General features: G+C 40.1%; 2 protein-coding genes across 2 annotated transcripts; both read right to left on the bottom strand.

The window, feature by feature from the left end:
• Positions 1-4,547: 4,547 nt before the first annotated feature.
• LOC121449810 (leukocyte immunoglobulin-like receptor subfamily B member 3A) lies at positions 4,548-35,978 on the bottom strand. Its single transcript, XM_041654482.1, has 7 exons — positions 35,591-35,978; positions 33,817-34,122; positions 7,827-8,111; positions 7,387-7,689; positions 6,356-6,658; positions 5,995-6,045; positions 4,548-4,630 (listed from the first exon to the last, which is right to left on the bottom strand). The coding sequence occupies exons 1-7, from the start codon at positions 35,976-35,978 to the stop codon at positions 4,548-4,550; spliced, it is 1,719 nt and encodes a 572-aa protein (XP_041510416.1).
• Positions 35,979-44,623: 8,645 nt separating this feature from the next.
• LOC121449811 (leukocyte immunoglobulin-like receptor subfamily A member 5) lies at positions 44,624-67,737 on the bottom strand. The gene is given in 10 exon segments (XM_041654483.1): positions 44,624-45,710; positions 48,600-48,902; positions 49,041-49,325; positions 49,511-49,546; positions 49,708-49,747; positions 49,750-49,793; positions 63,060-63,365; positions 65,095-65,379; positions 67,463-67,498; positions 67,704-67,737. Coding segments are annotated over 10 exon segments (1,506 nt in total). The 3' UTR covers positions 44,624-45,573.
• Positions 67,738-72,089: the final 4,352 nt, after the last annotated feature.

Raw genomic sequence — 72,089 nt, forward strand, 5'->3', positions numbered from 1 at the left:
TCCCTCCTTCACTTTTGTACGTCCCTTGCTGTTGTCCTTGTTCAGCTCATGCTTAGGAAGTCTTTGAACATTACTGAAAGACACAATCTCATAGCAAACTCCCTGATCTTCTGTTTCTTAAAGTCCTTCTGACCCCTCTTTTGCAATCTTCCCTCTGCCTCAGGTGTGGAAATCGTGTTGTGTTTTTAACCAATGGGACAGGGTTCCACAGCTCTGCAATTTGTGTTGTGAGTGGAATGGCAGGCTGCATTTCTGGCACCTGGCTGGTCACCCGTACGGCTAGTTTTATTTGAAATAATTACATGGAAATTGTATTTTTTTAAACATTGCTTGGCCCATTAGTTTTAGCCTTTTATTGGCTAGCTTTTATATATTGATTTAATCCATTTTTAATATTTTGTGTAGCCCATGAGGTGGCTTATTAGGGAAGATCTTAATTTGCGGCTGTGTTGGGTGGGAGAATCATGGCAACTGCCTGAATCTGCTTCTTTCTCCCAGCATTTTGTTTTTGTCTATTCTGTCTATCTAAATTTTATCCTATCAGATCCATCAAATTTGATTTGTTGTGGTTTTCTTTAATGGTCTCTTATTTGCTGCAGAGAGAATTTTTCAGTTTTTCTTGATGAAGGGTGGGGACTATACTTATTTCTTAAAATTTGGAACAAGAAGCATCCGATGATATAGAACATGTGATATTTGTCTTTATAGGTCTGGGTCATTTCACTCAATATAATCTTTTCTAGGTCTACCTATTCACCAGGCTATGCATTAGAGTGTGACAATATACTTTTAACTTTTAAGAAAATTTAAAATTAGATTGACTCATTGTACTTTATATGTGTTTTGTGTTCATGTGTGTATTTGCAGAAGAGGGCATCAGATCTCCAGGAACTGGAATTATGGGTGGTTGTGAACTACCATGTAGATTGTGGGAGTTGAAGCTTAGTCCTCTGTAAGAACAATAAGTCTTATTAATTAATCTTTGAGCTAAATCTACAGCCCCTTCCCCCATAAACTTTTGTTGTTGTTGTTTAAGTCTCAAGTAAACCTTTTTTTACCTTGGATTTCCATATCCCTGCTTTTGTTTTTGTTTGTTCCCCTTGTATTTAGAAAAAAAGAGTATAGATAGTGAGGTTTGGCACACTTACAAAATGGCATAAATATGAGGGAATATTCTAGTGATAAAAATGGCAGGAAAGGCAGCACAGGCAGAGTCAAATAGCTCCACAGTTAACACCATGACTGCAGGTTTAGAAGACTAAAGACATTTATCAGTGTCTTTTTTAATATATTTTTAATTTATTTATTTATTAAAGATTTCTGTCTCTTCCCCGCCACCGCCTCCCATTTCCCTCCTCTTCCCCCAACCAAGCCCCCCTCCCTCAGAGCAATCAGGGTTTTCTGTCCTGTGGGAAGTCCAAGGACCACCCACCTCCATCCAGGTCTAGTAAGGTGAGCATCCAAACTGCCTAGACTCCCACAAAGCCATTCTGTGCAGTAGGATCAAAAACCCATTGCCATTGTTCTTGAGATTATCAGTGTCTTTTAATCTTCATCAAAAGTCATGAGGACTTCATTTCTGTATTGATCTTAAAATGGCAAACATCCCATTTCTATGCATTTGCAGTATTTTCTTTCCTTACATTTAAACCTTGATTTTCCAGATCTTTTCCACCCTCACTAGTCTGGTTTATGATTGCTAACAAGTAGCCTTTAGCTTGTGTTTTTCTTTGTTTCTCCTTACATAGAACTATTTGGGCCTCCCTCAGGAACTCTTTTGGTTTCCCTTTTGTCATTCAGTCGCCCCACCCCGCCATTTTAATATGTGTGGCAAACTGAGAGTTACAAAGTGTAATTTTTAGCATCCCTTACCTAATGTCTAATCTCTGACCCTTTAGATTTTCTAGGAACACTGTAGGCCCTTTTCCTTGTTGTTCATGAGAGCTTCTCACGTTCTGGTCTGCATTTTGAAAAAGTCACTGGCCTGGCCATCATGCTCTCACAATATCCCTCCAGGCAGGTTTTTAAACATTGTGGGAGGAAATTGTCCAAAATTCCTGGATCCCCCACAAAACCCTTGAACACGTTATCAGTCATTCCCTGTGCCGGACAGTTTTATGTCATCTTGACACAAGCAAGAGCTTTATGAGAAAGAGGAAACCTTAACTGAGGAAAAATATTCCAATGAGATTGGCATATGGGCAAGTCTATAGGGTATTTGCTTGACAGATGATTGATGTGAGAGGAGTCAGCTCACTATGAGAGTTGCCAGCACTAGATTTTAGGCATGAATTATTTTAAAAAAACAAACTGAGCAAGTCAAGAGGAGCAAGCCAGTTAGAAGCACTTTGTCATGATCTCTGCTTCAGTTCCTGCTTCCATGTGCCTATCTTTAGTTCCTGCTCTAATGTCCCTGTAAGGAGGAATACAAAATGTAAGATGAAATAAACCCTTTCTTTCCCAAGTTGTTTTTGACCATAGTATTTTATCAGCACAACAAAAAATAACTAATATACATCCTTATTGAATGATCCCTCAGTGGGCAATCCCACCAAAAACATGGCCAATCCATTTCACAGACTGTCCAGAGGTGCCCAGGGGACATATTAATAAGGTAATCTCCCAAATTACCATTTTTTATTTCACTGTGGGATGTAGGGAGTAAATTTACTTAGTTATTGATCTATTTGCTTCTCCTAAAAGATGACAACCACACCAAATCCAAAAGAGGGGAATGTAAACTCTTGATTTATAAAGTTGAGTACTTTCCTGTCATCCATCAATGTCTTTGCCATTCCAACCTGGAGTCTACATCACTCCTACCCATGAGAATACTAAAAGCTTGGGCTCTAGAAAGAGATCAAACTCAAACTGCACTTCTACCCTCTTAGGTAGGCTAACCAAAACTAAAATAAGATAGGTTCTCAAGCATCAGATGTGCAGCAGCCCCTGAACTGGTTCCTGAGACTCACTGGCTTCTGCTGTGTTTCTGCAGTTCTTGCCTGAGGATGCCAAGAAGATTAATCTCCTATGGATTAATGAGTCCTCTGGCACACCTACATGAAAGTAACAGGGTTATACAAACACACACATATGTATATATAAAAAATATATATAAACATATATATGTATACATATATTTTACCATCTCTTGAAAGAACCCCCAAGAGACATTGCAGAATTTCTGAAGAGAGAAGAAGGACCCTGGGATCATTTGCAAGGAGTAGTTTTATTGGATGCCAGCACAATCTCTGTAACACAATCTCAAAGACAGAGAGTCAGATATCCAGAAAGGAACCTATTTTTACATCTTTATCTTCTTTGTCTCCCATATAGAGTGAATTACATTCTAACTGATTACTTTCCTAGGGAGTGGGGTTTAAAAGCTGGAATAGGGAGGAAAGGAAAGGAAACATTATTGCACAAGAGTAGTAGGGTTGCGCCTACAGTCAAGACTCTCAGCACCTTACAGGCTGTTTCCTGTTTTCCTTCTTGGATCTTGGGAAGCACATGACCACATGACCCTTAATCCTGGCATTCTTACTCTTGCTGTCATGCCTCCCATCACCTGTCTTGGTGCTCCAGTTCTTTGCCACTGCTGTGTACACTGCCTGCAGGTGCTGCTCTATCAGATGTCTACATGGACCTTTACATCCACTGTTCCCCTCAGTGATGACACATCTCAGGTTCACCCCTTGTGATTCGCAAGCCATTCAGTGCTGCACATACTCCAGCCCTTGCTCTGCTTTCTTTCCACAAATACTTTGCACTGCATACACTGTGAATTTATTAGCATGCTGTTTCTTTATGGCTAGGGAGTTTGCTCTTTGCTCTACTGTATCCCAGGCAGAGAGCCTTGTAATAGCTGGGGGAGTGAGTGAGTGGCTGGGGTATTGGGAACATTTAGCCTCATTTATTCATGTGACCTTCTAAGATTCCCAGAAGCATGTTAACAACCAGACAGACGCCAAGAAACCAGAAAGGGAAGGGATGGAGGAGCCAAATGTGGTGTTGAGAAAGCCAGGAAAGAGTGAGGCCATAACACACAGGAGGAAGGTGCTCATAGGAAGGAGTGGTTAGTTATGATGTTATTGAGCTACGAGAGAGGAGAGAGAGAGAGAGAGAGAGAGAGAGAGAGAGAGAGAGAAAAGAAAAGGAGAAAAGGAGAAAAGGTCCTCTGGGTGAACTTGAGATCTAAGTCTTAGCATTTCAGATAAAGTGAAGACAGGGACCTCACCCAACTGTCCAGCTCCACATCAACCTCAGGCTGTGTGAAGCAGAAGATGAATAGAAAAAGTACTGGAGTGTAGTGATATCCTGGTTCTATAGTGAGGGTTTATGTCCTCAGAGTTTGGACACCAGAGCCTCTCCAGTTGCCCTGTGAACTGAGACCTTGGGCATCTCTCTACTCAGGATCTTTTTTTCTCTCATACAGGTTTTTTTTTTTTCATGGATGGCAGCAGCTGAAATTGAACTGTGGAGACAAAATGATGGTTTTTGGAAGTGAGCCATGTCAGGCAGGTGGGAGTTTATGTCTCTAGGCTGAGTTACCTCTTCTGAGGACCTCTGTCCATAGTCACTGGCTCCACAGCCTCTGCAAGAAGTTGTACACTTGTGGTCTCTCTCCGGGCTGAAAGAGGGAGAAGATTGTTAGACAGAAAGATGGAGCCCCCTTAAGTTCAGATAGCTGTGAAGGAGGGACCTTTACAGGTCACGGGATAAGTTCCAGGAGAGGGAAAATTATAGAGAATACCTGACATCTGCACAGGTACTGAGATCACATTTTCTCATCTGAGATTTTACAGAAGAATTTTTAAGTTCACTTGTCCCAGTCTGGATGGATTTCCTGATGACTTGACCCTAATGGCCTGCTTTCCTTGATGACCTGACCCCTGATTTGATGGAACATAGGGGACCCCACCACCTTCTCAGACCCTGGTCACCAATATTCAAACCCACTCACCCATTTTTCTGCGTTTTTCTTGATGCTTGCAACGGAGAAGGAGGAGGGTAAGAAAAAGAAGCAATAGAAGGAAGGCCACAGCTATTCCAAATAGAACCTTCAGGTACCTTTCAAGTCCTGGGGAAAGGTGACATCCAGAATAAGGAACCATGCTATCTGCCTGAATATCTACTGTGTGCAAGACTTACGCTGGGTCTTTGCACCCATTATCTGCCCTTTTCACAATCATACAATAGCATTCATGCCCTCCCACATTATGCCATATCACCTGCCTGGAAGAGGTAAATCTGGGGTTTGAAACCATGGAATCTAACTTCTGGCACTGCACCTTACACCAAGGATGAATCCCATGAGCTAGAGGGAAGTAGCCCGAATACCCTGCTATGGTCCTGTTCTACACCCTGTCACATGTCACTATGACTTTGGCATAGGGGACAGGCTTACTGCAGAACCAGGTTCTGGAAGTCTCCTATGTCAAGGGATTCCCAACTTAGGTCACTGCTGAAAGGAACTTAAAAATGTGTACTATGCTTCTCTCCTTCACATTTTGAAAAACAGAGGCCCAGACAGAGTCAAGGCTTGTGTAAGTCAAATCTAAAAAAAAAAAAAAAAAAAAAAAGAAAGGAAAAAAAAAGCCTGCACCAAACCATAATTTTCTCTGGACCCCTAGAACCTAATTCTCAACACTTTCCTCAGTATTCCCAGGGCCTGGATTCTCATGGGCAAGAACCTAGTTTCCAAAGCATGCTGGAGAATGATGGACAAATAGAGGGCTTGGTGCTCTGTTCTACACTGAACCCATCTGCTCCTTATAAGTCTGAGCTCTAACATCTCTATATGGATGTCCCCCTATTCATTCCAGGCTCTAAGACTCTAGGATACTGCAATGCTGCTGAGATCTCAGCTTGGCCTCTGGGTCCTTAGACACAATCTGAGTTGACAGAGTAACCAACCAGGTATAGATGTGCTGTCAGTTGGGAGGCAGCCTGGGGATGGAGCAAGCTCCCAAGAGAGAGGCCAGTGACACTCACCAAATGTTGGAATGGGCTCTTCGGATAAGGAGTCAGGGTCTTCAGAGGACCCTGGGAAATAAAACAAGTGGAGTGTGAGGGAAAGAGACTGACCCTGGAGATGTTGTCTCTCATTGTCTTACATCTGCCTTGGAGATATTTACCCAAGAGTCTCCCGCTGGCCACTTAGAACTTTCTTAATTTTAATAGAGGTGAAATGGGAATTCTTTAAAGGACAAATGTTAGGTTCTTCAACTTTGGCTGGTGAATATCAATGTGACTGACCCTCCCTCTTTCCTGTCACTCATATTCTAGCTAAGAGTTCTTCCAAGCATAGTCTCAAGGGTTACCATTTCAGCTCAGAGAAGTCAAAGACACTTACCCGAAACCACAAGCTCCACAGCATTACTGGGGTACGACAGCATGTAGGGTAATAAGTCTTCAGAACTATAGCACTTGTAGGTGCCCCCATGGGTAAAGGTCACATTCCTCATGAAGAATTTTGCCTGGTATAGCTTATCTTGCAGCACTGATCTTAAATACAGAAGTGAGTGGGCAGTCCCCTCTTTAGACAGAACAAAACTACCCCTTCGATGCGATGATTGACACACCAGGGTCACATCCTCTCCAGAGGACATTCTGGAACCTGGGAGCACTGACAGGGTAGGTGTGTCATGAAGCTGTCCTAGAGAGAAGAAGGATGGATGAAAAATTGTTCACCTTGACCTGAGCTGAAACCTCACCAGCACTAGTCTCTAAGGACTTGGGTAACACTGATTCAGCTTCATCTCTACATCTGTACCTTTATGAAAAAACATACTTCCTTTTGACCTTCACAGCCTGGACTTCCACAGCACATCCTGTCTAGTTGCGGGTCTCTGACTGGACTGGTTTGGCTCTGAATTTATGATCAGGGTGTCCAAGAGGACAGTGGGGGTATGATCTCTCAGAAGAGAATAGGTGTATACCATGTCATCTACACTTGCCCAATGACAGGAACACTCATGAAATGACAGGAGCACTCATGAGACTCAGAGAGAAAGTTAGCCCAAGTACCTATCGGGGATTGTAGCTCAGGGTGCCAGGAGAGGCCAGTTCCTCCTTCTCTTCCCTGAACAAAGCAAATCCATTGACGCTGATATCAAAGAAACACTGATGGGTTAGTGCTTTTCCAGGCTAGGACTATGGTAGGTCAGGAAGGAGGGCATGCTGGACAGCCTTTGAAGGAAGACAGATGGTTCCTGAAACATATCAGTCCCCTCCCATCATGTCCTGCAGGTAATATTTCTTTACCATTCCAAAACTCTAGTTCAAGAGCTAGGAGTTTCTTTCAGACCCTCCTACATGGTACTCCTCAAGGACCAGAGCTTACGGGTCTGAAAAATGATTAGACAGTTGCTGTGGCTACCTCACCTGCGATGTGTATTTCCAAGGAGTCACTGGGATTAGACCACATATAGGTACTATTTTTGTAGCCGTAACATCTAAATATTCCTGTATGACTGACTGTCACAGGACCTGTGTGGAAAAGAGCCTGGAATTGTTTGGTAGAGTTTATATACTGTGAGTCCTGGAGCCTGGAGAACTTCTCATCTTCCTTGGTCAGAACAAAACCATTGTATCTCTCCCATGAGGCACACTGGAAGGTCATGATCTCTCCTGAAGTAACCACAAGGCTTGTCAGGGATGATAGCATGGGTTTGGGGAGTAAGTACCCTAGACAGAAGAAAGTAACATGTTACTTGGGATCATACAACCCACATTGTTCCTCGGGGTTGAGCTGTGGGAGGGAAACACTCTTGAGAACAGATAGAGCCTTTCCTGAATGTGGAAACTTAGGCTGGAACCATTACCTGTCACCACCAACTCCAGAGTATTACTCTTCTTTGACCGTCTAGGAGGCTTGTAATAGAAACAGAGATATCGCCCGGCATGGGACCATTGAATAATTGGGATGAGGAACTTGGCTATGTTTCCAGGCTTCATCGGGGTTAATCTCTGCAAAGAACCTTGTTTTCCAATTTGATAAAGATAGTAATCCCAAGCACCTGGGGTTCCTTCACATATAATGGTCACCTGAGATCCATTGGCAACCACAGATCCTGGCTCAGCCCTGAGAACAGGGTTTGGAAGTGACCCTGCAAGGAAATCAATATCTATGCCATAGGACATCAGGCTTTGGATCCCAATACTCTGTCCCAGGATGTTTTTCAATTTCACAGCATCAGCCCACATCTGTTGTTCTCCATGCCCACTGCCCAGAGATGCTCCCTTGTCCTCAGTGAGGATGAAGGACCTGAGAACCTGAGGACATACTTACTTGTGTGCAATGGGATCCTGAGGCCCAGAGTCAGTCCTGGAAGAGAGTTCCGTGAGAGAAATTTGTCCCCAAGGATTGAGTAGACCCTCCCTTCCACAGTTGCCTTCTGACTTCCTCAGATGCCTTGGTAAAACAAGGCCTGGCTGTGGAGTGAAGCCCCACCCCACAGCAGTATGTTCTGTCCCCTCTTCACATCTCACCAAGGCAGAGGAAAGCTGTGAGTGTTCCAGACATGACATCTGTGGCTACAGCTTTGTAGATGGTTGGAGACAGAGCCTAGCCAGATGGGAAGACACACAGGGTGTGGCCTTGTTATGTGGTGGGTTCTCTCTCTTATCACAATGCTGTCACTTCCGCAGTCTTACAGAAAGAGGAACTTCCCTTTCCAGTCAACTGTCTTTGATTTTTCCAGTGATATAGCTCAAGCAGGATCTATATTCTCTAATTATTTTTTTTGAAAAAGAGCCTCGTGAAGTTCAGACAATCCACACACCCCTTATCTCCCTCCTTCCTGTGTGTTAGGTTTATAGGCCAGTGGTGGGCTATAGTCTCTTCTTACAGAAGCAGCAATTCCATGGAATCTCTATATCTGTCTGAATGATTTTCATGTTATGAATGGCCAGGACTTAGCAATAAATAGTCCTAGTGTCTTCCTGAGAAGGAACTTCTCAGCTGAGAGTGGTCTGTGGCTGGCCAGTTTTGATCAAGGACTCTCCACTGGGAGTCCTTTACTTCTAGGGCCAGACCCTCCTCACAGAACCTCCTTCAGAGGACTTGTGGCCTCAACAGATGGCATCTCATCTTTCTCCGACCTCAATACCGGATATTCAACCACAGTAGAAGCGACATGTTCTCAGTGAGAAAGCGACTCACCAGAAACCTGATTGCATGTTTGTCCTCCAATCATTACCTCCTGGACACCTCATTCATGGTTTATTCTTTATAAATTATAGTCACTTAAGCCATAGCTGCATAAAATAGGCTAGCTTAATTCTGCAACTTTATGTTTCTAACCAGCTGAGGACAGTTCTTGCTGCTCATGGTGGCAAGAAAGAGTCTCTCTGTCTAGACTCAGTTTTGGTGCTGGGTCGGATCTGTGTAGCTAGGGTTTCAAATTGGGTTTTCTTGGTATTTATGTGACTCCCCTCTTGGCAGAACACACTCAGTACTTAGTGTGTGTGGCTGTCTGGGACATTGGGCGATTTCCTGTCCATATTCCAGTGGGTGCAGGTTTCAGATGGTTTTGGTGTTAGATCCTGAGAGGTCTCTGTGGTGGTAGGACTTGTGTGGTGTTTGTGTAGGCTTCTTAGCCCTCAACAACTTCCTTAACCCTCCTGGCTTGTCAGTAACTTTAAAAATCTACCTTTCTCACCGCCACAGTGGATATCACCTGAAAATGAGGTGGGGAAGCTCATTTCTCTAGTAGATTAGGGTTTTTCCATTCTCATGATGTATTTATGGTATTCACACATGGCTCAGATGATAAGTTTTTCTGAGTGCTTCTTTTTAATTAGGTTAGCTTTCATATACTGTCCCTCTAGTGACTTTGAGACACTCAAGACTTTCCTTGTGTAAGTGCCCTGAGGATTTTCTAGTTATAACATTAAGCTGTTTGTAGATAAAGACATCTTTTCTTGTAATATCCTTCACAGTTACAGCTCCATAACTGAATTGTGCCCATCACTACTGTTACTAGCAAGATATCTTTATACCTCCACGAATTTGCCTAGGGCACTGTGGAGTACATGTGGCATGAAAAATACTGATGCCATTACAAATTTCTAGGATAAATATGTCACTTTATGTAACAGAAGAATATTTTCATCTGTTTTTTGTAAATTAATATACAATAAGTGAACAGTGGTCAATTTTCACATTTATGAAAACATACTGACTTTTCATAAAATTCTTTTTATCTATTCTAGTAAACATGTTTCCCTTTTACTTTTTGTGCATGGAAAATATTAGCTTGATGTTTGAAATTTTTAAATTAACCTTGATTCATAGAAAGAACCCATATTGATCATGTCTGCCATTCTTCTTATATGACAGAGTATGTTACTTGCTACCTTTTTGGTCTAGGACACTGTCTCTAATGTCTTTTGAGATTGTGAACTATGCTGGTCCTCTTGTGTAAGGAGATCCTGATGTTCTTGTTGAACATGGAACAAACTTGGGAAAGTTTCATCTACTATTTTTTGAAAGTTTGTGCAGGGACAGAAGCTCACTGCCCCACCACTGATATAACCCAGGGAATGTAAACAAAGGAAAGCATGGCCAGCACCTTTAGTGACCTGTAACCTCTGCTGACCAAGTCAGCCATTTCCACTGTAGTTGTGTGTCCATCCTCCCTCCCCCCAGGCACCATAGTCTCAGGTCCTGCTACTCAGGCCCTAGGGGTCCCAGCAGCTACTGCCATAGGCAACTTCCTGCCTCCCACCCCCTTCGCAGCTGCTGACAAAAGTCTTCACTGTAGTTTAGAGCTGTTAACAGCAGTCCCTGTTTTTCCTTCTGCTCTGAAACCACATTTGCTGTTTTTTTAGAGTTCCTCTCCCAACCTGCCTTCCTCCTCCCCCAACACCTCCAACTCTCCCTAACAACCTTCAACAACCCATAACCCAAACAAATCCACCTGCCTCCTCCTTGTCTGCCACAACTGTTGTGCATTCCTGTCGCTTTAAGGGACAAGCCACGCCCACTCCCATTACCTCTGACCTGCCCGCAGCCATCTTGGCCCCTTTTCTGCTTCCTTGACCTGTGTGCTTTTTATTGTAAGGAAGACCTGGGAATGTTATGGTTTTGGTCCCTTTAAGAGACAAGCCATACCCATTCCCCTCCCCATCCTCTGAGGCAGGCTGATCTTCAGCTTCAGGCCTGAGCTCTTCCTCTTTTCCATCTTCCTCTCGGAGAGGCAGCTCCCCACTTCTCAGCTTTCCCCCTTCTCTGTCTCTTTCTCCTCTTCTCTCTCTCTCTCTCTCTCTCTCTCTCCCTCTCTCTGTCCCCCCTTCACCCTTCCTCCTCCATAACCCCCTGAATAAACATTCAACCTCACCCTGCATGTCGTGTCTATCCATGTTTCTGTCTTCTGCCCGCCTGCCATGTGTCTCCCTGCCTGGAACCAGCCATTGCTCGGGGACCAGCAGCCGTCTCTGCCTGGGGCCCACTGCCTGCTGCCACATGGCCTGCCACCACTGCTCTGAGACCAGCAGCCCTCTCTGCCTGGGACTGGCTGCTCCCAGGGCCTGCTGTGGCCCGCTACCACCATTTGGGACCTACAGCATTTCTGCTGCCTACTGCTGCGGGGATCTTGCAGCATTTTTTAAAAAAGAGACCAGCCTGGTCTACAAGAGCTAGTTCCAGGACAGGCTCCAAAACCACAGAGAAACCCTGTCTCGAAAAAACCAAAAAAAAAACAAAAAAACAAAAAAAGAATAACAACAACCTGGGCCTCTGTCTTGTCCAGCCTACCCCCAGCTTCAGGTCACTGACTCCTCCCAGGCAGTCTCTGTGGTCAAGGCGAGCCACGGCTTCCTCCTGCCGTGTTCTCAGTTTTCAGTTTATCTTTCCTGTCCTTAAATCCTCCTGCAGCTTACACAAACACAGGATCCCAAAATTTCGTATATCTTAACTCTGTCCTACACTTCCAAAACTTCGACTAAAATTCATTTTCTACCCTCTCTCCTCCTTAAACTATCTCCAGAGACCAGCTGATTCTTCTATGCAGTCACTCCAAAGAGCCCTCCAGTCTGATGCTGACTGCTCCCTCCTGTCCCCAAACCAGATTCACCACCGGTGCTTGCTCTGTCCACTCTTCTTCCCATGTCAGCTTGTCTCCACTGTTACACTATTTCAGAGATGCACTCCTCCCTCCTTCCTTCCTAAAACCAAATTCTCCACTTTTAATCACTTTATGACCCTTCTTATCTCCCACCTCCTTCCTCCAGAGTCCTTGCCACCTTCCCAACTAATTAACCCATTCCTGTCCTGACACTGCCCGGAGCTCAAACTCAGTCACAGAAAACAAGCTGTAATATTCTGTAATGACAATTTTACTATGTTTATGGTTTACAGAAACAAGCTTTATTTAGCCTCCTGTGTATCAAATACACCTTACTTAATAGATACTTGCTCCTCAAACTTTTCAGAGATTTGTTAAATATGACTTAGAAACAATTAAACCTAAGAGTTTCAAATATACATCCAAGAACAATTTTTTTCTAAACTCCTTAATTTTACCTCTGCCCCTAATCTATCTGTCCCAACATATTTCAAATCAATTACAGACTGCTCTAAAAATTCCAGGACAAGCCTCATCTGTCTCTTAGGATCTTACATCCTGCTTCAGCCTCACCTAACACACTTCCCTATACTCAGATAATCCCACAGAACCTGGGCATCAGCTGACACACCCTGCTCTTCTAAATCTTAAACAATAGTCCAGCTTCCTTGGGTCCTATAACAACTATGCCACCCCAATGTCAACAAGAAGCAGTCAGAGAGAATGGTGCTCACTTACTCAACACCTGACCACCCAATGATAAAACAAAAAAGTAGAGAATGAAGGAACATTGGGGCTTTGGTAGGGCCTTGCCCTTCTCCCCAGTTCCCTCTGCTTTGCTAAAATCTGTTAGATTACGTTCTTAAAGCAGGCCACCAAGGTCCATTCCATTCCCTTACTTGATTAATCTTTCCTCCTGAGACCAACTACTGAGGTCCAACTATCAAAGTATTAAAACTCACCTATCAAAGCCCTTTATGGTGCACCTAATTAACATGCCTAATTAAAATTAAACACCTCATCCTAGCTTGGGGTTTCTTCTTGCGCCAGATGTGCCACATCTGTCTCCTCTCTATCCAGAGACAGTCCTTTTACTCCAAGACAAGAATCTTGTCCTCACTTCCCTAGTTTCTTTCTCTCTCCCTCTCCCTCTTCCTTTATCTCCTGTCTTTGTCCCTTATCTCACCAAGGCAGAGGAAAGCCCTGCCCTCTGGGGAATACAACCCTTATCCTCCAATATTTTCATTGAATGTTCTATGAAGTATAGAAATTGTGGTGTACAATTTTTGCAGTTCCATCCTTTCATATGTGTCCCCCGTAGCCAGCACTGTTCCCTTTCTGTTAAAAAAAAAAAAGCACTACATCACAAAACTGAGATCCATTAGGAGAAAGTATGTATGTTAAATGCTTTTACTGAAAAGAAAGAAATGAGCAAACTTTGTTGATGAGTTTTGTAAAATGGTATGAATGAGACTTTTGCAGATCCCATGATGGGTGGGGACAGACAAATCCACCCTCAGGCATACCTTGAGTGTGGAGCTTAATTTAGAGGAGGGTATTGAGATTAGGGTAGGGTGGGTACAGGGGAGGGAGAGAATGAGAGGAGAAATAAGACATCTGTCTCTTCAGAAGAATGGGGGTGGAACAAGAGCAGATGGAACTCGTCTTTAAAAGGGCCTTTGCATCTGCATAGTGACATCTGGGCTGGCTAGGGTACTGCCTAGATTCATCCTGCCAGCATAATCCTAACAATGATCAATGCCCATTGATTTTAACAGTGAAATCGTAAGGTAGATGTGTATAAAATCATCAAATTGCACATCTCAAAAACATATATTTCTATTTAGCAATGTTTCATCTAAGATTAGGAAAAGGTTTTTGCTTTCATTTTCTGTTTTATCATTCAATATGACCACATGTTTTATTTGTGTAGTATTGCTTAAATGCAAGTTTGACTTTTATATGTGAACTATTTTATCAAATACCTACACAATAGAAGCTTTTCAAAAGTTAAGTATAATTATACTGGTCCCTCCACTTTCTTTCTCCTGATAATTCCCATCTTCCTCTCAAATTGATGGCTTCTTTTTTTTTTTTTTTTTCAAGACAGGGCTTTTCTGTAGTTTTGGAGCCTGTCCTGGAACAAGCTTATGTAGACCAGGCTGGCCTCAAACTCACAGAGATCTGCCTGCCTCTGCTTCCTGAGAAAATCATCTGGGAGCGTTATATCCATTAAACCTGGGCTTTTTCTAATTATCCAGTTTGATTTTGTCTGATTTGGACTGCTGCGTTGACGGAGAGGCTTATCAGGGTGCAGAAACTTTTAAGTAGTTTTAAGCTTGGTTTCAGGGCTCACCATTTAGTATTGAAGGCATGTGCTACCACCACTGCCCGCATAATGGCTTCTTTTCCAATAATTGTTATATATATGATGGGGGAAGAGTCTTTATATATATACACAATGTGTGTGTGCATATATATAGTGTTTGTACATATACACACACATACACATAAATATATAAACACAAACTATTGATTTTGTATCATTGTTTGTGTTCTGGTGGAAGTTTCACTCCCAGCCCCTGGCATCCACATACTCATAGAGTCTGGAATGTTCTGATAGAAGCTTCACCCCAGCCTCTGGCATCTATACACCCAAAGAGTTTGGAATGTTCTGGTAGAAGCTCCATCCCAAGCCCTCCCATCTCTCTCTAAACACTGCTACATCTCAGAAAACTTGACAAATGATGACCCTCCTCCCCCTCAAGACCACTCTCACAGGGTATTTAAACTGACCCCCAGAAAACAGACATGTGGTTTCCAGTCTTCCTTTCCTGCCTCCTCTCTGGGGGACTGGAAAATCATCTGGGAGCGTTATATCCATTAAACCTGGGCTTTTTCTAATTATCCAGTTTGATTTTGTCTGATTTGGACTGCTGCGTTGACGGAGAGGCTTATCAGGGTGCAGAAACTTTTAAGTAGTTTTAAGCTTGGTTTCAGGGCTCACCATTTAGTATTGAATGATAAACTGAGGGTCCTGGGGAAATACTGTCTCTCAATTAGCATTTTTTAAGATCTTACTTATTCCAGGTTTTGAGATAGGCCATTTCTCTCGACAGTTCCAGGAGAAACTGTTTCACTGTAGATGTCCTGGCTCTTATAATCTTTCTTTGATGTTCCCTGGGCCACAGATGCCAGAGCTGTGATATAGACATATCTGTTGGAGCTGGACTCCTAATGATATATCTATTGATCTCTAAATTGTGTCCAGTTCTTGATTTCTGTGATGATCTCTATTTGCTGTAAAGAGAGCCTTTTTTGAAGAAGGATTCATACTCTGTAACCATAAACACAGAAACAGAAAAACCAAAAGAACTCAGTAGATTGCATTTATATATTTGCATACACATATGTTTATATAGAAAAATATAAATGTATATGAATATGAATATATGTGTATGTGTGTATGTAACAATAATACGCAAGAAAAAGTGGTCATCAACTTGAGAATGGGGGGCATGGTAGAGGTTGAAGGAATGTATCTGTGAGGGCCTAGAGGGAGGGGGAAAGTGACATAAATTCTATTTAAATTAAGAATATTTTAAAAAGAATTATAAGAAAGCAACCTAAATGCCCCTTGACCGAAGAATGGATAAGGAAAATGTGGTACATTTACACAATGGAGTACTACACAGCAGGAAAAAATAACATCTTGAATTTTGCAGAAAAATGGATGTTGCTAGAAAACATTATTTTGAGTGAGGTAACCCAGACACACAGAAAGACAATTATCACATGTATTCACTCAAAGGTGGTTTTTAAACATAAAGCAAAGAAAACCAACCTACAAATCACAATTGCAGAGAACTTAAACAACAATGAGGACACTAAGAGAGACTTACATAGATCTAATCCACATGGGAACTAGAAAGTAGAAAAAGACAAGATCTCCTGAGTAAATTGGAGCATGGGGACCTTGGGGGAGGGTTGAAGCGGGGATGGGAGAGCCAGGGAGGGGAGCAGATAAAAATGTAGCGCTCAATAAATATCAATAAAAAAATAACGGCTCATCAACAGTGGATATTTCTTATCTCTGTGAATCATATGGTAGATATATCAGACTTTGACAAAGTCTATGAATTGGAACAAACTTTTGAGTTGGCTTTTAATTGGAAGGGCTTGTATGTAGACATGAAGAAGCAAAACATAGTGATTATTGACAGGATAACTGACCTGATAAGTGATGGCATGGTTCTGTAGATTTGTAGTGGATATGGCTTCATATGTGCATCATGGAAAAGGAAAGATCATAAGAACAAGAAGACTGACAGAATGGCAGACAAATGATTCTTGCTGGGTGTAACATAGCCAATGCAAATGTGAACTATGCATCCAGTACTGGATGTATAAAATATTGGTCCTGCCAACAGTCAATTATGGGTCAGGGAAGGACTCATTATGGAGCTTTGATCATTGATTAGTGATCATTGATTAGTTATTTGATCACTGATTGGCTATTGATTAGTGTTGGATTCTGGGTGAAAGAGACTCATTGTCTTTAGTTGTGTACCCGCCAGTAAGCCCATCAGGTTACTATACTTCCAAATCTATGTTCAGATAGACAGCGTTGGTTAAAATTGGTGGGAAATTACAAAACAAAAAGACGCAGACAAGGTAATGGGATTGTTAGGGATGAGATGAGAGTTCCTATGGATAAAAAGGAGATAGAAGAGGATTGGATAGGAATAATCAGATGTTGTCAATGAATGCATTCATTTAATAAAAGAGAAAAATAGCTTGTGAAAAGTAGAACTTGCTCTGGAAAGAGAAGTTTTGTAAATTGATGTAATGTCTATGCTTCCACCCCAGGGAAGATCAGCTACTTAATTTCCATTGAAGTGTCTGGTTCTGATGTTCAGAATTGACTAAATGGGAGATCCTGCCCTGGATGAACAAGAAAGTGAAGCTGCAATGTTTTGATGTAGTCCATCACAAAGTGACCACTCTAAGAGTGGTTGACACAACTCACCTTCAAACAACAAAATTCAGTAATTTTCCATACACCCTGTCCATCAAATGAGATGTTTCCTCTAGTCTATTTTGTTATTTTTGTTTGTGACATAATCTCACAATGTAGTCTAGTCTTGCATTGAACTCACCTCAATCCTTCTACCTCAGCATTTTGAGCACTGAGATTTTAGCCATGAGCTACTACTATTATTGATTCATCTCACTCCACTATTCAGACCCAAACTGCATGGATTTCTGGTGTCAGTTGGAGAGGCATATAAAAACCAGCCACACTGAGAATATTGGGGTTGCTCATTTTTTTTTCCTGCCTCAAGGCTATTCTCTTTTCTTCTTCCACAGTCCCTTAGTGTTGCTAGGAGTGTTGATGAGAAAGAAATGTCTTAGTGTGTCTTTTGGATTTACCTATTTCATCTTGAGACTGATGTTGCCGGTTTATTTCACTGTTTTCACTAACTTTGCAGTCTGAGTCAAGAAATGGGACATCTGTATCATTTATGAAGGAATGCAGTTATTAATCCAAATTGTTAAGTTACATGGAAAAATAATAGAAAATGAGTACTTTAGGGATGCAAAGGGATGAGAAAAGAAGGGACCAGTCAGAGAAATTTGTGGGGAGGTATCAGAGTTTGATGGAAGAATAGTTCTCTTCAAAAACAACCGTGACATCTCCATGCTTCCAAATTATCATGTCACTTCCCTTAAGATTCCCAGCTCAGTTCTCACAACCTGTGCCCAGATTTATCTCCAGAATCACATCAGCTTGTTGCATTTGCCATGCATGGTAGTCATGGTTCCACTGCTCTGAGCTGTGTACTGCTGTCTCCTCCTCGCTGCATCTTATGTCTTTCTTTGGCTGTGCTGAGCCTCAAATAGAAGAATTCCAAGAACAACCAGGACCAAACTGCCCAATATAATCCTAGTAAGACTCTCCACTGTGTGATCTTGAAGAGTTGAGCCTGGGTGATTTCAGACACAAGGTTCACTGTAGTCTAGAATCCATAATCCACACAGGGCATCTACTTCCCCTGGACAAGACTTAGACCATCTGTATCCAGCTCTGTAACTGATCTCCTTACTCACCTGTTTTAGGATCTGACATGTCTGCTGATGAGCCAGTGGTCTCAACCATTCCTAAAAGCCTTAAAAGAGGAATAGAATAAGTAAAGTGGTTAAGAGAATAAGTTTTTGGCTATTTCCTAAATTTCTTACTCTCTCTAAGTGTATGTTATTCTCACTGTGATGATTTGGGATGAACCACTTAACTGTTGGCCAAGGGTTCTTTTCTTAAGTTCATCTTCCTTTCATATATTACTCTAGGTTTAAGCCACCCAGTATGGGCTGGACCCTCCTACATCAACCATTAATCAAGAAAATGTCCTACAGACTTGTCTACAGACAAATTTGATTTCAGCATATTCTAATATCAAGTTTCCTCTTTCTAGTTGTCTCCAGTTTGTTTCAAATAGACAAAAAATAAGAAGTAATTACCACAGAGTTTATGAGACACAATGAAAGCAGTATACATTTAACACTAAATGTGTTAAAGCTCTATATGTGTACATAAAAAACTGGAAATTTTCACACTAGTGAGTTAACAGAACATCTGATAACTATAGAACAAAACGAAACAAACTCACCCAGGAGGACTAGATGGCAGGAAATAATCAAATTGAGGGCTGAAACCAACAAAATAGAAACAGAAAAAACAATACAAAGAATCAATGAGACAAAGAGTTGTTTCTTTGAGAAAATCAATAAAATAGACAAACATTTATCCAAACTAAGGAAAAGGCAGAGAGAAAGTATCCAAATTCAGAAAACCAGAAACAAATATTTGACCATGTGGCTTGAAATCAAGGTGTCCAGCATGCTGAGCATGTGCTCTAACAATGACCTCACCCACCAGCTTTACACATATCACATATCACACTTATATACATGGATATTTGCATTCTGTTTTACTTGTTTTCAGATAATTTTAATTTATTTATTTTTGTCTTTGCAGGTGTGGCTCACTTACAACCCATTCCTTACATGTGGCCAAAGATATAGTTGAATGTGGCCCCAACATAAAATTTTATACTTATTTAAGCACTTTGATATTCTCTCCCTCGTGTGTTTATGTTTGTTTGGATGTAGGTACATATGTATAATGCATGTGTACAAGTGTGTATGTATACTGGAGACAGAGTTCAGTTTGGGTGTTGTTGCTGTAAACACTGACCAGAATCAACCTGGGAGATGAGACAGGGTTTATTTGGCTTACAGATTACAGTCCATCTTCAAGGAAAGGCTGGGCAGAAACTCTTTCAGACACCTGGAGGCAGGAACTGAAGCCAAGACCACGAAGGGATACTGCTTATTAACTTTGTCTCCATGGCTCCTCGGTTTGCTTCCTTACACCACTCAGGACCTCCTGCCTAGGGGTGACACAGTGTACAGTGAGCCAAGTCCTCCCACATCGTCAGCAATCAAGAAAATTTCTCTCATGACATGTCCACAGGCAAACACGATGGAGCTCCTCAGTTGAGATTCTCTCTTACAAGATGTGTTTAGTTTTTTGTCAAACGTATAAAAACTAACCATTACAGGTGCTGTTTCTCAGGAGTCATCTATCATGTTTCTTGAGAAAGGGTCTCTCACTTGGATGTTAGATACACCAAGTAGGCTAGATTTTTGTGGCAAGCAAATTCCAGGGCTCCTCCTTTCTCTGCCTCTCCAAATCTAGAATGACAAACACATATCACTATGCCCAGCTTCTGAATGGGTGCTAGGTAGCAAGCTCAGGTCCTCATGCTTTTGTCACAAGCTCTTAACTGATCAAATCATCTCCTAAACCCACTATGAGACTCTGTGTTTGTGTGTCTGTGTGTTTTGTGTGTGTGTGTGTGTGTGAGAGAGAGAGAGAGAGAGAGAGAGAGAGAGAGAGAGAGAGAATTTTTAAAAATGATTTACTTATTTTTATTTTATGTCTAGGAGTATTTTCCCTGAATGTATGTCTGTGCCCACAGTGACTAGAAGAATGCATCAGATCCCCCCAAAACTGCTCATGAGCCATCATATGAATGTTGGGGATTAAATGCTGGTCCTTTGCAATAATAGCAAGTAATTTTAACCACTGACCCACCTCTCCAGTCCCACATATGTGATTTCAAAAAACTTGATTTTGTGGGTTCGTAGTATGAAATGGCAGCAGGCCAGTCCCACCGCCTGGCTAGCTTAACTCCCAAAATAACCACACAGAAATTGTATTAATTAGATTACTGCCTGGCCCATTAGCTCTAGCCTCTTATTGGCAACTCTCACATCTTGATTAACCCATTTCTATTAATCTGTGTTCACCATGAGGTCGTGACTTACCAGCATCAGTCTAACTCTTGGGTGGGAGAAGCATGGCGTCTGCCACCCTGCCTTCTACCCAGCATTCTGTTCTGTCCACTCCACCCACCTAAGGGCTGCCCTATCAAAAGGCCAAGGCAGTTTTCTTTATTCAACCAATGAAAGCAACACATAGAAAGAAGACCCCACACCATGGGTCTACAGTGTGAACTTTGCAGATAACAGATTCATGTCATAATTCCGAGTATTGGATTACCTAGACCTGATGCTTATGGAAGAAAGTGCTGTTTTGCTTACTTGAATTTGTGTGGTTTCTTGTTTAATTCACATGATTACTATTTTTTATACTGCTTGATATCAAACCTATTGTTTTGTGGCATCTGCACACAAATGAACACACACACACACGCAATCTCATGGTGTTTGAAGTAAGCATACAGTTTTGTGTAGGTTCACAGCTCTCCTTAGTCACTTCTACCACGGAACCACATCCCTTTCCTGTTTTTACCATGTATTTTTTGAGTCTCACTCAGAAATCATAATCCTCCTGCTTTAATATCTCAAGTACCTGGAATTAGGATGTGCATCTCCAGACCTAGCTTCCAATTTTATTAGTCATTTTAAATTTCATCTGATTGTTGTCTGAATCACACAAGGAATGTTCCTAATGCTGAGATCTGCTCTGTGATCCTCAGCAATTTGTCCTGGAGAGCTCTGTGGGTGCTCTGTAGGTTGAAAGTTCTTGATTGTCTGCAAGGCTGCTCATGTCTGCTGCCTTCTTACTGATGTTCTGTCTGAATGTTATGTCCAATGTTAAAGTAAACACCGGAATCTAGTATAGCATTTCCTCTATCTCTCTTTACATGTTTGTATATAATGATATGTATAAATATATACTCTTACTTGTTCAGTCTGATGTCTTGATTCAGAATGACAACATAGAATGAATTTCTTGGTCTCTTGTGACAGATTTTTACTTTAATTTTATTTTATGTAATATAAATGTGACTACTACCTCTTTGATCTATCTATCTATCATCTATTTATCTCTCCATCTTTCTATCTCTCTCTTCCTTCCTCTCTAAGAAAGAAGTAGAGAAGTTGGGCAGCTGGAAGTCATGTGCTTTATTTTTATTTTCAAGCTAGAAGAAAAGATGATTTGCCTAGGACCTATAATGGTCACTCTTCTTTGTTAATGAGGCTAGATTTATTTATAATCATCTAAGAGATACACTTCTAAGTGTGTCTGGGGGTACATATACAGGAAGATTTATCTGAGGAAGAAGACGCACATTGAGTGTGAATGGCATCAAAGAACAAAGGAAGGCTGGAGAGATGGCTCACTGTTTAAAGTGCTTTTCTGTCCTATTATGAATATAACTATTGATGTTTATCAACCCTCTATAAATGGTAAAAGATGATCTGTCTAGATATTTCCATCTTTAACATTTGCTAGGTTACAGAGCAAATCTTTCTCTAGAAGGAAGCTGCTTGCTGCCAGATTTCACCATCAATTTTGACTACTCTCATTCCTTGTAATAAAAGTAATCCCCAACAATTATCCTGATTGACAGGACTTATTGACGATAAAGGAGCCCTAAGCAACAAGCATTGAGTAGGGGAGACAGTATATCTGCTATTACTGATAAACAGGTCTGGGTGGCCCTGAATTTTCTAGCAGCAGACTCAGGAAGGTGTAATCTACTGGCCTTTGCTCTATCCTAACAAGCTATTAATATTCTGTATTTACCCTTCACCTTGATTTCAATTAACGTAAGATTATAGCCCAGGAGATTAAAGTTTATGCCTTTATCTCTAGAGACACAGGGAAAAAAAAAAACTTGGGTCACTAAACCAGCCCCAGCAAAAGAAATTCCTTCTCACTTGGGTGCCTTGAGATAACCTGCTGGAGCTGTAGGCAAGTCACCAAAAAATTTCCCTTAATTCAGTTAGCAAGATGCTTATGCAAATCAAGCACTTTTGCCTTCCTCCCACAGATTACTATGGTTACCACAAACTGTGTTCCCAGCTGCTGGATAAAGAAGAGGAAGTGCTCAGAAAGTGCAACAACACTGTGGTATTTTCCTACAATTATTATTCACAAACTTCTTACAGTTAACTAGTTACACTTAAGAAATGTAGTTAGTGTGAGAAAACTTCTTCTTAGAATTTTGTATTGATTCTTAGTTAATCTGCCAGTGAGCTTCACAGCCATGCCTCCCCCTCTGAGATATAAGGTGCCTCCGTGTCATATTTACCTGTTTCTCTGGAATGAATGCTTAGTACTACTGTTAGCACCTATAGAATTTGCTAACTTTGTCTGTGTGGGTCTAGAAACTAAACCTTGTGGAATGTGTAGAACAACAAGGTCAACAGCAAAGAACAGCAAGGAATATCGAGGAGGAACATCAAAAGGAAAGCATCAAGAGAGCATTAGCGAGCACACAGAAAGAGTAACTAGGACATGATAGAAGACTTATGTGGGCTAACTTATTTCATTTACCCTCAGGTATCTTTAGCAAGTTTTCGCCTGCTATAGTGATCCTTCTGAATCCTGAGAGGCTCAGTGGACTTGACCCCAGCACAAACCTCAGTAGAGTAATAAAGCATACTGGCCTGGTGGCTTCCTCATTGAGAACTGGCTCTCAAAGTCCCAGAGGACGCTCTGCAAGGGGTCAAGGGAGGAGAGCAATCTGTAGTCCTATCAACCTGCAAAGTCTACAAACCATAACAATGACCGAACAGCAAAATATCCACAACAGTGCAATAGTGGTAATACTGTCTCATGAATAACCAGTAGTTATCTATTCAGAAGTAATACCCACTTAATAAAAAAAGGATTCATGTCTAGTACTGTAAATTTAGATAACTACTGGAATTACTTTTAGTTTTCTATTTCTAGCCTATAGTAAAACATTTCATCAATGTTGGTAGTAAGGTTCCCATTCATCTTCATACATAAAAGATGATATCACAAGAAATAAAATTTTAAGTAGGAAGCTATTTCTTTCTCCCACTCAAATGAAGTTTATTGCATCCTGCCTTCCCTTATGTCAAAGTTAGTGACCAATTCAAAGTCTCTTAATGAAAAGTTCTGTGCCATCAACATAGAATGCTGCTTAGGTTTTTTTCTCAATTTTTTAAGGTTTTGATTTTGTGTCTAGGTGTAGGTCTCATTTGCACTGACTAGAGTTAGCTAAGAATCTGAATCACACAGGCTCTTGTAATGACTTTGAAAGTTTCTTTCTCCCTCTCAAAATAAAAACCCAAGTTTTGAAAACTGTAGTGGCATAATATAATATTTTGCAAAGCTAAAAATTCTATTTCACTTTTTATTTACTTGTTGAGACTTGCTTTGTGTACTAAAATATGATTGATTTTGCAGAGAGTTCCATAGACTTCTAAGAGGAAAGTGCATTCTTTTATGCGTGAATGGAAGGTCTGTAGATGTCCCTTAGGTCTGCTTGGTTTATGATGTATTTCAACTCCAGTGTGCTGTGGGAACTCCTTTATAGACTTTAAGATACTGTCCCACTTTGGATGTGGTCAAATTTACTATAAATACAGATGTAAAAAACGTGCATGGCTTCTTGGCTGTTTGATTCGGTTTCTGTTCCCCACACATGCAGAGAGCTGCTGGTCTTTGACTCTACCCCTAAATAAAGAATCCTTTATTATATTCCATTCTGAGCTAGTGTGATTATTATAATCACAACACCAATGCTTCCCTGTTTCGTTTTTGTTCATATGATTTGTCTATTGGAGAAAGTATAGTTTTATATGTAGTGTTTCTTTTATAAAATTAGGTGCTTCTTTGTTTGGCATAAATGTTCAAAATTGTAATACCCTCTTGGTGTATTGGTCATTTAATAAGTATGAAGTAACTTTCTGTAGTTCCTCTGACTACTTTTGGTTTAAAGTCTGTTTTGTCAGATATATAATCAATAACAGAGCAGCACAAAGAAAGGAGAGTAAATGAAGACAGATCATTTAAGAGTCTGTTTCAGGGCCACAGATACAGTGGTTGACCAATGTGTAACATGAACAGCTTTTAGTTTAACACTTTGCACCATTAAGGAAGGAAGTCTATTGCATTAAATTAAAGAGAGTATTGAGTTTCTAAGGAAACATGGTAGCAGAGAATGTAATGAGAAATCACTAAGTTTTGCACATCTGACAAAAGTAGTAATGGATATAGAGAGAAATAGATATAAAAGTCACAGAAAGGGGGAATCTACCCAATATCAAGACTTTTTTATTAGCCAGAAAGACTATTATCATATACACTCACTCATAAGTGGTTTTTAAACATAAAGCAAAGAAAATCAGCTTACAAATCACAATCCCAGAGAACTTAGACAACAATGAGGACACTAAGAGAGACTTACATGGATCTAATCTACTCGGGAGGTAGAAAAAAGACAAGATCTTTTGAGTAAAGAGGGATCAGGGGGACCATGGGAAAGGGTTGAAGAAGAGGGGGGAAAAAGGGATGGGAGGAGAGAAAAATGTATAGCTCAATAAAACCAATAAAAGAGACTTTCTTGAGCAAAAGGAATAGAGCAATGTTCTATGACAGTCACTATGTTGCACTGTGACCTCATCAAGTAGCATATGTCTATGTGTCCTAGTTGAGAACACACAGTTGGGATGCCCTAGTTATTCATCATTTGGAAATGTGTAACCAAACCAAGCCTACACCATTTTCTTAACTTATTCTCTTCTATATTGGGGTGTGAGTGTGTGTGTGTGTGTGTGTGTGTGTAAAATATATGTGCCTTAATCTGAAAATAATTAAAAAATAAAATGCTTGCCTATCAAGTGTGGGGAGATAAATTTGTATTCCAGGAATTCACATTAAAAAGCAGGCACTGTGATGCACCTGTAATCCAAGCACTGCAGTTTTGAGATGTCAGGCAGAGACCAATAGATAAAAGAAAGTTTGTAGAGTTCTACATCTAGATCAGCAGGCAGTAAGAAGAGAGTGACACTGTGCTGGCTTAAGCTTCTGAAACCTCAAAGACCACCTGAGGTGATACAGTTTTTCTGACAAGGCCAAAACTACTCACACAAGAACACACATCCTAATAATGCCAGTTCCTATGAGTCCATGAAGGCCATTTTCAACCACATAACCACACACAGATTCAGAAAGATAAATTTTGTGTGTTTTCTTCTGTAGGCAAAAATCTAGATTTTTAAAGGTATAAAATAAAAGGGAAATTCTTAAGGAAGAGGAACAGACACCAGGAGTGGCACAGGAAATCAAAGAGTGACCTATGGAGGCCAATGTGTTAAAGTAGACGTTATGTTTTCATGGAAATGACATAATAAAATCCATCATTTTGCGCAATAAATATACACTATTAAAAACATTTTAAAACTTTCCTAATAACATGTTCAATGTTACATCTAGCCTTTTTAAGCTCTAAGAATTCTATTCAGAATAAGAAAAACTGCCCTATTCATCAATTAATTCATAACTGTTTTAATAGAATATTATTCAAATCATAGTGGAGTTTGAAATATTTTTATATACAGTATTCTGATGAGAAGTATTAAGCACCGTTTTTTTTCTATGAATGCCAAACAATTAGTTACATTCTTTAAATCTCTTATGAAGACCAATATATAAAAAAATTCATGTTTCTAAAAATGCAGAACCACCTGGCATGATGGCACATGCCTTTACTCCCAACACCTGGGAGGCAGAAAGGTAAGGGGCTCTCTATGAGTTCCAGAACAACCTGATCTAAACAATGAGTTTTAAGCCAGCCAGAGCTATACAACGAGATCCTGTTTTTAAAGGAGAAAAAGCAGAACCCAAGAATCAGTGGAGATAAATGTCAAAAGTTTTATCAGTGAAAGCATAAATGAAGTAGAAAAAAGAGAAAGAAAAGAAAAGAATATAATTCTAATAGGGAAAAAGCCTATAAGAAGGAGAGGAAGCTAAGGAAAAGATAGAGGATACAGAAACATGGCTGCAACATCAACAAAAAACAAACACAAATGAGGCCACACTTTTGCAAATAAAAGGGAGAAAAAGCACAAATGTTCTACAAGCCAAAAGAAAATTGAAGAAAATTCATATGCTGTCTTTGAATTTATTTAAGCTTGTCAGAACACTTGTCTGGTGCCCCTAAGGAGCTCATCTAGTATTTTGGGTGTGTTCCTTGCCTACTGATATTCAGCTGTTCTTCCAAGCACCCCCAGAAATGGCCTAAGACCCAGACCTGAGTGCAATCCACATCTACTCAGGGACAGCTCAACAGATGGAGTTCTTTCCAAGGTCTGTTCTGTCATGACATCTGTTCACATGGTTCTGGCAAAATTTTCTCTCATTTCAACCTGTGGTGCTCCTATGATTCCACCAGGCCTCAGCCAATATTATCAACAGAATCAGGAGGACCAGCCCTGCCACACTCATTCTAATTGAGTTCTCCAGGGTGTAATCTTTCATGACAGAACCTGTGTGAAAAGAGAAAACATAATGAGTGGATCAGGCCATGCATCACAGGCTTCCGAAATGCAGCTCTTTTCTGTCTACCTTAAAAGAGTTATTTCTTTAATCAAATTGAGAGTTGAAATCAACAAAATAGAAACAAAGAAAGCAGTACAAAGAATCAATGAGACAAAGAGTTGGTTCTTCAAGAAAATCAACAAAATAGACAAAACTTTATCCAAACTTACCAAAAGGCAGAGAGAGAATTTCCAAGTTAATGATATCAGAAATAAAAAGTATGACATAGCAACAGATATGAAGGAAATCCAGAGAATAATTAGGTCATATTTTGGAAAACCCATAAAATTGGAAAACTTAAAGGAAATGGACAACTATCCAGATAAATATCACTTACCAAAATTAAACCAAGACCAGATAAGTAAATTAAATGGACCTATAACTGATAAAGAAATAGAAACAGTCATCAAAAGTTTCCCAACCAAAAAAGCCCAGAACCAGGTGGTTTCAGTTTAGAATTCTACAATATTTTCAAAGAAGAACTAATACCAATGCTCCACATATTGTTCCACATAACAGAAACAGAAGAAACATTGCCAAACTCTTTTTATGAGGCTACAATTACCCTGATATCCAAACCACATAAGATATTGCTAATAAAGAGGACAGACTTATCTCACTCATGAACATTGATGCAAAAATATTATATAAAATACTGGCAAATTGAATCCAAGAACACATCAGAAAACTCATCCACCATGATCAAGTCAACTTCATTGTAGTATGAGGGGCCAGTTTGTTGGGATTTCTGTCCGGTCCAGTACCCCACAGCCGGCGAGCCCCAAAGAAATCATACAGAAAGGTTTATGTTAGGTTATAAACTGATTGGCCCATTAGCTCAGGCTTCTTGCTAGCTCTTATAAATTATATTAACGTATTATTCTTATCTATGTTAGCCACAAGGCTCGGTACCTTTCTCAGCTGGGAAGATCACATCCTGCTTCTTCAGTAGTCTATTCAGGACTTGGAGGAATGGGCTTCCTCCTTCCTAGAATTCTCCTGTTCTCCTTACCCTGCCTCTACTTCCTGTCTGGTTGACCTGCCTATAATTCCTGCCTGGACAATCAGCACTTATTTAAAACATGGTTGGCAGAATACCGACAATTCTCCCACACCATTCTTTTTTTTTAAAGAAAGAAAAATATCCATAGTCCATTTTTTGGGGAATGTGGGCATAGTATTCCAGGCTACTACCAGCTGGTTGGGGGCGCTGATTATCTTATGGGGACCTAAAGAAAATTTAGAGTTATCATCAATGGCACCACTGTGGATAAATGCATCCACAAAAAGCTTGAGAAAGCTTGAAAAGAATAGAGTAAAGCATGTTTTCTTGGTAGCAGCAATTTCTTGGGTCTGCTCTGCTGGAAGCACTCTCATCTAAGAGAGGCTTCCTGAATCAGCTTTAGCTGCAAAACCCTGCAGCTCTTTAAGAGGTCCTGCCACGAAACACTTAAATAGTGTTGATAAAAAGCTGACTGCATGCTTTTCGGTTTTCAGCCATAGCAGGAAAAAAAGCTGTGCCATTTTAAAATGCTGGCTTTCTGGGCCATCCTGCAGGGCAAATTCTGACTCTTTCAAGAAGGCAGTCAAACTGAGTGTGGTCTGTAAGCAGAATGCTGCAGCTTGCTTGCTGGCAGGGACCTTGAAATGCTGTAGAGTTGTGGCAATAAAAAGGCGCCAGCAGTACCTCTGCCATGAGGCTGGAAAGCTAAGGAATAGGCTGGATCTAGCCATCAAAGCCATGGCTTTAATCCTTTCCTTAAAGACTCATGTAGTCAGTAAAGAGAGATTCAAAGAAAAAAAAAACCTCTAAACGGTTTACAGTGTGTTAAAAATATGTGCAGGCTTAAAAACGGGGTTAAAGTCCTTAAAAGTAAAAAAGAGAGTAGTAGGGTGTGGTCGTACACACCTTTAATCCCAATGCCACTCATAAACACTTTCAGTAATATAGCAGGATATAAGACTAACTCAAAAAAATCAGCAGCCCTCCTGTGCACAGATGATAAATGGGCAAAGAAAGAAATCAGAGAAGCATCACTCTTCACAATAGACACAAATAGCATAAAATATCTCAAAGTAAATCTAACCAAACAAGTGGAAGACTTGTATGACAAGAACTTTATGTCTTTGAAAAAAGAAATTGAAGAAGACACCAGAAAGTGGAAAGATCTCCCATGCTCTTGGGTTGGTAGAATTAGCATAGTAAAAATGGCAATCTTACCAAAAGCAATATACAGATTCAAGGCAATGTCCATCAAAATCCCAGCAAAATTATTTACAGACCTCAAAAGAACAGCACTCAACTTCATAAGGAAGGCCAAAATCCCAGGATAGCGAAAACAATCCTGTACAATAAAGAAACTTCTGGAGGCATCACAATCCTTGACTTCAAACTCTACTATAGAGCTACAGTACTGAAAACAGCCTGGTACTGGCATTAAAACAGACAGGAGGACAAATGGAACCAAATAGAAGACCCAGATATTAATCCACACACCTACGAGCACCTGATTTTTGAGAAAGAAGCAAAAAAATATCAAATGGAAAAAAGAAAGCGTATTTAACAAATGATTCTGGCATAACTGGATATCAACATATAGAAGAATGAAAATAGATTCACATCTATCACCATGCACAAAACTCAAGTCCAAGTGGATCAAAGACCTCAACATAAAGCCAACCACACTGAACCTTACAGAAGAGAAAGTGGAAAGTACCCTTGATTGCATTGGGACAGGAGACCTCTTCCTAAATGTAACCTCAGTGGCACAAACACTGAGAGAAACAATTAATAAATGGGACCTCCTGAAACGGAAAAGCTTCTGTAAAGCAAAAGAAATGGTCAACAAGGCAAAAAAAAAAAAATGGCAGCCTACAGAATTGGAAAAGATCTTCACCAGCCCCACCCATATAGAAGACTGATCTCTAAAATATACAAAGAACTCAAGCAATTGGTCATAAAAAGAACAAATAATCCAATAAAAAATAGAGTACAAACCTAAACAGAAAACTCACAACAGAAGAATCTAAAATGGCTGAAAGACACTTAAAAAAATGCTCAACATCCTTAATCATCAGAGAAATGCAAATCAAAACAACTCTTGAGATTCCATCTTACACCTATAAGAATGGCCAAGACCAAAAACACTGATGACAACTTATGCTGGAGAGCTTTTGAGGGAAAGGGAACATGCCTGAATTGCTGGTGGGGGTGCAAACTAGTTTAGTCCCTTTGGATATCAGTATGGCAATTTCTCGGAAAAATTAGGAAACAACCTTCCTCAAGACCCAGCAATACCACTTTTGGGTATATACCCAAAGGATGCTTAGTCGTACCACATGGACATGTGCTCAACTATGTTCATAGCAGCATTATTTATTATAGCCAGAGTCTGTAAACAACATAAATGCCTCTCAACCAAAGAATGGACAAGGAAAATGTGGTACATTTACACAGCAGAAATTCTCAGGCAAATGGATAGAAAACATTATTTTGAGTGAGGTAACTCAGACCCAGATAGACAAATACATGTACTCAAATATGTCCTCACTCATAAGTGGCTTTTACACACAAAACAAAGAAAATCAGCCTAAAAATCATTATCCCAGAGAACCTAGACAGCAATGGGTACCTAAAAGGAAACATACATGGATCTAATCTACATGTCTTTCTATAGCTTGCAAAAAAAGATCTCTTGAGTAAATTGGGAGCATGGGGACCATGGAAGAGGGTTGAAGGGAAAGGGAGAGAAAAGGAGGGAAGCAGAGAAAAATGTTCAGCTCTATAAAACTAATTTTTAAAAATAGAGTTAAAAAATGTTATTTCTGTCCAGACAGAGTCTTCTGGACTAAAATCATTATAACTCTCTCAGGGGAATCACATTCTGTTATCTCTTACCCTTGCAAGTATCCTTTGAATTTACTGGTTTTTGAGTTTGTGCACAGGCCTGTTGGTGACTATCATCTTTCTCCTCTCCAACCATGCTAAGTTTGAGTCTGTTCTATTGATGAACTCATGAGTGGAGATCCTCCATGGGCATATGTCTATTCACCTGAATCTCCTTTGCTGCTACTTCAACAGAAATAGCCTATGTTTTTTTCAGCCTCGTAAAAGGACATGGGGGACCATTGTCCTCAGTTTCATCTGTATCCAATGTGAATATCCAGGACATATTTTTCTCTCCCCACCCCAAATGGGACCAATAAGAAACCCTTCTTGAACTTCCACATCTAGGGTTAGGGTCTGAGTTATAGTTGTGATGTAATGAACTAGGGTATGTTCAAGAGGAAAACAGGCAAGACCAGGTGATGAAAGATTAGGAGAGAAGATAGATTCAAGGACAGGACAACTGTAAGGAATCTTAAAGTTCTGTTTTATGATGACCACCCATGGTATTCACAGACTTCCTGTGTCCCTACCCTCTGAGATGGGTATCCCTGGTACTTTACCTTGTGTGAGGTTAAAATGATATGAAGAGTTGCTGGCATCAGGAACTGAGAGGGAGAAGAGGAAGAGAAAAATGAGATCTTGATTATTCCTACAACAGTTTTCAGCCCACCTCTTTCTTCTGTGCTTTCTCCAAGAACTTTATTTACATCTATTGTATTTAAAAACATTTTTCTAAAAGATTGTTCACTGATACTTCCTGACACCATATGCTAGTGACCCTTTTCTGAGTTTAATTTCGTGCTGTCATTCTCTTGAATATTAATTTATTCTGTGAATTTTATCATCATGATGGGCTTGGCAGCAATACAATATACAAAACCAGATTGAGAAAGGATACATTTTCTATCACTTTTTGGGATCTTATGTGTGCTATTCTATAAAAGGTAAAAATAAAAAAAACATATCCCATCTATCTTTCTTTGTAGATTAGTGGAGTAATAGTATGGGGATTTCCTGTAGCCAACCTATGCATCAACGAGTTTCTTTTTTTTTAAAAAAGTGTGAAGTGCTGTTTATGAAGTTAGGAAAATATGCTTTTCTGATTCACCAATCTATTTAATTTGGATATATTTTCCTATATTAAAATATCTATGCTAGTAATCAAACCTAGGGTCATGTCTTACCTTCACATGCTAGGCAGATGCTCTACAGATAAAACACACTCCCAAGACTCTTGCATTTAATTTTTTAAAAAACATTTATTAATGTTTATTTTGTGTTTATTGGTGTTTTGCCTGCATGTGTGACTTGTACAGATTTCATGCCTCATATTGAAAGAGGCCAGAAGAGAGCATCAGAGCTCCTGAACTAGAGTTACAGACAGTTATGAACCACTGTGTGGGTGCTGGAAAACAAACTCAAGTCATCTGCAAGAGCAACAAGTGTTCTTAAATACTGAAATATCTCTTCATGCCTCAGGGATTTGTTTTTACTCATGTGTATGTGTTTATGTGTTTCTCTGTGTGTATATATACTCACATGAGCTCAGAGAAGTTGGAGGCCAGAAAATTGCATGGTACCCCTTAAATATGGAATTATAGGTGATTGTGAGCCACCTGGTGTGGGTACTGGAAAATGAACTTGAATCTTCTTGAAGAGTATCAAGTGCTCTTAACAAATTAGCTACCTTTACAGCCTTTGATTTTTTTTAAATATTTTATTTTATTATAGTATCCATGTGTTTGAGTGTTTTGTCTATGTTATGTATGTTTGTGTGCAGTGCCCACTTTGGCATTGGATCCTCTGGAACTGAAGTTATAGTTGGTTGTGAGCCATTATGCAGGTGGGTGCTGGGAATTGAATCCTGGGCCTCTGCAAGAGCAATAGTTCTTTTAACCACTGTGCCATCTCTCCAGTTCCTCCTTACATTTATTTATTTATTTATTTATTTATTTATTTATTTATGATTTCTGTCTCTTCCCTGCCACCGCCTCCCATTTCCCTCCCCCTCCCCCAATCAAGTCCCCCTCCCTCCTCAGCCCAAAGAGCAATCAGGGTTCCCTGCCCTGTGCCTCCTTACATTTTTTTTAAGTTAACTGCTTCCTCATTCTCTCTCTTTCTCTCTCTCTCTCTCTCTCTCTCTCTCTCTCTCTCTCTCTCTCGCCCTCCCTTCCTCCCTCCCTACATGCCTCTCCATACCCTCATGTGTTTCCTTGTCTCTGGCTTACTTGACTCTACTTATCTCTTTTGGACCCACAATACAGTTTTTCTCCTGAGTCATTCTATAACATCAGTGATTATTTTGGAATACAACCTTAGAAACCAGCTTGGAGATATAGGAAAGAAATTCAAACACACAGGTATTGGTATTTAGCCTCTTCACCCAGGATCATAATGTAAAACCATTATGACTCAGCCAGAGGAAGGACAGACTGTCCAACTAAAAGCAATGTAAGGAATCATGGGGAAGCAGCATGGGAAAACACAATGCAGCCCTGAAATTCAGGTCAGGCACAGGAGATGTCTAGTTTCCTTGAATGAGAAAAGAGATGTAGTAAAGTAGAAACTCAGTTTGTGAACTTCCTAGGTCTCCTGGCAAGGTAATGATGGAAAAGACCTCTTTCTGACCCACTGCATTGTATCACCATGGTTTCTCTGCTGTTCGTCTCTGTTCATAACTTCTCGGATTCCTCTATCTATGTTTTGAAAAACTATTTAATTTTTGAGACTGCAATATATCACTCTCCTTCCCCTTTGCTCCCTCTAACCCCTCTTGTCTGTTTTTATATAGTAATATGAACTTGAGTTTCCTTTATCATTGTCTCCATCATTAAAACTTTCATCAAGTCTACTCCCCCCCATAAGTACTCAATACTTACCAACCTCCTGTCCTAGGACTTTCCAATTCCAGAATTACCAATACCTATATAAAACAGAGTCTAAGGAATAAGTCTAGAGACTCTCACCTGTGACAACCATGTCCAGTGGGTCACTTGGGTCTGACCACACATAGGAATGTTGACTAGAAGAACTGTAACACCTGTAGGTCCCAGCATGTGCTGAAGTCACAGGAGATAGAGAGGTGTTGGCTTGAGAGCCTCCAGCATAAGGCTTTCCATCAAGATACATTTGACTTTCATTTACATCCTTTCTGTTCACAACCAGAATGAAGGTCTCAAACTTGGCTTCTGAACAGCATTTTAATGTCATCATCGCTCCTGATTTTACTGGAGGAGCTGGTAGGGCCAAGAGGGAAGGCTTTCTGTAGAGTCCTAAAAATAGAGATTGTGAATTTGAGGGTCACTGTTCCTCACTCCACATCATGGAAACAGGGATAGCAAAGGTTCTCCAACCCCAAGTCATTCCTCCTATTCATAAACCCATGTCCTCTTTGGTGGCTGTCTCTCTACCCACTTAACCATTTCTTTCCGTCTTTTGCTCAATTCTCTGTGTCAAATAGTTTCAGGCACCATCTGACTGGGGTTGTGCCATGCAGATGATGGTTGCATTCATCTACCAGAGACCTTTTCCATTTTCTATGATGGATGAGGTTAGAAAACATGGCAGTCTGGGTTTTAGACTCCCCTCTGTATACATTTCATGCTTTTTTAGGAAAAATGAAATCCCTGACAGGATGTTATAGTAGCAATAAGGCAACTGACAGAAGTTCTCCTATGCTTCCCTCCTGATCTTAGACTGGTTTGCCTAGTGTGTCTGGGCCTTGTCTGTGGTCTCAGCTCACAGAGGGTAATCTTGAGTCTGGATTCATGAACATCACCCCCTGTCATCCTGGTGGCAGCATTAGTACCCTTGTCAAACTTGTCTCAGCATCTCTTCTCTTCATGTTTGTCTCTGACTTGGGTACATTTTTAGTTGCTAATTGTTGATATTAGAAATGACCATAAAGATGACACAGGAAGAGAAAGTACATGTGTAATATCTTACAGTTTTGGAGGTGAAAAGTCTGAAATGAGCCCACTGGTACAAGTTTCATTTCTTAAAGGTTACATTTCTTCCAAATTCTGCAGGAGGAGAGCATATTTCTTTTTCTCTTCAGAATATAGAAGCCTCCTGTACTCTGTGGCTTGTGAACACTTGGTTTTCAGAACCAGAAAAATGGAGTATGTCTATGTCTCATGCTGCCTTGCTCTCACCTTCACTATCCTTCTTCTTCTCTCTTATAGGATATTGTAGCTATTCTAGCCTATGTGGACCATCCAGGACTTTTTCTTCATCATAAAGCCAACAGATTAAAATGTGAATTGCATTCTTCACCTCTGTTCCCCTTTCATATGAGAGTTGCTTTGTACCAACTCTCCAGTGAAATCTCACCAGGATCTCAAGAAAACTACATTAGTACCTTCTGAGTATAGTTTACTTCATACTCTAACCATCTCATATTAAGCGTCACTCTCAAAAATCGCAACATATTCACTCTCTATAGCAACACATTCATACTTGGAACCAAGTTTTTAGCACATGAACTTTATGTGGAGGTTAAACAACCAAGCCATCAGGTCACATGACATATTAATTGATTCTAGGGTTGGTATTATGAGTATCATTAGGGGAAACCTTTCCTGACTACCTTAGTGTCCAGTCCCCTGTACTGATGTTTCTGGAACCTGAGACACTTGGAGACATCTTCACTATCTGGGAACTCTTAAATAATAATTATACTCACAATCTCAATAGAAATTGTGGAACAGTAAAGAATACCTTTGACATGAGTTGTCTCACCTGTAACTATGATTACCAAGGGCTCACTGATTTCTGAAAATTTATTCGGGAGGTTAGGTTCAAAGCCCTGACATCTGTAGGTCCCCGCATGTGCCGTGGTCATGGGGTTTATGTCAAAGCTGTGTTGGAATATGATGTCTTGGAACTCCAGGATGTGGTCTTCATTTTCTTTGAATAAACGGAACACTTCAAACCCAAGTTGGGACTGACACTTGATAGTCACACACTCTCCAATGGGAACGAGAGAACTGGGCCAAGCAGACAGGGTGGGCTTGTTAGAAACCCCTGTGAAGAGAGAATGGTCCAATCTTAGAAAGGAGGAGGCAGGAATACCTTTCTTTGTGCTCAGTATCTCTCCTTGCTCGTGTATTTCTAAAGTCCCTTCCATGCCAATACACCCAGAAGTACATAATGACACCATATACTACTGAAACTTTTGAGCAATTACTGCATAAGAGATCCAATGTGGTAGGAAAATCAATTATATATAAAAATGAAGTCATCAATCAAGAATGAAATGACATCAAACTGCTTCAATTTGCATTAAGCAGCTGAGTCTGTTTAAAATAATCTGGAATGTCCAGGACACAGTAAAAAGTCTCTCTACCCCTTCTGGTACAATAACAGCTGACCTCTGCATGCTCCAACATCATGGATATTTTGGGGGAGATTGTATCCTCATCTGTCCTTGAGAGGGATGGCTGTTCCAAGCTGTGAGTCCTCCCCTATTACACAGATGACATCACTTTTCCTAGACACTCAGAACTCTTCTGATTCTTTCTAGTCCCCAGTGTTGATCAACTCATCCAAGGAAAGAATCTGTGAGTCTCTGGGACAGAATCAGAAAACCTATTTCCAGGTCTTTCACCTTCCAACTTATAAGATGTCAGTCACAGGCTGTCCTGTTAGTCTTTACACCAGCCCAATCCCTGTGCTGATTGCATTCCTGTTACAGAAAAATCGTTCTATGTAGCATGGGAAGTAATCCATAATTTGGAGTTAGACTCACCCACTTGTGCCCACGTCTTCTGCAACAGCAAGAATCCTGGAGGAAAAGACACTTAAGAGGTGAGCTGTCTTCTTCTGCCCCTGTTGAGTCTCTGTACATTAGAAGTCAGAGCCCACTCAGTGAAGATGAACTCATGTACCAACTCCCACCATTGCATGGAAGCCAGGCTCTCTGCTGTAGGCAGATCCAGCATCCCTAGCTGATATTTCCGCCCTTATATTCCACATCATCTTTCCCAGGAGAACTTACCAGGACACACCAGGCTAAGGACCGTAGGCAGCATGGTACTGCTTCTGCTGACAGGAGGCAGTTCCCCAATAAAACCATACAGGATTTCCTGAGAGACTCAACTCATCTGTTTCACTGGTTGACCACAGCTGAGAAAACAAATACTTGTTGGCTACTTGCATGTTGTTATGTGGCTCAAAAATCATGAAGGATTTCAGAAAATTCTCAAGACTCAAAGTCTTACTTTGCAGACTTTTACCATGACCATACTGGAACATGTCTTGACCTCAGTTCTTCTTATTCAGAGCCATAAAATAAGGTAATTATTTCAAAACTGTATCTTTAGATATTTTAATACAAGATTTAAATATTCTTCCTCTGCTGTGTACAAACATCAAATGGTGTGCGACAGTTCTATATTCTGTCAATTATATTTTAAACAAACTCTGATTGGCCAATAGCTAGGCAGAAGTATAGGCGGGAAAACCAGACAGAAAGTAGAGGTGGGGCTATGAGAACAGGAGTATTCTGGGAAGAAGGAAGCACTTCCCGCAGTCCTGCCCAGACCACCAAATAAGTAGCATTTGACCTACCCCGCTGAAAAAGGTACCAAGCCATGCGGCTAACATATACTAGAATAATGGGCTATATAAGTTATAAGAGCTAATACAAAGCCTGATCTAATGGGCCAATCAGTTTATACCTTATGAAGACCTCTGTGTGATTTTCTTTGGGGCTTAACAGCTGTGGGACCTGGTGGGAGGACATAACCCCCCAACAAGCCCAGCCCTCATGTTACAATCAAATGAGTACTTTCAATATAATAATCATTACATGTAAATCAACATGGTTTTACACTAATACTTCTAGTTTGGTTAAGATTATAAGAATTTCATTTCCAATTCAACTGATTATGTAGTTACTGAGAATCATAAAATCCCACTTCTGAAGAAAAGCCCAAAACATATATGTTTGCAGGACATCTGAAATTTATGATCCAGGGATCCACTCCTTTTTTTTCTTTTCCTCTCTTCTTTCTGTGTCTCTACCCTCTCTTTTCTCTGTTTATCAGTTTGTTGCATAATTTCCCACTACTCACTTAACATAATTCTGTTGAATAAAATTGCCAGTGGCCAAATTTTGAATTCTAAAAGAAAAAATTGCCTAGACATTTCAAGAAAAAAATATTAAAAAGAAAATAGAACATGGCAATTTCTAAGCATTCAAATCAACAATGTTTATCTTCAGTTCTTCCAGTTTTTCCTTTAAACTATTTCTTTGGGGAGGTCTGGAAGACTGGGGAGAATGGCACCGTTGTTAACTGCACTTACTGCTCTTGCAGAAGAACTGAAATCAGTTTCTAGTATCCCTGTGGAACTGGAGTTACAGGTTGTGAGCCACCATGCACTCTTCTGGACTCTTAGGGCAACTCTATGAACACACAGAGAATCACACAATAGGCATAACAAAATTAAAATCATTTTAAGTCTATTTTTCACTCATTCTTTGGAAATTTCATACATGTAAATAATTTCTCTTGGTAATATCCATCCCTATTTTCTCTGTACCCCTGAACACATCTCTTTTCTTCCAACTTCATGTACTCTGAGTACAGATATTGTTGCCCATGTGTACATGGGTGGGGGCCTATTAACTGTTGTAATTGGTGCGGCGGGGCTGCGTCCCCAGCACCCCAGCCGTCTCGCTAGCTTATGCCCCGAAATAACAACACACAAATTGTATTCTTTTAAACACTGCTTGGCCCATTTCTATCTAGCCTCTTCTCTGCTAACTTGCACCTGGACTAGCCCATTTCTTATAATCTGTGTAGCCCATGAAGTGGCTTACCAGTGAGATTCTAGCCTACGTCCATCCTGGGTCGGAGCTTCATCGCGTGTGCCTCAGAGAGTGGAGCTCTCGCATTAGGAGAGGGGAGCATGGCATCTCTGAGCTCACTTCCTCTTCCTCCCAGTATTCTGTTCTGTTTACTCCACCCACCTATGTTTTAACCTATGAGGGCCAAGCAGTTTCTTTATTGCTTAACCAATGAAATCAACAGATTGATATATGACACTCCCACATCAATTAACTGAAGTATGGGCACCAAGAGTCACATCTCTGAAGAAAATTGACTCTCCCTTCCCGAGCAGCCATAACTACAAATAGCTCCACAGTTAGAGGTGGAACCTCAGAAACACATCTCCTATTCATACTGGAATAGTAAAGAAGTTTGATCCTGAAAATGTTTTTAAATAATTAATTAAATAACCTGGCACATGAAAATTACATGTATCTATCATAGCCTAAGTGATGGGTATGCACCATGGAATAGCCAACTGTAACCAAATATTAATAATGTTATTTCACAATTTTGTGCTTTTTGAAGGTAAAACACTGATAGCTACTGTGATGGTTTGAATAAGAACAACCCCCATATCTTCATAGATATGAACGCTTGATCATTGCAGAACAGTTTAAATTGACAGAGATTTGGAAATGTGGCCTTACTAGAATAGGTGTGTTATTGGAGGTTAGGTCTTTGAGGTTTTATGGACCCAAGCCAGGTCTAATGTCTTTTCCTGATGCATGCTAATCTGGATGTAAACTCTGTTACCTCTCTAGCACCATGCCTGCCTGAATGTCACCATCCCTACCATAATAAGAATGGACTAAAATCTCTAAAATTATAAGCAAGTTCCAACTTAATGTTTTCCTTCATAAGACTTGCCTTAGAAATGTTGTCTCTACAACAGAACACTGACTGAGACATTGACTTTTAGTGATTTTTCATGGATACATTCTTTGTCTTTTCCCTCTAAAATTGCAAAAGAGTGTTCTCTGTTTAAGTATGTACTTCATTTTTTATTGTATTATTTGTTCTTTTGATGAACAATTTCTTGAGTTCTTTATATATTTTGGAGATCAGACCTCTGTCTGATGTGGGATTGGTGAAGATATTTTCCCACTCTGTAGGCTGCCGTTTTATCTTGTTCACCATGCCCTTTGCCTTACAAAAGCTTTTCAGTTTCAGGAGATCACATTTCTTCATTGTTTCTCTCAGTGTCTGTGCTACTTTAAGAAGCGGTCTCCTGTGACAGTGTGTTCAAGTGTACTTCCTATTTTCTCTTCTATGAGACTGAGTGTGACTGGCTTTATATTTAGGTTTTTGGTCAGTTTGGATGTGAATTTTCTGGATGGTGATAGACATGGGTCTTTTTCATTCTGCTACATGTTAATAACCAATTATGCCAGCATCATTTGTTAAATATGCTTTCTTTTTTCCATTTGATATTTTTTGCTTCTATGTCAAAAATTAAGTGCTTGTAGGTGTGTGGATTGATATCTGGGTTTTCAATTCTGTTCCATTGGTCCTCTTGTCTGATTTTATGCCAGTATCATGCTGTTTTAGTACTGTAGCTCTGTAGTAGAGTTTGAAGTCAGAGATTGAGATGCCTCCAGAGCAGAACTCTCAATAGAGAATTCTAAAATGGCTTAAAGATACTTAAGGATCTGCTCAAAATCCTTAGTCATCAGAGAAATTCAAATCAAAACAACTCTGAGATTCCATCTTATACCTGTAAGAATGGCCAAGATCAAAAACACAAATGACAACTTATGCTGGAGAGGTTGTGGGGTAAAGGGAACACTCCTGCATTTCCAGAGCAAATTTGTATAGCCCCTTTGCATATCAGTATGGAAATTTTTGAGAAAAATAAGAAACAGCCTTCCACAAAACCCAGCAATACCACTTTGGGGTATATATCCAAAGGATGTTTAATCGTACCACAAGAACATGTGCTCAACTATGTTCATAGCAGCATTATTTTTCGTAGCCTGAACCTAGAAACAATCAAGGAATGGATAAGGAAAATGTGGTGCATTTATACAATGAAGTAAACACAGAAGAAAAAAAATAATGGCATCTTGAAATTCTCAGGCAAATGGATGAAGCTGGAAAATATCATTTTGAATGAGGTAACCCAGACCCAGAAAGACAATTATCATATGTACTCTCTCATAAGTGGTTTTTAAACATAAAGCAAAGAACACCAACCTACAAATCACAATCCCAGAGAACCTAGACAACAATGAGGACTCTAAGAGAAACATACATGGATCTAATCTATATGGGAAGTAGTAAAAGTAGATCTCTTGAGTAAATTGGGAGCATGGGAACCTTGGAAGAGGTTGAAGGGGAGGGGAGAGGCAGGAAGGACAGCAGAGAAAAATGTATAGCTCAATAAAATTAACAAAAAATGAACTAAAAAATTTGCAGAGTGCTGTTATGAACTGATATTACTTGTGATTTATATTCAATACTCAGATTAACAGATGGCACAGACTACCTAAGTATTTGATTTTCTTTTTATGAAACAATTATATATATTTTAAATTATGTATTTGTGTACGTATCTGCTAAGGCCAGGGAGTCACATTCTCTGGAGACAGAGTTACAGGCAGTTGCCAGAAACCCGATGTATGTGCCGATAAATGAAAACTAACTTCCTGTGCAAGAGGAGTGTGCACCACCCGAAAGATATAGAAAAAAAAAAGAAGCAAACTCACCCAGAAAGAGCAGAAGACTAGAGATAATCAAACTGTGGGCTGAAATCAACAAAATACAAGCACAGAAAACAATCCAAAGAATCAATGAAACAAAGAGCTGGTTCTTTGAAAAACTCAACAAGATTGACAAACCCCTATCCAAACTAATCAAAAGGTAGAGAGAGAACACTAAAATTAACAAGATCGGAAGTAAAAAGGGGAACGTAACAATAGACACTGAAGAAATTCAGAGAATCATTAGGTCTTACTACAAAATCCTGTATGCCACAAAATTGGAAAATGTAAAAGAAATGGACATTTTTTTGATAAGTACTATATACCAAAATTAAATCAAGACCAGGTGAACAATTTAAATAGACCTATAAGTCACAAGGAAATAGAAGCTGTCATCAAAAACTTCTCAACCAAAACAAAACAAACAAACAAACAAACAAACAAAAAAAAACCCAGGGCCAGGTGGTTTTAGTGCAGAATTCTACCAGACCTTTCAAGAAGAGCTAATATCTAAACTCCTCAATATGTTCCACACAATAGAAACAGAAGAGTCATTACCAAACACTTTTTATGGTGATACAGAGATTAATGGAGATGGGTTAAATTAAGATGCAAGAGTTAGCCAATGAAAAGTTAGAGCTAAAGGGCAAAGCAGTGATTTAATGAGTATAGTTTCCATGTAGTTTTTTAGGTTCTGGGTGGTCAGGACAAATAAGCACCTCCCTCCTGCAACTGGGAGTTGATGCTTAGGAATGGGGATAGGCTAGGTATTTGAAAGTGGTCACATCAACCACTTTGGAAATCGGTGTTTCCGTTTCTCAGGAAATTCGGGATCAACGTACCGCTGGACCCAGCAATATCACTCCTGGGAATATACCCAAGAGATGCCCTATCATATGACAAGAGCATTTGTTCAACTATGTTCATAGCAGCATTATTTGTAATAGCCAGAACCTGGAAACAACCTAGATGCCCTTCAATGGAAGAATGGATGAAGAAAGTGTGGAATATCTACACATTAGAGTACTACGCTGCAGTAAAAAACAATGACTTCTCAAATTTTGCATGCAAATGGATGGAAATAGAAAACAGTATCCTGAGTGAGGTAACCCAGACCCAAAAAGATGAATATGGGATGTACTCACTCATAATTGGTTTCTAGCCATAAATAAGGGTCATGGAGTCTACAATTGGTGATCCCAAAGAAGCTAAGTAAGAAAGTGAACCAAAGGAATAACATATAGTTGTCCTCTTGGCTATGGGAAGTAGACAAAATTGCCGGGGAGAAAATTGAGATCTTGGGGGTGGGGTGGGATGGGGGTAAGGGGAGATGGGGAGAGAAAAGGAAGAAGGGGAGAATGGGGGGAACTTGGGGAAAAAGGAGGATTGGGATAAAGGAAGGTTAGATAGGGGAGCACGGAAGCACAATTCTTAGTTAAGGGAGCCACCCTTAGAGTTGGCAAGAGATTTGAACCTAGAGTGGCTCCCAGATGCCCAAGCCGAGGTCCCCAGTTAGTTCCTTGGGCAGCTGAGGATAGGGAACCTGAAATGACCCTATCCTATAGCAATACTGACGAATATCTTGCATATCATCATAGAACCTTCATCTGGTGATGGATGGAGATAGAGACAGAGACCCACACTGGAGCACTGGACTGAGCTCCCAAGGTCCCAATGAGGAGCAGAAGGAGGGAGAACATGAGCAAAGAAGTCGGGACCACGAGGGGTGCACCCACCCACTGAGACAGTGGAGCTGATCTATTGGGAGCTCACCAAGGCCAGCTGGACTGTGACTGAAAAAGCATGGGATAAAACTGGACTCTATGAGCATGGCGAACAATGAGGGCTGATGAGAAGCCAAGGACAATGGTGTGGGGTTTTGAACCTACGTAATGTGCTGGCTTTGTGGGAGCCTAGCCAGTTTGGGTGTTCACCTTCCTAGGAATGGACGGAGAGGGGAGGACCTAGGACTTACCACAGGGCAGGGAACCCTGACTGCTCTTTGGACTGGAGAGGGAGGGGGAGAGGAGTGGGAGGAGGAGGAGAAGGGTGGGAGGAGGGGGAGGGAAATGGGAGGCTGGGAGGAGGTAGAAACTTGTTTTTTTTTTCTCCTTTACTCAATAAAAAAAAAAGAAAGTGGTCACATGATGAATCTGAGCAGAGTGTTCAACTAGGGTCTGTTTATCTCCTTAGAATATGACAAGACATTGGAGATCATTCACTCCAGAGGTTCTGCTACAGAAGCAGGGATGACACTGGAAGGTTTTGATCTGGAGGGGTAGGAAGATTGGTATGAATCAGCCTTCAGCATAGTTGTTGTCTTGGAAGGAAAGGTCCTTGGATTAATAGGGACTGCCTACTGGCATTGGAGACTGGAACAAATCAATGAGTGGAGGAAGGGTAGTTTGAATGGGAAGTTCTGTAGGATCCACTGGAGATAGAAGCAGCAGACATTAAAGTCTGCCACAGGTGTTCTGCAGAAGAACTGGAAATGAGACTAGGAATTGGATCTAGGAGAGCAAAAGGAGGAGAGAAGATCTGCAGGCAGCCTACCTGATTTTCTCATAGGCATGGCTTCTGGGATAACAGGGGTGCCTGTTATAGTTAGGGGCTGGAAGTTGGGGAAAACATGTGGGTTTCATAGGAGATATAGGCAGAGAGTGAGGAATGCTGAAACCAGTACTCTATTGCAAAGCCAGGGATGAGGCTGAGGGATTGCATTTGGAGGAGAGTAGAGAGTGGTGAAGATCTTCAGTTGACTTGCCTGTTTCCCTGGACTGTTTAAATGGTATGTTTACAGGGATGCTGTCCATTAACTTTTAATTTAGTTTCAGACAAGTTCTTAGGGCAAGAGCAGAAGACAGACATCATTTGCCAAAATATCACAGGATGGCCTCTCACTGGGTTGCTGTTAAAGTCCTTGCTTCCCTCTGAAACATCTCCAGCAAGGTCTCTCTCTATAGTCTTGCGTGCTTTTAGCACTGTCTTCCAGGGTTCCCACTAGGATAGCCAATTAAGCCCTGCTTACAGCTTTCAACCTCTTCTCTGTTCCAAAATCATGAAATCTTCCACATTCCTCTAAAAAGACTGCATGATCAGGCTTGTCACAATATCCCACCCCCGGTACTGACTTCTATATAATTTACTTTTCTATTGCTATGACAAAACACCATAACTAAGGTACATTATATAACAAGCAGTTTATTTGCATTTAAAGTTCCAGAGGATTAGTTCATGATGGCAGAGTGAAGGCATGGTAGCAGGAAAAGAAAGCTGACAGCTTACATCTTGAATTACAAGAGCAAGAGGAAAGAGTTGTTTTGTGGCAAGACTTGTCCTGGGAGATACAGCATACATGTGTACTCGCTCTCAATAGGGAGTCAATGACAGACAAAAGTATGGATACCATTAAAGTCCAATCTAGTGAACCAATGAGTTTTATTGAGGTAATTTACAGGAGCAGAAATGACTCTACCATGAGTGACAACTCACAAAGGGCACATTTCAGAACTTTCAGGCAAGCTAAACATATTGGAGAGTGTCTTTTCCAGGTGACTCCAGTCCAAACCTCTTCTAGGCAGCTCAGTTGTTTCTTTATTTTTCCAGGAAGTAGATCTGGTCTCGGATTCTTCTTTGCAGCTTACCTTGTCTAAGAGTAACTCACAACAGCTCTTCTTGTTAACTCTTAGAAAAAAAAGGACCTAGTAAATCTTGTTAGTTTCAGAGCCTTTCTGGGGTTATTTTGAGTTGTTTGGCTTCTGACTTAAGAAGATTCCCTGCAGAGTGAAATATTTCAGTCTTGTAGAAATGAACACACAAGAGTGAGCTAGAAATGATGAGCCTTAAGGCTTCAAAACCTAGCCCAGTTACACAATTCTTCCGACAAGACCACATGTCCTAAGCCTCTCCAAACAGCATCACCAGATGAGGACCAAGCATTCAAATGCCTGAGACTTTGAAGGCCATCTCATTCAAGCCACCAGACTGTTCTAACTTAGTGGGTGTAGAGTCCTCTTCACAGATCTCTTTGACATTTTCCCTGCACCCAAATATGTTGTTCTCTTCAGGGTATGCAACAGCGTTCAAACACTTATACCACAAATTTACTTCCATGATTTCTTCTACTTGTAAGATTCATCTTCAAGCCTCTACCACATTAAGAGATAGATTCACCATTCTCTCTGGTTCACCTCCATCCTGAATCTTGGTGACTTCTCTGACTGTTTTGTGCCTCAAAAAGTAGAATCCCAAGAACCACCAGAACCAAGCCAGCCACAGCCATCCTGATGAGATTCTCCACTGTATGATCTTGTGAGTGTGAATCTGGGAATTTGGACAAATAGGACAATAAAATCAGTAGAGTACCAAATTGAAAAGCAAGTGAAATAAACACCTGTATCAATAAGAGAAAATAATGTACAGAAGTCAATAGCTTTTAATGTATATTTATTATTTAGTAAATATAAGGCCATGAAAATGCATATGTTCCAGTTATTAAATTAATTGAATAATTCACTGAAATTTATATGACTATATTCAACTTTTATCAACAATGCAAAATATTTTATACATTATTAATATACAGTATATTTATTAATAATATGAAGCATAGACTGAGAACATAGTCATGAAAAGTAGACTACTTGTGGTTCAAGGCTTAAGTAGAGAGAGCAGTTGGCAAAGAAAATTTAAGTAGAGTGAACAGGTGGCAAAAAGGTTAATCAAAACTAAGGATATATTTTGAAATCCTAATGAAATCCTCTAGTTTGTATATATTTAAAAGGGAGTTGAAACAGAAGTATCCTGTATGCGTTGACAATGTTGCTTCCAGAAAGTATTGGTTAATAATTGAAAATCTTATTGCCAGGTACAGAATACTTCCTTATGTGTTATTCATCAGGGACACCTAAGAAGTACCCAGAACAATACAAGAGCCATTGCTCTTAGTTGTCTATTATAACTAGATTGTAATCGCCTCTTGCTAAAGATATCACTAATTTGTGTGGCAGTACAAACAGAATGCAACCTCAAACTGACTATGTAGTTCTCTCTCTCAGCTATTTCCACAAAGTGTTATGCAGGCTTCAGGGTAAGAAATGACATGATGGTCTGTTTTATCTAGCTCTGAACCCTGCATGTTATAATAGTCATCTTTGGTAAAATTGCTTACTGGTATTGACATAAGGCCTGAACCACAAGAAGGATTCTATGCATTGTGCTGTAAACATGGACAAAGACCCTTGGCTAGGGAGATCATAAGCCCTAGGTGTGGGGAACTCACTCTTGTTTTGCTAAATGTTCATATTGTCAAACTACATTCTAACTGTATATATTCATATGCACATATTTGTGCTACTCTCAACTCTGGTGGGAAACACATCTTTCTTCAGTGGGTAGTGATAAATGTAGAGACTCCTAACTGTTCAAAGTGTCTATTTTAACTGTGAGTACTCAGCTCTGGATAGGACATTTATATCAACTCCTCAGAGCCAACACTCAGAGAGCATCATGGAAGAGGGGCTGGAAGGAATATAAGAACCAGAAGACATAGAAGATAGCTGTGAAATGCTGATTCCTGTATTGCATGAACTGTTGGACGTATCAACTCAGAGAAACTGTAGTTCCCTACCTAAGACCTGTAAAAACTTAATCCAGTTAAAAATCCAGCCTATCAGAGGAAGGGACCCTCAAAGCTTCACCCCTATCTGAGGATCTGTGGGCGACTGCTGGGGTGAGAGAGTCAATCTCCTTTGTAGATGCGAACACTGATAGGTTGACCAAACCCTAGTGGATGGCCCACATACATACACATATGGGAGATTAATAATAAGTTTTTAAAGAGGATATGAAATTAAAAGGGAGATGAGATAGAGAAACTAGGGAGAGTTGGAGGGAGGTAGTAGTAGTAGAAGAATATGATTAAAATACATTTTATAAATGCATGAAAGTATCAAGAATAAACAAGACTTACACGAGATAAAGCCAGTCAAAACTCTGGCCCAGATGGGTAGATCATATATAAGTGTCTTGTCTTACTACTGATGATTTATTGGCAGTTGGCAGGTGATAGGGGAGGAGAACATTCTCCTTTGAATGTATGGCTGGTAGTAGATTTTTCAATGCTCTCATGGACCCACACCTATGCACATATGGGCAGCACTAACTGAACTAGGAGACTATAAAAGAGATGTCAAATTAGGAGAGGGGTGTATGAGGAGAGTTGGAAGGGCAAAGTATGTGAGTAAATATGATCACATTTCACCTTTTACACATATGAAAATATAAAAATAAATAAAAATGATCAGATATTATTTAAAAACAACCCTGCAAAACAAAGACTGTCTGTAAAAACAGAAAACAAAATTTGTGTGCTGTAGTTGGCCCTTGTGATTCCAGGACTAAAGAAGGAGAGACAGTCTGATCCCTGGCAGTCACTGGCTAACTAATCCTGTCTACTCAGCATGCTCCACATATGGGTGAGTTTCTGTCTTTAAAACCCAGGTGTATTTTTCTGTCTTTTTTATATAAGTCCACACTAGACATGCCTCCTCTGCCTATTCTTCTCACTCATTTACACTTATAAAACTCCTGTATTTCAGCCTTTCATCTTTCCTGGGACTTCACTCTTCAAACTTGTGATGACCATTCAGGCTCCCCAGCATGATACTTGTAGAATATGAATCTCTTATAGGACTGAGGATCCTCACTTGTGTTTAGGATATCCAAAGGCCATTTGTAAATGGTCACATGGAGGACACAGTATATATGTACCTTGTATACTGATGAATGTAGGAGCTGCTTACAGGGACCAATGTGACATCAGCCTGAGAGAGTTAAGCCTGGGATGCAGGTCACATCAGGCTGGGATGTAGTGTTTCCCTTAATTAGATACAACAAATCTATTATAGTGAGTGTCACCATGACATTGGAGGGTCATAGTCTCTCTAAGTACCTAGACATGGTCCTTATGGATCAAAACAGAGGAGTTCCTAGATGGTCTCAGAGAAAACATGGGCCAGGTATTAATGGCATAGCCCATGCCAAACACCTTCCACTCTCATTCATGTTTTCTCGCAGGTCTTGCTGTTTCCCTACATCAAGACCCCTAAGCATCCCTCAAATGTTTTTCAGCTATATTGTACTCCTCTAGAATAGAGCTCATGCAAAGAATTTATGGGCTTAAAATAAATGTCAAAGATAAGATTGCTTTACCTACAAGGAGGAGTTGCAGGGTCTCACTGGGCATTGACCACATCTGGGAGGTTCTCTCATAGTAGCCATAGCATCTGAAGGCCCATCTGTGTTTGGAAGTCACTGGCCCCACAAGAAACAAGGCCATAAAATGTCCATTGGGTTGTTTCTGGGAATCCTGAGTCCAGGACACATTCTGTTCTCCTTCCTTGGTAAGGATGTATCTTTCATATCCCTGATGTGAGCTACACTGGAGGGTGACATTCCCTCCCGAGGTCACGAGGGATCTTGGAAGGGCTGAGATGTTGGGTTTGCTGTAGAATCCTAAAATAGAAGACAGGAAAGTTGACTGGAAAATGCCTTCAACATTATCTAAAGACTGGGCTGTGAGAAGATTTCCTGAGAGCAAATTCCCTTTCTCAGGGAATAACCTGAATTTGGGACCCTTGAGAGTGCTCTTACCTGTGACCACAAGCTCTAGGAAGTCACTGCATTCTGACAAGTTAGAAGGGCTGAAATAGCAGCAGTAGTATAGTCCTGCATCATATTCTGTGATAAATGGAATGGAAAAGTTGACCTTGTTCCCAGGCTCCAGTGAGGTCTGTATCTTCAAGGGTTTTAAACGCCCCTTTTTATATAGATAGTACTTCTGGACTTCCTGGGTTCCAAAACAGAAGATATCAACAGACAGTCCCTTGGTGACCACAGAGTCTGGTTCAGCCCAGATGGTGGGTTTGTGCAATTTTTCTGTAAGAAAATGAAATGCTATATCTCAGGGTAGTCCTTTCCTATATTCTACCTCTAATCTCCACTATCATCAAAGCATCCTGCAAATCAACCCACACTTGTTTTTGTCCATATCCAGTACACAGGGGTGGTCAACTGATTTCAATGTGGAAACAGCATCTGACAAGGTGGGGAGAATGACTCACCTGCCACCATCGTTGTCCTGGGTTCCAGACTCAGCCCTGAAAGAGATTTCTCTGTGAGATTTTCTCCCTGAAGTTTGAGAAAATCCTCTCCTCTTCAAAGCCACTCAAGACCATTGGGTCTCCCGATAAGTCAGAGCATGGTTATAGCCTGAAGTCCCTCCCAGACATGGATGATCCCTCCATTTTTCAAATCTCACCAAGATGAAAGAACACTGTAAAAGTGAAGATCATGATGTCTCCCTCCCAGGAGTCCCAGCTGTGCAGATGAATGAGACCGCAGTGACTGTCAGGACAGATCAACACAGAAGGTGACCACCAAGACACTGTGCTCTCAATAATGGGCTGTCACATCAAGAAGAGGAAGTCCTACGCAACTGGCTCACTGGTGGAATGTTTATCTAGCAAGAGGAAGGCCCTGAATTGCATATAAAGCATTGGAAATAAAAATAAGAGGAAGTGTCCTCTTCAAGAGTGAGTATGTCACAAGACATGGCTAAGTGGGGCATAAGGTCTATTGATGACACTGGAGAGAGTAACAGGGCCTTAACCAGCCCCAGTTCTCTTCCTCTCTAATTCCAACAAATAGTTTCAAATATACCTCATCTCTTCATCAGAAATAACTCCCAGGTAATTGTGACTGAGGACTAAGAGCCTCCACATGGGGTTTTCTCTCCGTCCTGTCCATATCTACAATATCATGAAACCTTTACTCTCCTCATTCATATTTCTAACTCTGAAGATGTTTTGGGGGAATGTGCAAACTGATATTTCTGGGTGAGTTCAAAGCAAGATACCAAACACTTATATTTGTGGCTCACATGGAACTGATTTTGAGATTATTTAGGATTTTTACATGCTAGATTGTGTTATCTCTCCCAATTGCCTTGTAAATGTAACAATTGTTCTTCCTCTATCCAAACAATGAATCACTTTCCCCTTCACCCTCATTATATGGGTGTCAGTATCAGACACGAGATTCCTTGCTGATACCTGCAGGTTCCTTCCTTGGACTCACAGATCTCACAAGGATTTAGATAGTCACTGTAAATGTTGGGAAACCTTCTATAGCTTTCTATAATACAAGGAGACAGAAAAAAAAAAGAGAAGTTAACACTTACTAAATATTTAAATGAAGTTAGTCCTTAGGCTTTGGAAAAGGGAGGCACCCAGAGATGAACAGTGACATTAACTTCAGTAAGATTACTCAGTAAAGAGGAACATCAATTGTTTTGAGAAGTGAAACTTGTACAGCGTTTAGAGGCCCCGTCTTACTCTTGCAAAATGTACATGTTATAAAGGTTCATAGTTAAGGAAATAGGAAATATTAAAGTTTTTATGAGTTCTTTGAGGATTTCATACAATGTTTTGATTTTATCCACCCCTCCCTACTCATCTTAGATACAGCTCCTTCCTTACATGATCAACTTTGTGTCCTTTTTGGTTTTTGTTTTTTTTAAATCCATCAAGTCCAATTTAGTCTTGGATATGTGGCCTTCCAATGAAGCATGGTTGATGTACCAGAGACTACACCTTTTCACCCTTTCTCCACAGCTTTCAGTTACCAATATCTGATAGATGTGGGTGGAAATTCGCATCATCCTCACATCTTTATGCTGGATTTGGTCTAGTTTGATCTTGCACAGTTCTTATACATATAGTCTCAATTGCTGTCATTTTGTGTGTTAAGCTGCCGTGCTGTTTCCTTGTAGATAGCCACAATCTCTGACTCTTACAATTTTTTTTCTCTCCTCTTCCATATCTGAGCCTTGGTAGGAAAAGGATGTGCCATTTACAGCTGAGCATTCCTCAGTCTCTTATTTTCTGAACCTTGACCAGATGTGGATCTCCATGCCAACAATTATCACTGCATAAATAATCTTCTCTGATGAGGTTTAGAGATGCATTAATCTGTTATATAACAATAAGTCATGGGCTGGAGAGATGGCTCAGTGGTTAAGCGCATTGCCTGCTCTTCCAAAGGTCATGAGTTCAATTCCCGGCAACCACATGGTGGCTCACAACCATCTGTAAATGAGGTCTTCTGCCCTCTTCTGGTCTGCAAACACACACAGACAGAATATTGTATACATAATAAACAAACAAACAAACAAATAAATAAATAAATCTTTAAAAAAAAATAAGTCATTAAAATTCAGCTTATATTTGTACTTCCACCAGCAATGGAGGAGTGTTCCCCTTACCCCCATCCTCTCCAGCATAAGCTGTTATCAGTGTTTTTTATCTTAGCTCTTCTGACAGGTATAAGATGAAATTTCAGAGTTGCTTGATTTGGATTTCTCTGAAGGTTAAGATGTTGAGTATTTCCAGGCTGGAGAGATGGCTCAGAGGTTAAGAGCATTGCCTCTCTTCCTAGAGGTCCTAAGTTCAATTCCCAGCAACCACATGGTGGCTCACAACCATCTGTAATGGGGTCTGGTGCCCTCTTCTGGCCTGCAGACATACACACAGAATATTGCATACATAATAAATAAATAAATATTAAAAAAAAGATGTTGAGTATTTCCTTAATGGTCTTTCAGCTATTTGAGATTCGTCTGTTGATAGTTCTCTTGAGGTCTGTACCCCATTTTTGTTGGATTATTTGTTCTTTTGATGTCAAGTTTCTTGAGTTCTTTTTATATTTTGGAGATTAGTCTTCTGTCAAACGTAGAATTGGTAAAGATCTTTTCCCATTATGTAGGTGTAGTACAGAGCTGTGGGCTGCTTCCTGCTGCCCGGGAGGGCTCCCGGCCACCTGGAGCTTTACCGGAAATAATTACATGGAAACTGTATTCTTTTAAACACTGCTTAGCCCATTAGCTCTAGCCTCTTACTGGCTAATTCTCACATCTTGATTAGCCCATTTCTAATAATCTGTGTAGTACCACGAGGTGGTGTCTTACTAGGAAGGATCTTAACCTTCGTCCATCTTGGAGAGGAGAGCTATTGCATCTGCTTCACCTCCTTTCTTCCCAGCATTCTGTTCAGTCTACTCCACCTATCTAAATTCTGCCCTATCAGGCCAAGCAGCTTTCTTTATTAATTAACCAATGAAAGCAACAGATAGACAGATGACCTTCCTCCATCATGTAGGTTGCTGTTTTGTCTTCACTTTGGAAATCAGTATGGCAATTTCTCAGAAAATTAGGAAACAGTCTACCTCAAGACCCAGCAATACCGCTCTTGGGTATATACGAAAAGAATGCTCAATCATACCGCAAGGACAGGTGCTCAACTATGTTCATAGCAGCATTATTTGTAAGAGCCAAAATCTGGAAACAACCTAGATGACCCTCAACCAAATAATGAATAAAGAAAATATGGTACATTTACACAATGGAGTATTATATAGTGGTAAGAAAAAATAATGACATCTTGAAATTTGCATGCAAATTGATAGATATAGGGAAAAACATATTGACTAGGGAAAAACATATTGAGTGAGGTAACTCAGATCCACAAAGACAAATATAATATATACTCACTCATAAGTGACTTCTAGACATAAAGCAAAGAAACAAAGACAACCTACAGTCCACAACTCCAGACAACCTAGACACCAGAAGACCCTAACAGAGATATACATAGATCTACATGGGAAGGAGTGAAAGACAAGTTAGCCTGAGCAAATTGAGAGTGTGGAAGTCACAGAAGAGGGTAAGGAAAAAGGGAGGAAGGGATAGAAGCAGAAAAAAATGTTTAGCTCAATTAAAACAAAAATAAAAAAGAATAAATTCAGCTTAATACAATGTCCATTTAGAAGAATAGCAATAATTTTTTCCTTAGGGTCAATGACCTATTGTTTGACCATAGGTACTTAGCCTCAGTAATAATCCTAAGTATAAGTTTTATATTGTAAAGCAGGACATAAATCCAATCAGAAGGTGATTGTTTACACCCATGGTATTTGTGCAGCTATTGCTCAGTGGGCATGTCTTTCCAGGAGCATCATTATTGTAGTTTACAGGGTTAACAACTGGGTAAGACAGATTATTACTTTTCTCTTTCAGTAATAAGCATAGTGCTTTACATGACTATGATAGTTAGGTAGTAGAGATAAATCTTCAGGGTTGATAACAAATTTCTCAGTGTTCTGTGACTTGGGTGTATGGTATCTTCAGCAATAGGGTCTTATTATTAAGTTATAGAGAGCAAACAAGAACTCTGGAAAATAGCTGTTTGGGTACTAGGGAATCTCACTGGTCAACAACTCCAACAAGGTAAGCCATCACAGCATTGGACTTTTTATTTGTTATTGTGCAGTGTCTAGTAATAACAATGTTTCACTATTATAGTGTAACTCCATTGTAAATTATTTTTCTGCATGTCTGTCTAGAAACTTTTACAGTAGTGGGCTTCCTATGACTTTTCTGATGGTCATTAGAGGCCTATATAATGCCAATCATAGAAAATCAGAAAAGCAATTATCCATGGCATATCATAGTTAGAACATTAAAAACACAAGCTACAAATGAGAAAGCTTGTATTGATTAAAAGTTGTTCAGTCTGTGAGGTTAGTTGTCTCAGCTAATCTTCAGTATACTTCTTCCCAAAGAAGTACGCTCTAATGCCAGTGAAGAAATAGACATCACAGCTAGTGAAGGCAAGCAGGCAAAGAGAGATAGCTTCCTTCTTCCATGTCTTTTATACAGACTGCCAGAAAAAAAAAGTGGCCTAGATCAAACATGGATGTTACCACCTCAAAAGATGTAGAAAAAGAGTGTGCCTTCCCATGTCAAAGAATTTATTAAGAAAAATAATCTACACAGCCACTTGGACTTCTGTTAATTCCAGATGTAGACAAATTGGCAACCAAGAATAGCCATCAGATATGTTAAGTAACTTACAAAGAAAAGTCATTAGGGACTGGATTATTTGACAGAAATGTTTAAATCTGAAGTGCCTACAGAAATATACTCCAATTCCTGAAAGACTACAACTATCAACTGCAATTATTCTACCCAGTAAAACTGTATGTTAAATAGAAATGATTGCAAATCTTTAAGCAAAGAAGTATATAGATACGTTGTTGTTTTAAGATTACCATTACAGAAAGGCTTTTAAAAAACAATCACCATTAGGTGAGTAATGGATGTAAAAGAATTATAAACAGAAAACTGTGATAAAATCTAATGATCTGAATCAGCATGGTGAGTCCATCAGTATTCTAGGTGGTGTGCGGTTCCTGTGTATCCCTAATACAAATTTTAAATAATGAATAAGCTTACAGTTGAATGAGTCAAAAAGATAAGAGTTCTCTGCTCTTATCACACTGAGGAAGTTAGAAAGGTGTTTTATAGTCTCTTCCTGGCTCAGGGAACTGACTTTAAAGACACAAGTGTGTTAGTGAATGAACATGTCTGTCTATCAGGAACACATGGCAATGTCTGCTAATTTGTTCCTCTAAAATTGAGAGTATTTTGTAGGGAGAAGACAAATTTGACTGACCATGGATGGCAAAAAGAGAGGCATTGTGATATTTCAGGCATACAGAATCCTGTGGACAGAATAGGCATGACAATAGACAAGGGTTCTTAGAAGAAGTTCTTTAGGGGTGAGAGAAATGAGCTAGTGTGACGACAGGAACCGAGAGGAGCGCAGGAGGTGAATGGAGTAATGATACCAACATGTTTGCTTGAGTCTCACTGAACAGTATTGATACCTGGGGACAGCAACATGAACAGTTCAGGATGGGACTTTTTAGAGTCCATGTTAAAATGAAAAGAGAAACATGGAAGAACTGAGTCTACCCTCTGTCTGGCTTGATCAGAGAATTAAACATGGTCCCCACAGATGGTACCAGGAGGAGTTTTGGGAGGGTGTGAACAAGACCTAATTTACTTGCAGAGAGAAGTTAACCTTTTTTTTTTCCTGACCACTGTTGTGTTTGCTTTCTGGTAATTTCCTGCTTCATACTTCTTCATTTCTGTAAGGGCAGTAACTTCTTCTCAACCCTCTCTATCTAAACTTCCTCATGATTTCTTTGTTGTACCTTCCCTGTCCTAACTGTGGGAGACACTGGTTACTCACATTGTAGATTCTGACTCAGTGCTCAGGACACTAATACTCACTGGAACAAATATATTTATTTCCATGTAAGATATGAAGGATAACATTTACAAATATTCAGTCTCAAACAGGTAATGGTCTCCCTTAGGGTAGGTGAAGGTAATGTGCTTTCTCACAGGTATGGTGTGAGGATCAGTCAGGCAGGAAACGTGGAAGGCTTTAAACCTAGATTACAATCCTCAGAATAGTAAATGGAAGGTTAATAAAAAATTAATAGTACGTGAAAAATTCATATAGAATTTTGTAAACTAATTAAAATATTGCAAGCTAGATGGAATGGAATAGCTTGCATGAGTAAATAATGCTGTTCTCAGAAGTCAGAGATAGTTAAATGAAAATCTCAGTGCCAAGCAGAAGATACTTCACTCCAGTTGTTGATCACAGAGGCTCCTGGGGCTACCAAGGTTCAGAAAACAACATCACTTGCTGTCATTGCTCTTGACTGACCACCATAAGTAGATGGTAAGGCACTATGGGTGAAGACACATGCACTTTTAGCTGAAAAGACCAAGCTGGAATGAACTGAAAACTTCCTTCCTACTGGCTTGCTTCGTAGTGCTGGAAAATGCTGTGTAGGCTCCTGGGAAAGGAAGCAAACTAATGTTTGTACCTAGCAGCAACCTCTTAGTCTTGAGGATGGTATGTTTTCTTCAAAACTAAAGAATCATCAGCATGAAATTTTATTCTTATTTTACCCACCTTTCTTTGTAGATTGGCAATCAAATTATATATGGAATATTTTCAGTGACCTATGTGTTTATTCATTGATTTATTTGTAGAAGTATGAATAGCCATTTTGAATATAATTTCTGATTGTTTATCTGCCTACTTTTATAACCTTCATTCAGCAACATATTTAACTGGAAAAACGTATTTACATATATTTCAATTATTTAAATATCTCTGGATGTATTTAGATTCAATGTAATTGCTTATTATTTGCTTTATTTATCTTTAAAATACTGAGGATCAGCCATGGGGCATCTGCCAGATAAATGCTTAACCACCAAACGTTACTCCAAGCCTCTATTCATGAGTGTGTTTTCTCTGCACACAAGCTACACTTATCTGTGTGTTGCTCTAATTTAATACTGATGAACACTATGCCCTTTTTTATTTTTAGAAAAATCTTATTTTACATACCAATCCCAGTTTCCTCCTTCTGCTCCCTCCACCTTCCCTAACCTCCCCCCCCCCCATGGTCTCCTCATAGAGAGTGAGGCCTCCCATTTGGAGTCAACAAAGTCTGTCACATCACTTGAGGCAGAACCAAGGCTCTCCACCCTGTATCTAGGCTAATCAAAGAATCCCTCCATAGGGAATGGGCTCCAAAAAAAACCCCAGTTCATTCACTAGAGATAAATACTGGTTCCACTGATAGTGCCTCCACAAACTGTCCAAGCCACACAACTGTCACCCACATTCAGCGGGCCTAGTTTGTTCATATGCAGGTTCCCCACCTGTCAGTCTGGGGTCAGTGAGCTCCCACTTGCTCAGGTCAGCTGTTTCTGTGGGTTTCCCCAACATGGTCTTGACCCCATTGCTCATATTATTGCTCCTCCCTCTCTACAAATAGACTCCAGGAGCTCAGCAACGTGCTTAGCTGTGGATCTCTGCATCTGCTTCCATCAGTTACTGGATATAGGTTTTATGATGACAATTAAGGTAGTCAACAGTCTGATTACAGGGGAAGGGCACCTAAGGCACCCTCTCCTCTATTGTTTAGATCCTCAAAAATAAAAAATAAAAAAGAATAGTGATAATTATAATAACGAGATAATGATGAAATAATAATCTCTCCATTGGTGGGACTTCAATCTGGCATCCCAATATTTTTGAGATGAGGCAGACTTCACCCATCTCTCTGCTGTGAATTCTTTTTTCACAGTTCACCTTTTCTCTGGGGGAGCTTGGTGTGCACATAACTAAATAGCCACACTGAAATCTAAAGCGAAGATCAGATTTCCACATGGTGATTTCTATGACTCTTAGTCCAAGATACCCACTTCTACCTGCATTCCACCCTGTGATAAGTCCAATGTTAATTATTTTCTATGTCTCTTTTGTTAAATTTTCTTTGTCCTTATCCTTGTCTCTGCTCATATACATTTGTCTCTTGTGCCAACATCTCCTGCTTCTGTGACATTAATTTCTTGGTACAAAAAGTACATTGTGTACTTTTTGAGAATATTCCTTTGTGTGTCTTGATTCTTCCTTTGACTCTTGTCTTCTTCAGTCATGTTCCCTCAACATCTGCAGCTAAGCACTCTCATCTTGGGTCTTGGCCCTCTGAAGCAGACTTCTATAGCTCTATTCTGAATTCTGAAGTGTTGTTTCTTTCCTTCTTTGCTCTGAAACATCAGTGTTGTTCTCCCGTCCCTTACTTCAAAGGGTAGTTGCTTTTCATCAGCTCCTGGTTTCTCACTAAGAGATTTTAGCCTTTGGAGCATGAGTGTCACCCACTAGCTTTTCTCTAGATCCATATTAGACAGAAAAGACAGTTCTAAGTCAAGGAAATTTCCCCCAATTCCACAACTGTAGAAAGTTTGTCCTAGACCAGTGGTGTGGGAAGTCCTTCTGTATATGTGTTGCTTTTAATGGTAACGAATAAGAAAACTGTCTTGGCCTGTGATACGGTAAAAGAGTAGAGCTTGGTGGACAAAAGTAAACTGAATGCTAGGAGAAAGAGGGTGGAGTCATGAGGTACCATGTAGCCACTACCGGGGATAGGCAATCCAGAACCTTGCCAGTAAGCCACAGCCACATGGCACACACAGATGATTAGAAATGGGTTAAATTAAGATGTATGAGCTAGCCAGTAAGAAAATAAAAGTAGAAGGTCAAGCAGTGTTTTAATTAATATAGTTTCTGTGTGGTTATTTCGAGTCTGGGCAGCTGGGAATGAACAAGTGGGCTCCTACAACAGACCAGGATCCAAGATCAACTTCTGACTCCAAAGCTCAAACACCTTCAATAGATTTCATTACTCTACCACAGTGGTTCTCAACCTGTAGGTTGCAAACCCTTTGTGGGTTGATTGACTCTTTCATGGGGGTCACATATCAGATATCCTTCATATCATATATTTTTACTATGAATAATAATAGCAAAATTATAGTTATGAAGTAGCAAAAAAATAATTTTATGGTTGGGGGTCACACCAAAACATGAGGAACTATGCTAAAAATCTACAGCATTAGGAAGGTTGAGAACCACTGCTCTAGAGAGATATTTCAGACCCTGACTTCCAGACCCTGAGTTCACCATGAGCAGTAAGTCATAGAATTAGAGAGGTTATGGAAGACAGATTCTAAAGTATGGACCCAAGATGATGATATAGAAGAACAAAGGACACCAAAGAATTAAGAAAGATTAAAGTAATAAAAATTTGGCTATTTGAACTTGTGGTAGTTTGAATGAGAATGTCTCCTAAAAGCTCAGGTATTTGAACACTTGGTCCCTAATTGAGGAGGCTTGAGAGTGTGACCTTGCTGGAGGAAGCATGTTATCAGGAGTGGGATTTGAGATTATGTGTCTTTATCCTACTTGTACTTCCCTCTCTCTGCTTTGTGTTGTAGCTAAAGGTATAATCCCTCAGTTTCATGTTTCTTCCACAATCTTGTCATGTATCCCTGCCATGTTAGGCTCTTTTTTATGTGCATATTTGTCTATGTAAGGGTGTCAGATCCCCTGGAACTGGAGTTACAGATAGTTGTGAGCTGCCACATGGGTGCTGGGAATTGAAAGTGGGTCTTCCGGAAGAACAGCCAGTGTTTTTAACTGATGAACCATTTTGCCAGCCACCATGATAGACTCTTATACCTCTGGAGCTATAGACCAAAATAAACTCTTCCTTCTCTAAGTTACTTCTGGAAACGCTGCTTTATCATAATAATCTAAAATAACTAACAATATTTTATATAAAATTGGTCATGAGTGTGTTTGTCTCTCTGTCTTTTCATGTCTCTGTCTCTTTATCTCTCTCTAACGCTCTCTCATATATATATATATGAGATCAGGATATGGGTAAATGGGAGAATATTTGTTTAAGATGCAGTAGGCTCCAAGTACAACCCCTATCACTGAAATAAATGGAAAAAGATTAACTCTAAGTAGATAAAGTCATTTAGGATACTAATAGGTTTGTCAACTTGTAAATATTAATTGTGAACTCTATGATATTAAAAATAACCAGAGGGACAAGACACTAGGCATGTTTGTGGGGACATTTTCAGAATTTTAACCAAAATGAGAACTACCCTCAGTGTGGGCAAAACCATCCCATGGCCTGTTGTCTTGCACGAGATAAAAGGAGAATTGTGAGATGAACAGCAAGATTCAAGGTTGTGCTTCCTGACTACAGATGCAATGTGACCAGCTTCCTTTTGCCCCTGCTGCTGCTGTGCCTTTTCCGATACGATGGATGGTAATTTCCAACTGTCAGACAAAAAAACAAAAAAAAAAAACAAAAAAAAAACAACAACAAAAAACCAGCTCCTTTGTTAAGTTGCTTCTGTCAGATATTTTGTCACAGATAACCAGTAGCCAGTCAGAGACTAAAAGTTACTGGTATATAGGTCAAATAATGCTAAGAGTATAAGTTCAGAAGAAAAGAAAATTACATTTTATTCTAAAAGCAGAACTATGTTTTATAAAATGAAGAATGCTAACTCATTAAGGTAAAATAAACTTTTAATATTTTTGTGATGCTTTGAGATTTAAACTTGTACATTAAAACACTAAGTTTCAAAATGCTTAATAAAGAAGAAATGGAAATTTAATAATTATTTAATTACTTCAACTTCATACTTCTTTTTGTAGTAGCAATAGCAGTTATTATAGAATGCAAAATTAAATATTTGGCTTATTTTAAGCACCTGAAGCAAAGTACATGCAAAAGAGAGCTTATGGAACAGTGTAAAAATATATGAGAAGTCAGGTGTAGTGGTATGGGCCTTTAATTCCAGCATGAAGGAGACAGAGGCAGGTTGATCTCTCTCAGGGTCAGGGCAGCAGGGCTATATAGTAAGACCCTATCTCCAAAAGTGTATAAGGAGGAATGTCAGTGGTTAAAGTTAATAAGTGAGAACAAAGAAGATGAAAAGAAGAACAAGGATAATAATAATATAACAAAGGTTATTATGGGAGGAGGAAGAGGATAAGGGTAAGAGGACTATAGGGACAATGAGAAGAAGAAAAATGAAGAGAAAAGGAAGAGATACCAAAGGGAACAAGGAGGAGTAGAAAAAATTATCAACAACAGGAAAAGTTACAGTCAGATCATTAAAAATTATGAGGCAAAATTAATGACATTTGGGAACAAATAAAAATATCTTGTGTGGTATTTGTACATGGAGCTAAGATCGCCAGTGTCCTCTGCTGATGCTTCCCCAAGTAGTTTCCTTAGTCTCCAAAGAGTGCTCTTGTATACTGAAGTGGTGCATCCCACAGCTGTATCATATGATGGACTGTGATCCAGGGTCCATCCTGTCCCAACATCTGTTCACTTCAGTTGGGTTCTGTAAATTTTCCTTCTCCCCATCTTTAACTCTTCATGACTGCACCAGGCCTCAGCCAACATCATCAACAGAGCCAGTAAGACCAGCCCCGCCACACCTATCCTGATGGAATTTCCCAGGATGTAATTCTGAAAAACAGGACCTTTGGAAGAAACAGAAAACTTCACATGTAGGCCAGCAGTTCAACATCCATACAGGAGCTGCAAAATGAAGTACTTTCCCATTAACCTTGGCAGAATGCTTTCTGTCTATGTGTCTTTCATTATCCCTGAATTATCACGAGCCCCTTGGACTCTGCCATTTGACTTCTGCCACCACTGCAATCTTTCACGGAGCCTCTCTGCTACAGTAGTGTCCGTTAGTGTGTCTTTACCAGGGGAGTATTAGGAACTCACGTCCTCCATGAACACAAACCTCACCTGATACTGAAGAGCCCTGGATTGTGAGGTTATGATATTGTCATATGGGGGAATGGAAAGACTGCAATAAAGACTGACTGCAAATGTGTCTGATCTGAGATGATATTTTCACTGGCATTTCACTCTGCTTTCTTTTTTCTCTCACTGCTTAGCTATAATAATCCATCCTTCTCTTTTGTCTTCTGAGGACACAGGGAAGATTATAATGCATAGTTTTAAACAATTTCCCTCCTGACTATTCAGGACTTTTCTCGCTGTCCCTTCACAAAATAATATCAAAGCAGAGAGCTTATTGGAACTCTAGTGTTAAGACATCAATAAGAGTCAGATTGGGGTAAACTATGGAGAATGCTCAAGAGAAAAATTTTAGAGTGGAGACCAGATGATGAGAGAAAGGAGTCACAGACTCAGGAACTAGCCAACTGTGAGGAGTTCTGAAGTACTGTTTGTCCTCTGATCATGTCATGTGACCTTCCACAGATCCCCTAGCAACTTGGCATTCCTGGTGCTTACCTAGTTTGGGGTCAAAAGGACATGAAGAGCTAGGGTCATCAGGAGGTGAGAGGCAGAGAGGGAGGGAAGGTGAGCGCTGGAATGTTCTACAGCAGTTTGCAGCCCATCTCTTTCTCCTGGGCTTTCTCCAATAACTGTGTATTTAATGCATTTATAAAGTTACATCTCTGAAAGGATACCCACTGACACTTCCTGACATTGTATGCTTGTGGTCTCCATTACAAGTTTAATCCTACAGTTTTCATTCTCCAGAATGGTAATTTATTGTGAAAATTTTGGCATCATGATAGATTGGGCAATAAGATTGTACACAAGAAAAGACCAAAATATACTACATTTTCCCCAAATATAGAATCACTAGCATTGCAATTTTTACTACTTTATCTCATCTTCTTTATGCATTGGTAGATAAACAACATACTGAGGATTTTCTGTAGCACATTTGCATGTCTATGAATTTCTCTTATGTGAGATACCACTTGGAACTAGTTAAGATACTATCTACCTATTTACTGTCACCACCATTACCCAACATTATATTTAAGCATAATAGCTATTTATGTATTTGAAATTCTTTACTGTGTTTTAAAGTTATTAATTTTGAATGTTTTGTGTCATTCTTGCACAAGTGACCACACATGTCAGGCATATGCTCAGCAAATGAACTATGCTAAAAGTTTACTAGCTGTTACTATTTATGCAATATTTCATAGTAAGTGTGTGTGTCATTTCTTTTCATGGACTGTGCTGATCTCTGTATTGCTCCAATGTCATACTTTGTGTGGCCAAAATGCTATCTGTTGTATATTTATTGCTATCATCTGTCATGGTTCCTTTCTCTGCTTTTCACATTTTCTAACCTTCTTTTAGAACGATCCATCATCAAATCTTTGTTTTTGTTTCTTTCGCTCTGAGATCCTGTTTTTCAGATTTTCTTTATTACTGTCAGCCATTCCCTCTAATCATGTTTTACTTTCTCTCTCACTTTTTATTCTATGTTTATGTTCTCTCCCCTGCTCTCTCTCTCACCTGTGATCTTGATGTCCAGGGAGTCACTGGGGTCTGACCATTCATAGGGCTGGTGACTGACAGAACCATAGCATCTGTAGGTCCCAGTGTGTACAGTCGTCACAGGTGCTATGGAGATGTTGGCCTGGACACCACCGTCATAAGGCTCCCCAACAAGGTACAGAGGGTCCTCTCTTAGCCCCTTTCTGTGCAGAACCAGAATGAAGGTCTCGAACACAATCTCTGATGAGCATTTCAATGTCACTGTCCCTCCTGGTTTCACCAGGGGAGCTGGCAGGGCCAAGAGTGAGGGCTTTCTGTAGATCCCTAAGAACAAAGAAGTTGTGAATTTGGGAGTCAAACTACCTCAGCAAACTCTTAGGCCTTAAATAAGTGAGGTTCTTTCTCCTTGTGTTTTTCCTCCTTCTTGGGGTCTCTCATAATTTTCTGTGTCTACATTCTCCTCCACACACATTCCTGCTCTCTATGTGTTTTCCTAGTTCTTTGTTTCTATTAGTACCTGACAGTTTTCACCCGATGTGTCCTAGGACTGTGTCTATTGCACTCATCTCCCATCGACCTCTTTCTCACTTCATATCATGAAGGAAGAGAGGCAACCTGGAAGACTGCACCTCAGACTTGCTTTGCAAGCTTGTTTCACGCTCTTTTTGAAAAAGTATAATCCATTTCAGGCTGCAAGGATTAGTAAAAACAAATGAGAATATGTTCCTTAAGGTTCTCCCTGTCTAGTTCTAAAAAGGGTCCCTGCCATGTCTGGACTCCGTGAGAGCAGTGGACAGTCTTTATCTGGTGGTAATCTCAGTGTACTGATCTTCCTGATATCAGGACATCCCTACTCTTTCCTCTTTGGCTTTGGTAATGTGTCCTTGACTTGTGTATCTGTGTTAGACTCCAATTGTTGCTGTTACAAATGATCACAAGTGTGCAGCTTAAATTAAATACATGTGTACTCTAGATGTCCAAAGTTTGAAATAGACACTGCTGGCTTAAGTTAGGTGCCTTTAGTGCTATCTTTCTTCATGAGAGTCTAGAGGAGAATTCATTTTTCCCCTCCAAGTTTCTAGAGACCTTTGATTAGACCTATTCTCCATCTTCATAGCTGACTGTACAGTCTCTTCCACAGTTCAACGCACTGACCTTCAAACACCAGCGCCAACTCTCCCTTCCTCTGATTTAGGCTGTTTGGGTTATAAGGTATTGTCTTCCCTTTTGGGGATAAATTCTAAGACCCAGACTTTCTTATTTTACCTGAATTTTCTTTTCATATATACCAGTCCATTTGATGTTGGATACCTCATTTGTGAAAAATGTTTAACTAGGGTGAAAGTTTTAGAGATTGAGGGTCAAAGGTGAGGCAGCTCTTCTGTTTATTCTCTGATGAAGTATGATTTGCCACAGAGAGTAAAGGAGCAGAGAGGGAAGCAGCAAGTTATAAAGGGAACAAACACTTTATGTCTTGAACAGGGTTGGGTTTATAGAGATGGCTAAAAAGTAACATCTGCTCTTCCATAGGATCTGAGTTCATTTCCCAGAACCCACATGGCAACTCATAACTGACTGTAATTCCAGTTCCAAGAGATCTAATGTCCTTTTCTAGCCTCTAAGGGCACCAGAAACAAATATTTGTGCATGTACATAAAATAGAAAGGGATATTGAAGACCCCATGAGAGTCTTACTGATAACTTCTGAGGACATCTGGTACTAGCTACACCCCTTTAACATGCCTATATACCAACACATCCTCACTATTGGATGAGCTCTCAGCACACAGTGTCATAACACAAGCCACAGGCAAACCTTTGAGCTATAGGCTGTAGACATTCAGTTTCCGGGTATTAGAGGGATGGTGGCAAATGATGACTATTGTCCTGTATCCCTCAGTACTTAGTCCCCTGTATTTAATTATCCGTAACCTGAATCTCTTAAAGATGTCCTCACTCTTCTGATGGAACTCCCACTGACAGTTCCTGTAGAAATATTTGGATTAGAAATATTGGATAAGGAACCACTCCTCTGCACAAGAAGCCCTCTTACCTGTGACCACAATCACCAGGCTATCACTTAGTGCTGATGATCCATAAGGAGATTTAGAGTAGAATCCCTGGCATCTGTAGATTCCTGCATGTGCTGTGGTCACGGGGCCTATCAGAAAGCTCTGCTGGGACTTCAAGTTCTGCATCTCGAGGATGTGGCCCTTGAGTTCCTTGAACAGACGGAACATTTCGAACCCAAGCTGAGACCGACAGTGCAGCACCACATGCTCTCCAACGTGAACGATGGGGCTTGGCCAGGCAGACAGAAAGGGCTTCTTAGAGTCCACTGTGGGGAAAAGGAGACCCAGATTTAGAGGAAAAACAGAGAGGTCCCTCCCCCTATGTGTTCAGCATTCCTTCTCCTTTCCATGTTCCCAAGGCTTGTCCTGGCCAGTAGTGCCCAGCACTACGCATTGGGACCACCCACCACACAAGCTAGCCTTCCTATAACAAAAACGTGGTCTGAGAATTTTGAGCAACTACTTTATAAAGGAATCAATACTTTTTGACAAAAATGTCATCTATATGTAAAAATAAGATGCAGAACAAGGCCCAAGTTGAGAACCCAATACTATTATTCTGCTAAATGGACACAGTATTAAAATGACTACCACTGCTCTGATTACAAGGGAAGGCCAGTTCAGAAACCCTCTCCACTATTTCTAGGAATCTTAGCTAATGTCATCCTTGTGGACACCTGTGGAGTCCCTAGCATCAGGTTTCTCCCAAACCCCATTATGACTCCCTCTATCGAGATATCTCTTTCATTGCTCTCCCACTCCAGCCCTCCACCAACTCAAATATTCCATTCCCTCATGTTCTTATCCCCCATCTCTTTCCCTTTTCCACCCCTCACCCCTGGTTTACTCAGAAGATAGCATCTATTTCCCCTTCCCAGGGCAACCCATGTGTCCCTCTTAGGGTCCTCGTTACCTAGTTTCTCTGGAGGTGTGGGTGATGGGAGGCCTTACCCTTTCTGAAGAGTGGATGGGAGTAATTTGGAGGAAGGTTGGGAGAGTTAGAGGAGGAGAGGGAGGGGAAACTGTGGTTGTATACAAAATTAATAAAAAATATAAAAATGACTACTACTGACTTATTGCTATACACAATAGATCACAGCATCTCTCAACTCTCTTCAAGAAGATTCTCTTTATACTAGATGGTAATCAACACAAAGAACACCTCCCTCCAAAATAAAGCTGGTCAGCAGGTCAAGAACTAAATATTGATGAGTTCTCATCCCCAAATCAGACATTTATATCTCACTCCAAGACTTGGGGATCTTTGTGAAATAAGGGATGAAAAGATTGGAAGTGCCATATATGGTAGACAACTTCAAGAAAATAGAGTTTTAAAAACTCAATTTGGCAGGTGCACATATGAACCCAAAGGGGTTGTGACAGCTGGCGTAAAACCTGGGCAGACTTCAGTCAGACAGAATCCCGGTACAAACAGCAGAAGGCAGACGTGAAATGCCAGCACTAGTTGGGGAGGTTTTAGCATTTGATGGTTGCTGGAGAGGGAGAGTCGGTTTCCTTTTAATGATATGATACCTGATAGTCTGGCCAACACCAAGAGAAACACACATTGGAATTGATGGCAAAAGGTAAAAAGAACTAATCACAAAGTTGGGTGGGAAAGGACTGGAGGGTTTAGAGTTTGGTAAGGGATAGTATTGAGAGGATTGAATACTTTCAAAATATGAAATTTTCAAAGAAGTAATAAATATTTTAGATAGGATCTCTCTAGATATCCCTGAATATCCTGAAACTCACTATGTAAACCAAGATAACCTCAAACTCAGAGAGTTTTGCCTGTCTTTGGCCCTCAAGTCCTGGAAATAAAGACATGTGCCACCACACCTGACTTGTAAAACTTGTTTTTAAAAGTCAGAACAGATATCAAATTTTATGTGAATAAAATGATGTTGCTAAATATGAGAAAATATTAAAAACAGTCTACATTGTACATTCCTGGGGCACAATCTCTGGTTCTTCCACCTCTCCTGGCACAAGAGCAGCTGTACTTTATGTGCAGTGCCCTCATACAGTTTCTGGGATGCCCGTGATCCCTTCTGGTCCTACAGGAACTGCTCTTTCCAGCTCTGCTTCCCTACTTACTATGCGGTGAAGCCTACTATAAGATACCTTGCATTCTTCCATTCCCCTCTATTTTTCTGTACAGCTTAACTTAGTGAGTGGCAAAATTGTTGGATGTGTGGGAGCTATCACAGGCAAGTTCTCCAGGCACCCCACTTTCCAATTCAATAGAAATTCACCCACAGGGATTCCCACATTCAACTAATGAGCTGTGTGCCTCCTGCTCTCCTGTAATGGGAACATTCTACTTGGTTTGGCAAACAAACTTACCAACTTGTGACCAGATCCCTTGAACCCAGATGAACCCTGCAAAAAAAAAAAAAGATAGTTGATCCATGTCCTCACAATGCTTGATTTCAATTCCTCCTGCTTCTGCCAGGTCTGTAAGCCTCTGAAGCCATACCCTATTGTGTAAAGATTAACCAACCCTCCAATGCCCATCTACCTGAGTGTCTCCGAGACTGTATTTCTACCTTGGTGTTCCATACCCTTCGTTCCCAGAAGGACTCACCAGAACATACCACAGTGAGCAGTGTGAGCATCATGGTGCTGCTTGAGCTGAGAGGAGGCACTGCCTCAGCAAGGATTCTGTGAATTGAACAGCTTATCTAGTTTATCAGTTGACCACAGCATCAGGTTTCTGGTGCCAATGAGCTTCTGTTGCCTCATAAGTGACAGAGAAAGAAAGATGGTTTGTGTTACAGCTCTTACATTGAAGAGTTTATGTCAGTAACTAGAACACATTTTAGACCGAATGCTTTTTCTGAATGATTCAATAGAATAATTGTTTGAAATTTTATCTATTTTGTTATCACCTAATATTCAATTGTTCTTCATAGACAGACCTTTAAATATCAGATAGATTTTTATCATCATCACCATCATTTTTATTATTACATTGCAACAATAACAATAATTTTCCATGCTGATATCTCTAGTATTGGTTCAAATTAAAAGCATCTCATTCTCAAGGTGATTATGCAAGTATTTATGATCATAGAATTTCACCTTTAAAGAAAATAACCAAAAATGCTATCTTGACATTTATAGCATGATTTGGAGTTTGTTTTATGACTGACTAAAAAATATCTTCCATGTGTGGCAGTGCATGCCTTTAATCTTAGTACTCTGGGGGCTGAGACAGGTGAATCTCTATGAGTCTGAGGCCAGCTTGGTCTACAGAATGAATTCCAGGAAAGCCAAGACTTCGTAGTGAGATCTTAGCTCAAAAAAAAAATTGCAAGTTTACTGTTTTTTCTGCTTTATTTGAGAATTGCATATACTCATGTAGTGCATTCGGACCAAATCCAGTATCCATTTCCTCCCTCTAATTCTTCCTATGTTCCCCCAACTGGAAGGGGCTATGTACATTGTAGAGAAAAATAATCAGTAGGTAAGTTTATTGTTCTTTTTCATCTTCCTCTTCCCACATCAGTCACTATTCTCCCCCTTCTCTTTATTTTTCTCTTTAAATTAGACTCAAATATTCAAATATCAATTAATATAATGCTATGGAAAATAAACATTTTAACAGTTAGTTACAGATGCCCCTAGTCACACTTGCTTTACTTTGCCCCCTTTTGTTGCTCATTCTGTTGACTTTTCCTTCCCCTGTCTTTCTCTATTACCCTATTGCCTGTCTTTTCTCCTTATAGAGGTTTTCAAGGTCACTCTTTTTTTAAAAAAAAACTGTTATTTATTTGCATACTCATTCATCTGTGTGTATGAGTGTGTTGCGTGCATATCTACATGTGAACCACATATGTTCAGTGCAGAGGGCGGTCAGAAGATGGTGTTGGATCTTCTGGAACTAGAGTTACAGATGATTGTGGTTTACAAAATGGGTTCTAGGAACTGAACCCAGGTCCTCTTCAAGAGCAGCAAGTGCTCTTAACTGTGGAGACATTTCCAATCCCCTAATCTTAACTCTGTCATTTCCCCCATTCCACTCATACCCACAGTAACTGTGGTGGTTTAAGTGAGAATGGCCCCATAGACTCTGTCTGAATGCTTGGTCCCCAGTTGGTGGAACTCTTTGGGAAGCATTATAAGGTGTGGCCTTGTTAAAGTAGGTGTGTCACTGAGATGAGCTTTGAGTTTTTGAAAGACTGTTGTTGTTTCCAGTGTTCTGACAGCCTCATGGTTATGGATCATGATGTAAGCTCTCAGCTGTTCTTTTGTTCTGCCATCATAAACTATAATCCTGAGAAACCATAAGTCAAATTAAATTTTTACATTTATAAATTTGCTGATCATTATTACATATAGCCTATTATGAGCCACAAGGAATGAGACAATACTTATGGGTTTCAAAATTTTTAATAATTCATCACATAAACAGGTCACTGATTGATGAGGGCTGCAGAACAAGGACTCGGGTGCTTTGATTGTCCTGATAGTCCTGAAGAGGAACAGTAGTAGGGTTTATAAGGATAAAATTCACTAACATTTGTTATTAAGTTACAGTTACAATTTTTTACCTATCAGGATTTAGAGATTGGGGGCTTCCTTGAATGTTCAATCATTGTTAACTGATACACAGTGCAAGCCTTTCAGCCCAACCAATTATATTCATTTGTTCCTTATGTGGTTAGGAACAGCCATAATCTTCCAAAAAATTAAAGGCGGATAATGACTATTTCTATGATTTAGGAATGAGGTTGATCAGCCATAGGAAAGTTCTTCTCTATGGCTTGGGAACCTGAACTCTATTTCCCCTGCAGGTAAAACTGAATCTGAAGTCAAAAAGGCAGTACTTAGGCCAAGGAGCTTTTCCCTGCTCCCTTCACATTGTGTTTATCACATAACAGAAAAGTGACTAAGGTAGAAACGCATGTCTTATGTTTCCAAAATAGTATCAGAGTGTATTATTTAAAATTATTGACATTAAAGAAGCACTTGTTTGTAAACTATTACTGTATTTCCATAAAGTGCCCACTCTTTCTTCTTTTCTTCTATCTTAAGAAAGATATTCTTCCTGTAGAAGAGGGGGACGAAGGCTGTTAAGAGCCAGAGGGGTCAATAACACAGAAATCTCACAGAATCAACTAACATGGGCTCATAGGGGTTCGCAGAGACTGAGCCAACAATCAAGAAGTCTGCATGGGTCTGACCTAGGTCTTCTGGATATATGCTATGTTTGTGTAGCTTGTTCTTCCTGTGAGAATCCTAACAGTAGGAGTGGAGGAGGGAGGAACGTCTCTGACTCTTTTACCTGTTTGGGAATCCTTTTCCTTCTACTGGGATAACTCATCCAGACATAATATGAAGCAATGTGCCCAGTATTATTATAACTTGATATGCCATGTGTAGTTAACATCACTGAAGGGCCTGCCCTTTTCTGAAGGGAAGCAGAGAAGAAGTGGATAAAGGGAAATGGGAGAAGGGGAAAGGGCTGGGAGGGGAGGAGGTAGGGAAAACTGTGGTTAAGATGTAATATATGAAAGAAGAATAAATTAAAATTAGAAAAGAAATAGATTCTTTTCACATGCAATATATACTGGTTACAGTTTCTCCTGCCTATATTCCCCCAAGTTCCCCCTAAACTCCCCTCCCACCTGGACTTATACCAATTCTGTATCTAAGTAGAAAACAAACAGGTATGGTCACATGACCACCAGAACCATTCCCATTTGAGTGAACATTCCTTCCTCCCAGAGCAAGGATGTCATCTGGACAAAAACTGCTGTTGAGGACCATGTCTGGGTCCATGGTCCAGCTGCAACTGGGTCTGTGTTGATGTCTGTGACCTGTGTCACCTCAGGAGGCCTTAGGAACCATGCAAGATGAAATCAGAGGGCCATGCTGAGCCAGTCCCAACCTTTGTTGCCCTGGGAACTCTGGCCTTGCCTCTCTCTGGGAATTGCAACAAGAGAGCTGACCACTATATGTGGGAGAGATGACCCCACCCCTCATCACAGGTGAAGATGAACCTACCCTGAGGACATCCATGTAGGGGAGCTGACTATGCCCCCTCACCCTAGATGGGTGGCCCCAATGGCTTGGACTGACCAGCTTGGCTACGACCCAGGCCCACAGCCAGGCCTTGGGTTGACCCAACCTAGAACCTGCTGGAGTTCATGAACAGATGGATACTGTGGAATGATACCTGTAAGATCTCCAAGACTCAGGATTGTCCCAGAATATCCCAGAAGAGCTCTGGTGAGGATCCAAGTGAGAATGGTGTACCAGAAACCAGAGGCCTTGAACCCAATCAGTGACTCCTCTGCAATGAACATTTACTACTAAATCTGATGGTACAAAGGGGTATACTATATGGATAATGAAGAGCTGTTGGAGAAGCAGGAAAGAAGAAGAAACAAAGAGATTTTTCTGTTGTGATGGTTTTGTTTTGGGGTGGATTATTTTTGCTTTTTTTTTGTTTACATGCTTGCTTGCTTGCTTACTTTGTTTTGTTTTCTTTTGTGGGGCATAGCAGGGATGAAGGCAGAATATAGGGGACTGGGAGATGATCAGAACTGGGTAAATAATGTGAAACTGTCAGAGAGTCAATAAAGAAGTTAAATAAAAATATTTTTAAAAGTAAACAAACAGGCTTCTAAGAGATTAATGTAATATAAATAATATAAAATATTTTTAAAACTAACATGTTAAATAGAACAAAACAAGCCAAAGGAAAAAAAGCCAAGAAAAGGCACAAGAAAAAGATATAAAACCAAAGACCCATTTATTCACATGCCCAGGAATCCCATCAAAACAATAAATGAGAAACCATAATAGATACCCAAAGACCTGTTTGATTTTGTGCATGCTGTATCATTTGTGAGTTCTATGTGTGTTGATCCTGTTGATTTAGATCACCTAGTTTCTTTGCTGTCTTCCATCCTCTCAACTTTTATACTTTTTCTGCCACCAGGTCTACAAGGATCCATGATAG

This window comes from Microtus oregoni, unplaced genomic scaffold (assembly GCF_018167655.1).
Source record: "Microtus oregoni isolate MIOR12 unplaced genomic scaffold, Mior012 000006F_ref0000085, whole genome shotgun sequence".
NCBI lineage: Eukaryota > Metazoa > Chordata > Mammalia > Rodentia > Cricetidae > Microtus > Microtus oregoni.

Bases quoted from the DNA above. Each gene is read 5' to 3' on its own strand.
- LOC121449810 (XM_041654482.1), bottom strand. From the start codon at position 35,978: ATGGAAGGGACTTTAGAAATACACGAGCAAGGAGAGATACTGAGCACA. The intron at 34,123-35,590 runs GTGAGACAACTC...CTCTATTTTTAG, and splicing joins CTTGGTAATCATAGTTACAG to GACTCTACAGAAAGCCTTCC. The intron at 6,046-6,355 runs GTAAGTGTCTTT...TTTATTTCCCAG, and splicing joins TGTGGAGCTTGTGGTTTCGG to GGTCCTCTGAAGACCCTGAC.